At 39.3% G+C, this 72,089-nt stretch overlaps 4 protein-coding genes across 7 annotated transcripts; 1 reads left to right on the top strand and 3 right to left on the bottom strand.

Annotated features, from left to right (window-relative positions):
• Positions 1–32,439: 32,439 nt before the first annotated feature.
• socs9 (suppressor of cytokine signaling 9) lies at positions 32,440–40,978 on the bottom strand. The gene is made up of 2 exons (XM_022211325.2): positions 40,848–40,978; positions 32,440–39,123 (listed from the first exon to the last, which is right to left on the bottom strand). Exon 2 carries the CDS (start codon positions 38,956–38,958, stop codon positions 37,327–37,329), a length of 1,632 nt encoding a protein of 543 aa, XP_022067017.1. The 5' UTR covers positions 38,959–39,123; positions 40,848–40,978; the 3' UTR covers positions 32,440–37,326.
• A 120-nt stretch (positions 40,979–41,098) lies between these two features.
• Positions 41,099–56,587, bottom strand: LOC110963103 (protein Smaug homolog 2). Of its 4 annotated transcripts, none has more exons than XM_022211304.2 (13): positions 56,250–56,586; positions 54,453–54,962; positions 53,833–54,303; positions 53,372–53,614; positions 53,119–53,228; positions 52,714–52,800; positions 52,066–52,339; positions 51,695–51,780; positions 51,348–51,463; positions 50,884–51,076; positions 50,224–50,350; positions 45,012–45,095; positions 41,099–44,053 (listed from the first exon to the last, which is right to left on the bottom strand). In XM_022211304.2, exons 2-13 carry the CDS (start codon positions 54,646–54,648, stop codon positions 44,025–44,027), a joined length of 2,016 nt encoding a protein of 671 aa, XP_022066996.1. In that variant the 5' UTR covers positions 54,649–54,962; positions 56,250–56,586; the 3' UTR covers positions 41,099–44,024. The 4 variants fall into 4 exon arrangements, with proteins under 4 accessions (XP_022066996.1, XP_022066988.1, XP_022067005.1 ...); XM_022211296.2 differs by having other exon boundaries at positions 54,453–54,894; XM_022211313.2 differs by having other exon boundaries at positions 53,869–54,303; positions 54,453–54,894.
• On the top strand, positions 56,104–61,064 carry gmfg (glia maturation factor, gamma). The gene is made up of 8 exons (XM_022211284.2): positions 56,104–56,236; positions 58,833–59,077; positions 59,511–59,607; positions 59,744–59,793; positions 59,870–59,919; positions 60,072–60,154; positions 60,342–60,415; positions 60,875–61,064. The coding sequence occupies exons 2-8, from the start codon at positions 59,075–59,077 to the stop codon at positions 60,944–60,946; spliced, it is 429 nt and encodes a 142-aa protein (XP_022066976.1). The 5' UTR covers positions 56,104–56,236; positions 58,833–59,074; the 3' UTR covers positions 60,947–61,064.
• Positions 61,065–61,242: 178 nt separating this feature from the next.
• On the bottom strand, positions 61,243–67,162 carry paf1 (PAF1 homolog, Paf1/RNA polymerase II complex component). Its single transcript, XM_022211274.2, has 14 exons — positions 66,921–67,162; positions 65,418–65,450; positions 65,199–65,291; positions 64,986–65,107; positions 64,814–64,880; positions 64,623–64,724; positions 64,401–64,506; positions 63,988–64,056; positions 63,619–63,722; positions 63,414–63,530; positions 63,100–63,228; positions 62,754–62,859; positions 62,127–62,211; positions 61,243–62,010 (listed from the first exon to the last, which is right to left on the bottom strand). Exons 1-14 carry the CDS (start codon positions 66,965–66,967, stop codon positions 61,580–61,582), a joined length of 1,611 nt encoding a protein of 536 aa, XP_022066966.1. The 5' UTR covers positions 66,968–67,162; the 3' UTR covers positions 61,243–61,579.
• Between the last annotated feature and the right edge of the window lie 4,927 nt (positions 67,163–72,089).

Raw genomic sequence — 72,089 nt, 5'->3', positions numbered from 1 at the left:
TCTTCTATGAATCTCTCTATACCCACCACTCCTCTGTTTGCTGTAGCTGAAGCACACCAGCTCATCTAGATTCTGTTCGAACACTGTAAAACTATTCTACGCCACAGAATCATCATAACGCTTTAATATAGGACCATTTCAGTCACACATTTTCATACCACAACGTGATTGTGAAGAAGAAGAAGAATGCTGAAAGCATTACCCTGCCAGTTCATGTGATTGGTGGCTTAGGTCTGTGATGTATGAAAACCAGGAAGTCTGAATCAATGTTTTTGAGACTGTCATCAGTCCAATGAAGCTTCAAGGCAGAAATGCTCAGTCATGGTGTTGAATACTTAATGTGCACTCATGATATGTTTTCTAACATATAAAAGAACACCATGTGGATATTTTTGCCACATGATAAACTAGATTTTAACTTCAGGGGGCCTTTAACTCCTCCACGATATTGAGCCATTTGAGGATACACTTGTCACTTTCTTAATGCCAAATAGCAATCCCTTCCTGCAATCTTAATCAAGTCACTCTCTTTCCCTAACCTGCCCTTTTCTCCACACTTTAATCAGTGTGTTTTAACAAGCTAAGCTACAAGAGGGAGGCAAGATGCAAACAAAGGTGCCCTCTGTTAAAGCTCTTTACTTTGTACATCCACCCATCCACCTCCTTCCTACAACACTAACACTTCCTGAATTAAATGATAAAAACAGAGCAATTGCTTTTTATATTTTTAGATTGTGAATTTTAATGGATGCTGTAACTGAGGGGAGAAAACTGACAAGAAAACAATGTGACAAAAACCAGAGTTTCACTTTTACTGCATCATCAAGTACTTTTTCAGCACTATGCAATATGAGGAAAATGCCCGCCAGAACACATTTCTGGCTTTTGCACCTGCACAGTTGTCATGTTCCTGCCATAGCCACAAACAGAAGCTGGTTATTCATATTTGAGCCCAAGGCGTTCTGTGCTGGACCCACCCCACCCCACCCCCCCCATGTCATGTTGTCAACAAGCTAGTGTTTGAGGTCTCGGAGAATCCTGTATTACACTGTCCTGTCATCACACCTGCTAGAGGGCATGTTGCAGCCGCAGAACCGAGAGACTGCACGCCACATTTAGAGCTGGATACAAAGCAGCTCAGTGAAGGGGGAGGTCTGCGTGGTGACCCGAAGAACATGTATCGCAACTGATTTTCTTTCTTCATCCTTCTGGTTATCCTTTTGCCTGAAAGCTGTCAATGGTGTGGAGGCCAAGGCTTATCTAGACCCATATCTAGGAACTGGCCACTGCAACAGGGCTTATGGAGATAGTCAAGGGTCTTGATTCACTAACACCAGCTAGACATGGCTTATCAGACCCTGCAGATGCTGCTACAAACAGCTATCATTCTTCCTTTGGTATCCTTAGCGGGTTTTAAAGGCTGATGTCGTAATGGCAAACCAGACAGGAAGCATTTATTTTAGAGTGCAGGTTAAACTTCCAGATGGGTAAAAATCAGCATGACCTGGCCAACCTCGATGATTTGCTCCTGAACTTGATTTTAAATGACGTATTGTGTGCAACAGTACAGCGCATAAAGATAATTATTCAATTAACTCTGATCTGTCTGATGCAGCTGAAGTGTACAATTAAAAGTTGAATTCCTAATGCGCATGTGCATTTATCAAAATCAGCCCATCAGCTGGCTTTATGCACAGCATTTAGACTGTGTACATCGTTAATGGATATTCCTAATTCCATTTGCAAATGCCTACACTGCTAATAATTCAACAGCAATTATTAGGAAACAGATTCACGTGTTTAAAAAAGAAATGTTGTGTTGACACACGCAGTAATGAGCCTCTGCATTTATGCAGGAGAATTGATAATAGCTGTTGCACAATGTTCAGTGGCAAAGGTACAAAGGCATTTTAAATGATTATGGAGAAACATAATTCAAATAATAAACCTGCTGCTTTGAATTATTTTACTAAACGCAATGGCCCACAGATCATTCCTTACAATGGAATGACTCGCAGCCCATTAGCGTCCACTCCAACGCTGCTTTGTTGTTGTTTGGCCATCGTGGTCTCCTCACTAAATCCTGTAATTTTTTCTTTTATTTATTTTACCGTGACTCCACACAGAAGGGACACAATATCACATTATGATACCACATGTGCCATTTACAGGTTAGATTACGTGGTAGCTGGCTATCTCTTGTTTGAAGAGATTGTCAAAGCAAAACAGGCCAGCATGCGGACTTTTTAACGATAAAAAGCCATAAGCGTCTGAAGAAAAGTGGCTCCCACAGGTATGCTTTACTGACATTTTTAGTGGCATTTTTATTCCTTTGATTCTACACAGCAGCTGCTTATAAACAACTGTGTGTAAATATTGGAGAATAAATCTGGTTGCTATATTGCTAATGTGTGAACAACTGCAGTCTATTTTAGTACTTAGTAATTTAAAAAATGTGTAAAGGGAACCCATTATTGTTAAGCGCTTTTTTAAAATCTAAATAATACCAAAGGAAACAGCACAACAAAATGGCAAGTTAATTCCTCTGCAAAGGAAAAAAAAAAAAACACACACACACACCAACACGGCAAAGAGGAGACAGAGGCTAAAAGCGCTGTGATTATAGCCCCCTAAAAAATGTGGTCATTATAAAGATCACAGTGCAGGGTTTCATAGTGTTTCAAACCTTACTTCTTAACTTGACTGCTCCCAAATCAGAAAACTACATTTGATCTTCCAGCAGAGGACATGCTGTGGGCATTAGGAGAAGGTTGTAAAATAAAAAAAGAAGAGCGACAGGAGGAAAAGGTGGTGGATGTGCACCGCAGAGCACTAACTGCAGTACCGTTTTACTGTTAAAGCAGCACTGGAGCATGATAAAACGCTTTATTCTATTTTAGGACAGTGGTGTCCTCGTGAAAAGAAGTATCTCCCAAGTTGGGGGATTTATCTTTATCACACCAAAGGTTAACATTGTCCGGTTAATTTCCTGGGGGCAGAGAGTTAAATTTGTTACAACAATGACACGAGTTTTATACAGGCTTCAGTGTGTAATCTCTTTAATGAAAATATTAAATGGGAATGACATGAGACTGCAGGCTCAGATGCCTCTGAATCACCGACGTAGACCAGGGCTCTCGCTCCCTGCAGCTGTTTTGGGTTCAAATTTTGGGAATCAACCATGGCTTTTTCCTCTTCAGGTTTACATTTTGTATCTTAAATGAACTGAAACAGCAGCTTTGACTTTTTCCAGTAGCCTACAATATAAACAAATGCAGTGTTGCAAGTTTAAAATGTAGAAAGTTTTAATATGGTTTATCTCCTAAATTATGAACATCCTTACTATATTTGGTTCTTTCCCATGTGGTAATTTACTATTATTGCCATTCTCTGGGCAAGCAGCAACTTCGCAGAGTCACAAAAATAGGCAAGAAGTAACGATGGGAAACAAAACTGCAAATCAGTCTGTCAGAAATTGATACAGTAAGACAGAATTTGCAACCTCTGTGCAATTTTTAAGCACCAAGTGTGGTGATTTACTGCAAAATTTCACTGAAAAAAGGATCAAAAGTGTTCTGTGCAACATGGTGACAGTATTGTTCAGGTAATATTTTAAGTCTAACACAGAATTAGCTCATTGCTGGGAGATATTTAGTCAGGTGATAATTATTCCAGCAGCCACCAAGTGACGTGTGGGAATTAAAAGCAAGCCACAGCTACAAAAAAATAAAAAAATAAAAAAAAATATCATACATTTGTAGTCGAGTTCTGTACTGGTGTCAGGTGCTTTATTTGAGCAGTGCAGTTATGAATTTAAATACTGTGAATATTAAACTTCTGCTGAATACTAATCGCTGGAAACACTGATTCTGCAGGATTAGCAACAGCTCATCATGAATTATTTCCTTCTGACAGCAAGCTGATCAAAGTAAAGAAACATGAAAGTCAAAGGGGGGAAACAAAATTGTTCGTGTGGTTCTGAAATGGGGTCGATCCTTTTGGAGAAATCATCCAAAAGTTCTGAGTGACTCCAGCTATAAACATTAATGCTGTGACTTCAACATGCAGTTATCACCCAAGCAGCCCAACAATGTGATATGCAACATACTGTACATACCCCTAATCCTGTCAGAGGACCTAAAAGGAAGTCTGAAATGCCTTATAGATAGCGTTTTTCCACAGTGACTTCACAGAATCAATATGCTAACTGAGATAAGGATTAACCTTGCACTGCAGGGGATGACTGGGTCAGAGTTATGCCAGGAAAGTGCAGCACACTGTGGGAAACCGTAAGTCTTTCCTGTATTGTGCTACTCTATATGTATTGTGCAATATGTCGCAGATGGGAAGCGCGAAACCTAATCTTAGAGTTTAGGTTCTGTGTGAGAGGCCTTGAGATTGCTGTGATTTAATCTTTTCCCCCCCCCTCACACAAAACTGTACAATGGAAATGCTGAGACAAGGATGAATGACCTAATCTCATTTTATTTTAAAAGGTTAGCCTTTTCTCCATCTCTCGGGCCCCTGGCCAGCTCTGGACCACCAGGTGTCCCAACTTCCCTTTCAAAGGCAGGCAATGTGGTCTATTTTACAAGACATTTAGAAAATGTCACAGTCATTAACAGTAGAAAATCCAACCTAACCTATCTTCTTCCGAGGGTGGGGGAGGAATAAAGGGGGAGGCCAGCTCACATGAAGTGATATTGTAGATTTAACAGTACATTACGCAATAAACTCTTAATCCAGCATCTTCTAATTCATCTATAACAGCCTTTATTAGCCATCTTTACACAGCATAAGCCATATCAAATCTAGCTTAGATAGCACTGCAATTTGGCACGTACAAGATTTACTTAGTATTTTGGCAGAGGGCCAGCTTAAACCTATTTTGCTGAAGAATTCAATTTGGCATAATGCCACGTGTGAACGCTGCCCGTCGCTCCCTTGGGTGCATGTATGAACACAATCATTTGTACCTGCAAATAGATGGACGAAGACACGTTGCCGATATGAATTTGTGCAATGATGCCGTTGTCTAATTCTGCAGTTTTACAAGGACGGCACAAAGAAGGCGACTACTATTCTTTGTCTAGGATTTCAATAGAGGTAGCAATCCAAAACGATGAAAAATAAATTGTTACAGTGCCTTTACTCATACAGGTTGGGATACAATTTCATGCTTGAGGATACAAGTCTAATGCGGAGTGTGACACTTGTATATATTCTGGTCGTAGCCACGACAAACAGGCAGAAGTGACATATCCATTATGTCTGTCTGAGGCAGGGAAGTGACCTTTGAAACTCATTCTGTTGCTGCACACAGATTAGGAGGGGAGCACAAATTCCTCCTTTTATCAATCAAAAGCCCTCCGTGTTTGCAAGATCTCTAAACCTCACTTGAATAATTAAGTGACAGAGATTAATGTTGTTAAAAAGCAAACGTTTAAGTAAACTCAGCCTCGAATAAGCTCATTTTGCCAGCGACCGTTTGGTAATTCACAGATACGCACGGGTTTAAATCACATTCTGTCTGGAGGATTGTGCAGGACGATACAGAACTAATGTGAATGCCAGAAGGAATAAAACCGATCAAAGTGAAACCGTCAAACATCCAGCATGAGGCTGCAGTGTGCATATGCTAACTCAGAAGAATATAACTGAGAGGTTGTGCTGCCCCAAAAACAGTTTACCTTTTATATTTGCAGGCATCTTTCGAATTTCCCATTGAACAGCAAGAGTTTCTGGACAAATTAGATCCCTGGTGAGGTTGAACATGTTGAATGGGAATCCAAAGAATTATATTTCTGAGTGGGAACTTGGTTTAAGGTTTCACCACCAATTAAGAGAAAAATCAGCCAACGCAGGGATTTGCTACATTTAATCAGCTGACTTGTAGGGCTGCTTGTTTTGAGTCACAGCAGCAAGGCCAAGAGTTAATTTGACTAGATACGTTGGGCATACTAATAACTGTCTGTGCTTCATTACCCCAGCCTGGGACCACACTGTTGAAAAGGGGCCTTACTGAACAGATCTTTCTATCACTCCCACCGTTTGTATGACTTAAGCTCCCACCTGCATCTTTCTCTTGAGTTTCACTGCATAATGCTGTTTGCCGAAGCCATGCAAATTTGATTCCTCAATTGAATCCTTGAGAATGCCTTTGCAATGTCATTACCAGTGCCTTCCCCGCTTCATTGTGCCGAGCCTCGGACTCGACAGCGAGATGGAGATGGTGCTGAGGAGATGGAGATAACAGGATGATTCATAGTCTTTCAAAAGAGGTCACAGCTTCCTGTGCTTTTTTACGACACGAATTTGGGATTCCCTCGGTGCACACGGTGAAGGGCGGCGAGCCAAGAGTCCCAGTGGGCATACGAAATGAGTTGTGGTGTGGATGACAAGCGAACGCCTCACGACTCATTATCCTGAACTCCGTTTGAGAGGTCTAGTCCTTTTGATCAGTGTATTTAAGGCTGATTTTAAAACAAATCCAAAATTGCACAACATTATAAAAGTAATTAATGTCAGAACACCAGAAATAACTAAAAGCCTATTATAGCAAATGCATTTTAATCTCTATAACAAGCCGGACCTTGACCACATGAGAGAAACTGCATAAAGAAAGACATCAGTTGTGTAGCAGGATTGGACAGGGAAAGTCACATCTTACAAAACAAGGGGATGTGAAGGTTAAATGCAAGCTCTTCCCTCCATTCTCCTTGTTTCTAATTACTGAGCAAGAGCGTGAGAGAGTCGCGCTCCTGATTGCAGCTGCCTGGTGACTGCAGCAGAAACTAAATCTTCTCAGCTGTCTATTATAATGAAAGTGACCAGACCCTCTGGCACTCTGTCAGGATTTCTGAAAGGGGAAAACAGGCCTCTCTGATCTATGTGCCAAGTTTAACCTAGCCTTCTTGACGAATTAAAAAACGATTTTTTTTTTCAGATCGTAGTCAAAGATATCAATCTGGGATGCATTGTCGTGCTACAATGTGTGAATGTGCAGCGGTTGCACATCGCAACGCTTGTAATAAACAGACGAGATTATTAATTAAAGGTCCAGTTTAATGAGACTGTCACTGTCTCCTAGCTAACAACCTACACAATGATGTACTGCATAATAGTTAAATACCATTATCAGTGGAAAACAGTGACCACTGAAATGTAATATTTCTGGTTTATCATAACACAAGTGGGAGATAAATTGAGAAATTGGTGGTTAGTTGAACATACACCACCAATTTTCACACCTTGTCACACAGCCTTCCAGTGATTGTATCACAATTTGAGGTGACATATGAGAAACATGTACTTTTGAAAGGTCTTCACACAGTATATTTCACATATAAGACGCCGCATTTTCACAGCATCACAGCAGAACATCTTAACACAGAAGTTTCATATATTTCCCAGTCCTGAACGACGCAATTTTCTTATTTAACAGGATGGATTTCAAAGGCAGTTTCTAATCAAAAAGCTTGCAGACACAGAAATTAAAACTGCTGCATTCAAATTTAAACTTTATCAGATAAACTGATACATAAAGGTTTTCAATAGATGCAATCAGCTTGTAACTTTCTGAATTCTGAACGCATGAGGGCATTTTGGGGCATCGCAGCACAACACACACACACAAAAATAACAGATTCAGTTTAATTTGAAGTAGTGAGTGGAACTTTTTCATTAAGTTGTTCCTTGAAATATGAACAAGATTATCCTGTTCTTCTGTTTCATTTAAACCTGCAGTTGCAACAGTATAAATATGTACGCAGCACATTCAAGACAGCAGTATCACGAGGATTTCTATGTATTCCAATTATATGAGGCCCACTTTCTGTCAGTCTAAAACTGACAAAGTGTTTAAATCAACCAACAACAACAGCACAAAAATGCTCACTAAAGATGAGTCCAATCGAGTTTGAAGTGTCCTTTAACAGTAATTTTCCCTTCAGCCTTAATTATAACCTCCTCAATAAAAACAACTCTGTTTTGATTTTAAGAGGCAGACACCTTTGTAAGACAAAATAAGTGAACACAACATATAATCATTCAAACATGTACCCCTACTGAGCAATTTTCATCCGGTTTGCTGGATAACAGTGTTTGCTGCAACAATACAACATGCAAATTCCACACAAGAGGTCAGAGATAAGCAGTAAACCTGCCTCGAGTCAGCTAAACACAGTCGCACTGCCTCTATCTCATCAGATTTTACCTTTTATCTGAAAACACTCTGCAGCCTCCATAATTATCTGCAGTTCGGAGCTCAAACTGAAACAACAGCATTGAGTGCTGGCAAACAAAACTCATTTGGACAGTCACAGAGTCGCTTTTGGCATATTTTGCTGTTTAAATGATAAGTTAAAGATGCACCAAGAACCATTTCCCAGCACAAAATCGGCGGCTTTCGGCCACTTTGAGCATGTTGTTACTGGAGAGACGAAGCTAAAATTATGCCACCGTAAATAAAATGGACAGCAGCCTCGAGCGGGAGATAAAATAAAAACTGTATGCTATCTTGTCCTGTGCAAAATGTCATCAAGCCAAAAAAAACACAGCCCGAAAGTCCAACATTTAACTAGGAAAATATCAAGACTGAGCATGAAGACATCTCATGTACCAATATGATCATTTCACTGTTTTTTTGGTGTTATTTTAGTCTGCCCACATGGATCCTAGCTTTGTATTGCAGAAAAATGTAATCCTACAGTTTTTTTTGGTGCAAAAAATATAAAGAGTTACACAAAAAAAACAACATTTTGCTCAGGTGACTAATGAGGTAATGCCAGCTATCGTTTTTGCATTATACAAACACATTATTGGTCACTCTTATGTCATGAATCGGATCAAAAAATTAATTCTGGCTCCAATAGCAAATTTCTGCACGACTTATTTTATTCAGCGAGCAACTGGTTTTCAGCTTTGATATGCTGAAGTGAACAAAAACTCCCTCTTTCTTATTTCCTCACTCTGTCTCTCACAAACAAAAGGTCAAGAAGCTGAGAGACTGAAGGAGGTGTCCATCAGCCCAACTGTTTGTTTTTCTCGGTGCTGACGGAGAAGGTAAGCAGGACTGAGTAATGAAGCTGAAATCAATTTCAAAATATCCGAGAGAATATTTTTTCTTGTCACGCCACGATACAGTAAATGTGTGTCTTCAAACCAAGCTTTGATTGATATTCAATGCAGTGAACCGTGTTCCACCGTAATGCATTACGCTGGTGAAAAAAACCGTTTTTTTTTTCTTTGAGACGTGCCTACATATCACATTCATTTATATACAAAGTCTGTCTCTGTCAATAGCTGCACAAAAACATTACACAGCAAACTCAAACACACAAATCCTCTTCTTTGCTTCCATTCTTGTCAGTCTCAAAAACATATTTTCTCTTTTTACATACGTTTATTTGCCTTTTGTTGTGTCAAAATGAGAGATTACAAAATTACAGCTTCCTTGTATATAATTTATTACATTATGTTAAGAAAATAACATAGCACAAACATGTGATTTAGCGCCACATGTGCTCATTTGTCAGTAATTTTTGCTCTCTGCTTCATAAACTGTGCGGTCATCTTCTTGAACTTGTAATTTTCCACCTCACGGTACAGACGTTCCCACCTCAAGTTCAAGGTGAAACTGATATCGACAGACAGAAAATCTGTCGTACTGTCGATATTATTAGGATGGTTGTTTTTACCCGTCAATCCGAGGTTACTCACTACGAACCTGCACTGTCAGCTCATTTCAAGCTCTAGAATCCCACTAGAGCTTCATATCTGCTCTCACCGAATGCTCCAAAATTCAGATTTTTTCTTTTTTTGGTTGTCAAGCTTAAAAATAAATAATTAAATTTATTTTTTTTCTTTTTCAAAAACAGGTTCATCGTCAGGTTTCTAGCATGTAGACAGTGAGATACATGATGTGCTGACTTTGCTCTAAATCCTGCCTCGGGGGCAGGATGCGCTGTGTGTGCAGCAGACTGTGATACAGTCTTTCAGGATGGGGTCTGGTTCTGGTTGAGCAGAGCATGCAAATGAATTTCCAGCCCTCTCAGCAGGTAAACCACTTCTCAGACTGGCTTGTGTTTAAAATCATCTTTCTATATGGATTTTCATAAGTACACTATTGGCACATTTTCACAGCAGGCCACTGACTGAGTAGACAACACCTTCTTCATTCCTTCCCCTCCACCTGCTCATCCATTTTATTTCCCAGTGTGTGTAAACGAAACCACTTTCACAGTTATTCATCAGATCTTTGTTATATTTCTCACTCCTACAGCCTAAAATAAAAACCGTTAAGAATGCTGTCCTACATCTGATCACCGTAAGGTACAAATCTTTGGATGCAGTTGTGTTGCTTTTATTAGAGAGGCTGTTCAACACAGACAAAGTCTGTGAGTCACACAGCTGCATATTCCATCCATCCAGTATCTATGCACATCCTTTTTAAGGTCATCGGGGGCTGGAGTCTATCCCAGCTGACTTAGGGTGAAGGCAGAGGCCACCCTGAACAGGTTACCAGTCTATCACAGGTCTAAAGACAGACACAAACAAGCACACTCACATTCACAAGCATGCAAGAGACAGTTTAGAATTACCTCTGCATGTTTTTGAAATGTGGAGGAGGAAGCCAGAGAAAACCCACGCCTGCACAGGGAAAGCATGCACACTCCATGCCCAGACCAGGACGTGAACTGGGGATCTTCTAGCTGCAAGGCAACAGTGCTAACCAGCGTTCCACTGTGCAGCCCGCTGCATGTTTCATTTATCAAAAATAATCAATCAGCACTGGTGAAATGAACTTGGTTCTCTGCTTCGCTTGTATATCTTAAAGGGACATAGCATTAGAGATTAGATGGACATAGTCACAAACAGTCATTGATAAAACATGGGGACGTCAGTCAGTGACTCCCCTTCAGCTACATGGTGTCAGGTCAATGCAAGCTGTGACTGATAAGCACTGCTGGCTAATAACTGAGCAAATTGCAGCCTGACGGAGGAATCTGTAGAAGCAGTTCATGCAGGAATATTGCATTCTCATAAATATGTTTACTGGATTTAAGGACTGATTACCTCAGACTTCATTACAGTGAGATGGTACAGGGGAAAGTTTTAAACATCTTAAATGGATGACACTTTTGGGAGCTCACTCTCCACTGAACAGCAAAATCTCTTAGTCAGCCTTAAGAGAAAACAAGGGGTGAGTTATTAGTGCAAACATTTCATAGGAGTATTCACCTTAGCCAGCTTCTTCATTCAGAGACACAGAATGTCAGACACTATACACACACACACTTTTAAAAAACTTTGAAAGTCAAGCAGGCTTGTAGCATAGGAACGTGTACAGATTCTGGCCACCATAGGGTGAAAAATGAAGCCAAGGGATGGCTTACCAATGATACAGGCCAGCTGTTTATGGTATTTTACTAGTAGTGGTAGCTAGTTAGATTTAGTCACTAAATAGTCAACAGTTTCTTCTAATATATCTGATACCAGGTCCATTAATGATACACAGACATAGTACGTCACGTTTTGTGTACGTCACGCTCTGTAGCTTTCCAGATGTTACAGAACCAGCTTGGAATCATGTCATGAGTTGGTGTGTACTATTGATTGGTACTCACAAAAAGGTATCGTCTTCAGCGCTACAAGTAGTAACTTTAGTTTCAACAAATGCCTCTTATGTCTCAGTCCCAATACGTCACATTTTTGTGTTTTGCATATTGGACCTGATTTAGAAACATGCCATATGAGCTCTGAAACTTCACTGGATAATACCCCAGACAACACCCTTTAAAATGGTATATAACATTAAATATTTCAAGGTACTTCATTTTTCACCCTATGGTGGCCAGGATCTGTACACGGGCCAGAAAAAAAAATAAATGTTGACAGTGTAACACTAAAAAACTGCAAAAATTATGGAAACAGTAAATATCTGAAAATAATGATATTTTTAGGCAATATAAGACGGTATAACAGTGTATTATTATAGTCACATTACATATTAAACAACTATATACAAATTATCTGAAAATTTAATATACCTAATTTTTCTTTCAAATAATGGCAAACATTTGTAAAATCACAATATTCTTTGCGGAATCAAATACAGAAAAGAAATAGTGCAATTTTCAAATGTTGTAAAAAGATACAGATTTGGATATTATTTATAATTTTGGCTTGATTTTGTGTTTTTCCTACAATCAACATAATAATGCACAGTAGCAACAATACTAGACAGTTGCACTGCGATAATTTTTAAATGACTAACCGTTTTTCCAATCCTTAATTTACAGATTGACATAATGGCAAACATCCATAAAATATTTTTTCCTAAATCAAATAAATTTTATTGTCAAATGCTGTGAAATATCAAATTACCATATCAAAAAAATTTCTACAATAAACCTATAAACTAAGACCTTTTTTCTGTGACTTATTTTGGTATTATCAATAAATAAGCAAAACTGTGGAAATCTGTAGAATTACAATAAATTGTTCAAAGTATTACAGTTAAAAACATTGCTGTACAGTGCAGACAACCGTACATGTTCACTGTGGGAGAAACCTTCACCACCGTTCAAAAGAAGAACAAATTAAATACAACAAAACACCTTCCACAAATAGCCAAAATTGGTCATACTGGGTAAAATGTGAATTTCAGCTCATCACTGAACATCGACCGTAAAAGACACATGAACCATCTTTTTTCTTTTTTGTTATCCTTGATGTGATCTTGCAGAGCCTGGATGTAGAGTTTTAAAGCTTTAGGGGATGTAGCAGTTTCCCCATGATCCAGATGATAGTGTGACTCACACCAAAGCCACTGCCATGACATGGATTTGATATTTTTTACATGCTTGAGACGGCCTCCACCCAACAACTACCTTCAGGCACAAACTCAAAGCATGCACAAAACATCAAGCGCATTGTGATGCTTCGTCACGCTACGGAAAATAATCTGTAGGAAATACTCGTGGTAATATAGAGAATGTCGACAAACAAAGATGTTAGCCAGGCCCTTACAAAAAAATTAAAAAATTAAAAAGTGGCCATGACTTTGCTGCTGCAGAATCCATTTCTGAACAGGTGGAGATGAAAGGCAGCGCCACAGCAGCCCCGCTACACCACACCTACAGCATGAAATCCACAATATGCTGCATCATTACACAATTCTCTCCTTTGTGCACCTAATAGATAAAACACAATGCAAGCTTTGTGCCAGGAACATTTGTTCCCAACGGTCCTGCCTGACCACAGGAGCAAGAAATTGGCAGCTGGATTGGACTCGGTGTGTCAGAGAGTTGCCATCATGCCAGGAAATAATGTGATCAGATCTGCCTTTCTTTGCTTTGCCACACCTAATCCACAAAGACACTGTACAATCTGTCGGGCAATTACCAAGAGCAGTTCCCCCCACCTTTTTTTTTTTTAATGCCAAGTGTTCACAAGATGTTACATCGCAGCTTTGCCCCCTCCCTGCAAACAAATCATTTGCGATTTTCTAATTCTTTGCACAGCAGAACACAGTCTAGTATAGAGAACTACTCTTAACTAACAAAGACACAGCGCCTGGAATGCACTCGGGGCAAATTTGAGGGGAGCCATTATTTCCTATTGAACAGCCAGGATAAAAGAGGCACTTAAAGAACAACTTTGTTTGGAAAAACAACCAGTAGATCTTGAAAGGCATCTAAAAAGACAATCCCCCGGCAACTCTGCTCAAGGATCTCGAGCCAGTTTCATCTATGCCAAGCACAGATTATTTGAAATGTGGGACAACCCCAAGATGACGGCTTGCACACTTGGCAGTGGGCAGACATGTATCCAATGTTGTTTCTTCTCTGAAGGATGAGTCGGGCAGAAACCACCAGGAGACAAAAACTCGAGCAGAGAGAATGCTTTTTATGAAAATCCGCCTCAGACATGCACTCTATAGATAGCATTCTGAAAAACCTTCGTCCTCCACCACTTTCTGAGGCAGACCAATAAGCTCTGGGGAGGCCGGTAACCTGTGATCTTGAGGTCAGAAGTACAATAAAGTCCCTGCAGAGTGGAAACATTGCAAAGCCTTTTTATAGCCCAGAGTTTTATTAAACATTTATAGTAAGAGTCTCAGTAATAGAGCAACTACTCTTGCTAATATGTACTTGCATTCAGTGGAGAAAAGCTTCCTGCCCTCTTCCCTGTATTCATCCACTATATCTTTAATTCTTAAAAAAGGTACACCACCTGAGCTCCTGTGGCTCCTATTGGCTTCACAGTTGAACACTCTATACGTCTGGAAAGTTTTTTGGCTCCCAAGCTCAATATACTGCATAAAATTCAGTATTATTCAGGACAAATGTATCCATCAAAACAAGGGCTATCATTTGGCTTGAAGCAGAAGTTCAGTCCCTTGAAGAGTTGTGGTAACTGGGTTAAGCTAGTAACCTACATTACTAATACTATTCACCCAGGGCCAGTGGATTTGTAATGGCATATGGGGCATCCTACTGAAGTCTGCACTGCTGTGGTGGAAACTCAGGCCCAAAAATTACTCAGAAGTGACATTAATAAGACTAAGGATCAACCGATATGGGTTTTTCAGGGTCAGTACCGGTTATTGGTAATCAAGAAAGGCCGATAACAGATATTTGGAACCAATACATTAAAAGCAATGTTTTAAAAGCATGTAAACAGCAGTAGTTCATAACTGGGCTTCTTCTGTACTAAAAGTGACTATAACTGAATATGTGATTGAATTAAGATGCTCTCCTCTGTTTATGGGAGATTAAACAGTCTGTCTCCTGCAGGTACATCTGTTTTTCTCTATTTTCTTAATCTTTCGCTGGTCTGTCACTTACATTGTCCACCAAGATCTGTAATTTCAAGAACTATTAACTATTGTCTTCCAGACTCTGTCTAAGGTTAATCTGCAGCTGCATTCAAACTTAACCAGTAGCCGTTAGCATAGCCTTAGCCGCAATTTCCTCTATTGTGGTAACGGCTTGTGTTTAGTTTTTGTGCAGTCTCTGCTTGAGAGACATTTCTGAGACTACAGGCAAAGAGAGGTGGCTGCATCACACCTGAAGTAGCACATTTAATTGATCAATAATCGACCAATAAAAAATAACAATAATCGTAAAAATGCCAAATATCGGCTATGATGATGATGACCCAGGCAGATAATCCAAAGTCTCACCTCTGTCTCCAATGTCCTCCAACTCAGGCACTTTCTACCAATTAGAATCCTCCACACATGATTATTGATGGATTTTCTGTCCAATACATGATGAAGTATCCAATACCATTTGTGTTTAGAGGCTTTCTGCTACAAACCAGATGTTTATGACTGCGAAATATGATACATCCCCAGGTCAGCCTGACCTGATGACAAGGACAGCAAAAAGGAGGGAGGCATTATTTTCTTGAAATACTGTCATAACACGGGTTTGTTTTTGAACATTCAGGTGAGAGTTGAAATTGATACATAACAAGGAGACACCAACATCACTGATTAAGATCACTACCATTATCTACCATGACTATTATTATTTGCATTATTTATGTTGATTGCATGCAAAATATGGAGATTATGAATGATTAAACAGGTGATAGATACATGTAAAATGAAATGAAGATCTTTGAAGTTAACAAGGTAACTTTAGGTTTAACTCTGGGTTTTTTACAACTACAATGGTGGTTTACTTGTTTGTGAGGTCCATCACCGTGGTAACTGAGCAGGTTCGGAGCAGGTTATGCTCCAGATAACAGATCAATACAGATGAAACCACAACCTACTGACCAATCAGTTCTCTTGGAAACAGCAGCAGGATTCCTGGAAGAACTCTGGGAGCTCCAGTGCAGATAATGAGAGGGGAAAACAAGAGTTTTTGAGTGGTTTCAGTCATTTAATTGTTCTGTGTGCCTTTGTCGAGTGATATAATCCTAAAACACAAACTGGTTAAAACACTAAAGCCTTACAGTCTGCTTGTTGACCTTACAAGATTTGCAGTAAGTCTAATTAACAGTTTGAATTATGCTTTTATATTTGTTTTGTACTTGCTCCCATGACTGTTTAACACCAGCAGGGCTACAGCTGAAAGAATGAGACCTAAACTGTCTAACACACCATAAAAATGAGAATCAACATGAGATTACTGATTTATGCCTCCACATCTACCTGAAAATAGATTTATTTTTATTAATTGATTATTTATTTGTCAAATAATGGGTTTTTTGTGAGCAGCATTAAGGGACTACATCTGTAACTTCATTATACAATCTTGTGATGCATAATGATAATGAAAGTGAAGCTTGAATTTCTCTCTATGCAACTTAAACACAATGGATAGTGATACTGATGAGCCTAGTAATTAAGCCTGACGTTTTTTTTCAGCTTTCCTTTCTGACTTTGGCTACAGCAGCTGTTTTTCGCCTGCATTTTATTTTAAACTCCTCAGATTTGTTTAGGATTATAGCTTGCTCTTGTTGTGAGAAATATATAAGGTTGTACACACATTTTTTTTACTTTCTTCCAAGATCATTTAACACTGCAGGGTTGCAGTTGAAAGAATAAGGCTAAAATGATCTTTCACAGCAGAAGAATGCACCTAAGTGGCACATTAACTCAACTTCATTGTCATTGCACAGAGTACAAGTACTAAGATGATAAAATGCAGCTTTAGCATCTAACCAGAAGTGCAGAAGCAGCAGTGTAGTGCAGAATTTACAGTATAGTATATCCTGTATGTTACAGAAACAGGAAAAATGGACAGAGCACTGTGAATACACTAATACATTAATATATAGATATATTCATTTAAATTCACTTTTATTAATATAGTGCCAATTACAGGTCAAATTGTCTCAAGAGGCTTTACAGAAACCATATGCCTGAAGCCCCAGAGCAAGCCCTAAGGTGACAGTGGCAAGAAAAACTCCCTTTTAATGTTAAGAAACCTTGAGCAGAACCTGGCTCTTTATACGGGGGAACCCATCTGCTGCTGGCCGGAGGGTTGAGAGGGACAGAAGAGGCAGAGGGGTAGAGGGTTAGAGGGGTAGAGAGGGAGAGGGATGGGAAGATGGAGGGATGGGAGAAGAGGAATATATAACACACAGTTGGATAAATGCATGATATATCCAAGTAAAGTTGGAATTGCAGTCAGATCTACTCAGCCTCTAATAATTCGCTAGTGATATTGATAAGCCTCTTAACATTCACATAATCTGCAGTTGTTTGCAGCTTCTCCTCCACTTTGGCTGCTGCAGTTGTGTTTCCTTTAGTCAATATTATGTGTTTAAAATCCTCATATTTATCCATTGTTACAGCTTGTAAAATGTGCAGCTAGACCTGTCCATGCTAGCAACTGGTCATCATCGACTCAACCTCTTTCAGGTGAACGCACTCATAGCAGTTTCAGAAACGACAAACAGCAGTTGGTAGGCTAAGTGAAACCATATAACGAAAAGATAGCCAGGATATGTTAAATTTTGGAGGCCTCCGAGGAGATTCTGGAGCCATTTTAACCCCCTGCCGAGGCCATTAGGAATCCCAGTAGCGCATTAGGGGCTCAAATAAAATGCTACATTTATGCAGATGATGATTATAGTCCAAATTTAAGGAATCCACAGAGGAAAGGAGAGAAGAATTTGGTTTTCTCTCAGGATATTATTATGTATTTTGATAAATGGATGGTTCTGCCAAGTGGATACAGTGAGAGTGTATTTACTGTGCCTCAGGTCCCTTTCTCTTGGTCAGGATTTTCATACTGAATGGATGGATTATCATAACACCAAATATTAAAAGCCTATTGAGACAAAATTCTAATATTTAAAGGTGTCGAGAATGTTCCCAATAGATAGTCTGACTTGTCCATTTCGAAAATGAATGAATGCATTACTCCAACTGCTCCGTTTTATGCCGGCGTTGCCTATGAATCCAAAAAATACAGCAAAGAAGAATGAGGACGATTACTCAAACTTTAGAGTAAAATGGGTATAAAAAAAGATTGACTATGAAAACCTTACAGCTGCCCAAATACAGGAGGTGGTGTAGAATCCCCAAAGTTAATATATTATAATTGGGCATGTCACATTAGGCTCATGCATGAATGGGTTTACTGCTGACTAAAAGCAGGAGAGAATCCTTTTGCCTAATGGGGGAGCTCACAGGCAAAAAGAAATAACTCCTTAAATTTGGAAACAACACAATACAGGACAACTGTGAAGGTCTTCCCTCCTTGGAAAGCGTTTTTTTTTTCTGCCAAATTAAAAAGGAAATACTAAGAGCTTTAGGGACCTGTGATCTAATCCAAAGGGGAATGGGCACATTAGGATGCACAATAATGTGATAATTGTATCAGTTTCATCAACTTTTTAAGCTACAATCTACACTCACTGACTGAGCATCAGAAAGGGAAAGAAAAGGGATTTAACTGACTTTGAACATGGCATGGTTGTTGCTGCCATATGGGCTGCCTGAGTATTTCAGAAACTGCTGATCTACTGGGATCTTCACGCACAACCATCTCTAGGTTTTACAGAATGGTCCAAAAAAAGAGAAAATATCCAGTGAGTGGCAGTTGTGTGGACAAAAGTGCCTTGTTGATCTGAGAGGTCCGATAAGAACGGGAAGACTGGTTGGAGATGATAAGAAAGGCAACAGTGACTCAAATAACCACAAGTTAAAACCAAGGAATGCAGAAAACCATCACTGGGGTGCCACTCCTGTTAGCTAAGAGCAGGAAACAGAGTACAATTAACAAACGTTGACTAAAACTGAACAACAGAAGATTGGAGAAACATTGCCTGGTCTGATGAGTCTCCATTTCAACTGCAACATTCAGATGGTCAGAACTTGGCGTAAACAACATGAAAGCATGGATCCATCCTGCCTTGTATCAACAGCTCAGGCTGCTGGTGGTGGTGGAATGGTGTGGGGGATATTTTCGTGACACACTTTGGGGCCCTTCGTACCAAATGAGTATCATTTAAACGCCTCAGACCAACTGAGTATTGTCAGTAACCATGTCCATCCCTTTATGACCACAGTGTACCCATCTTCTGACTGCTACTTCCAGCAGGATAATGCACCATGTCACAACGCTCTACTCATCTCAAACTGGTTTCGTGAACATGACAATGAGTTTGTGGTACTTCAACAGCCTGCACAGTCTCCAGATCTCAATCCAATACAGCGCCTTTGGGATGTGGTGCAACGGGAGATTCGCATCATAAATGTGCAGCCGACAAATCTGCAGCAACTGTGTGATGCTATCATGTCAATATGGACCAAAACCTCTGAGGAATGTTTCCAACACCTTATTGAAAGTATGCCATGAAGAATTAAAGCAGTTCTGAAGGCAAAATGGGGTCCAACCTTTAACTAGTGAGTGTATACTGTGATTGCATCGTGCTGTCCGTCGTTGTTAAATAATATATTAGAATCAGATTTTGTGTCATTTCCTTGTTGCCGCCAATTATAAAAGGCATATTGTGTTTCAACACAACCCTGCACTCTTCCAGCTCTTTTCCCCTTCAATTTGCTCTGTCAAATTTAACACCATGGTCTTCTCCATACAATCAGAATTCACTGTAGTTACTCCATTCAAGAGAGGGCTCGATATGAACGAAACCGATTGTCGTTATTTTCTCCCCAAACTGAATTTAAAGGAGGCATTACGCAGCTGTGGTCAAGTCTGCGCTGAACCTTATTGCTTTGAATTGAAGATACGGGATGGCAATAAAAGCAAAGCAGAAGAGGCAGGAAAATAAGTCTAAAACATTTGCTCTATCTATAAACCAACAGCTTATTTTTGGTCTTCGGAAACGTAGTTTAAAAAAAAAAAAAACTGCTCTATAACTTTAAATTAGCTGACAATTATTAGGCCTTACTACAGAAACAAGAAGTTAAAAAAAACATGAAGATATCCAGGCGTCTCCCTAAATTATGTGCTTGACCCTTCACTACACATCTTGGATGAATTTAGAAGAAGAAAAACTCACACAGCAACCTCAGGACTTCCTCTAAATTGCACGATTCTGAACCTCATTTATATTTTATTGCCACATTCACTGGTGTCAGTGAATCATCAAAACTGTGCAATTTGGTTAAAACATGCCTGACAGACTCCAAGTAGCAACTATCAAACTGATTAAATTAACCGAATCCTGGGGAGCCCACGCCAGCTTCCAATTTAAATATTGCACGACATGCAAATCTTCAGAACATATAGATCACAGCATGGCCTTGCCGAGGCGAAATATAATGTAAATGATTGACAATATCCCTACGAGGCTGAATGTACTCCAAGGTGTCATATTGCTGATCTATTTGAGCTTGTAACAGCCTTTAAATATTTATCTTACTGAATATCATACTTGCAGTCTTCCTGCCACAATACTTTCCACACACAACCATTTGCAAAACTTATTCTGTGCAAATTGTCATTTATTCTAATTTCCGCCGATGTTTGTGAAACAGCCGTTTTTGACTTTCGTTGCTCCATTTAAGATCCCGTTTGTATTTGTGCACTTAAATGATGCAATACAGACAGCTCCAGTTTATAGTTCTGCCTTGTGGGTGGGTTTATTTCATCAACTGTTCTCTGAATCTGAGATATGTTGTCTGTTCATAGTAAATAGCAAACAACATCTATTACTGAACTTTGTAGGTAAATTTGAGCACAAAATAGAGATCCTTGTCACTCGGTCCCTGCGCTCGGCAAAACAAATTCTCATCATCTGGTTCCCTTTTGAATCATATCAAGAATGTTGGCATCTGCTTTGACAGTAATCTCATTTTTGAGCAGCACACCACAAAGCCCGTGCAATCATGTTTTTTTTTTTATTATCTCAGAAATCCTTCAAAGAAATGTGATTCATCTTTATTTTTGAAGCCACAGAAACCAGTTTACACGCTTTCATCTCATTCCCCCCTAGAATGCTGCAGTAGCCATTTTTACCTGCTTGAACAACAACAAAAAAAAAACCTATTGATCCACTCCGGACTGTACAGAACTCAGCTGCCAGGCTTTTAAACAAAACCAAGAGACATGATCACATCAGTCCAGTTTCAGCCTCTTTACTCTGGCTCCCAGTATGTTTTAGGATTTTTAAGATGCTACGGGTGCCTTTTATAGCCCTCTTAGTACTGTATGCACCCGTTTGTACTTTGAAATCCTCGGATAGAAGTCTTTTGTCTGTGCAGGGGCTCAGCTGAAAACTAAAGGGGACAGAGTGCTTTAGTTGGGGCCCCGAGGCTCTGGAGGGATCTGTCCAAGAAAATCAGGTCGGCTGAGACGGTGACCTCTTTTAAGCCCCTTTTTTAAAAATGCACTCTTATCCAAGAGCCTTTCCAGACTTTACTTGAGTTTTAATTTCCTTTGAGCCGTTTTATTTATTTTCCAGCACCCCCCGCGACCCTCGTGAGGATAAAGCGGTGCATAGAGAATGAATGGATGGATGGATGATGTGTTTTTAATTCGCCGCATTGTGTTTTGATCCGGCTATATTTTGTCAGACACAGTATAATTTGGCATTTTAAAGTGCTCTATTCACAGAGACTTTTTATTTAATTATAATATAGCTTTGAAATTGGATCTCCTTATGATATTACCAAATATTTTGAAGATTATTCTGCCAGTTTCTGTATTCTGTCAGTGCCCCAACACACCCACGTTCCATCCACGTGGGTGGTGTCACTTACGCTGAGCGATTAGGCTTCTTCCCAAGACTGTATGGGTGTCCACACACAGCACTTGATTGACATCTCCATCACGATTGTGTTGAATGTGTTGCACCTGTCAAAGCGGAAGGAAGAAATTCCACCATTGTCATCTTCTAGCATCGCTCTTCCCCCCCGAACTTCCACCTGACTACAGGTCTAATCAGCCGGGTTACTAAAAACACCAGGATACCTCGTGTACATGTGACCTCCAAGTGATAAGATGCTCCAATTGTACTTTCTGGTAGGATCTGCATTTTACACTTGCAGTAAGCTTTTTTTTTTATTTCAAAGCAGACATTCTAAATTATAGTAAAGAAAAAGCAGGTGTTAATTAATAACAGCAATGTGCTCCAGTCTGCCGTGAAAGTGTGACAGCAGTTAGATGGTGCTCAGCCAGCACAAGTAGTTATTTTCAACTATACTTTCTATATAGTGTCACATGTCAAAGAGGCTTCCATGAAAACAGCAGCAGAAAACTTAAATGCAGAAGCATATAGCGCCGAGAAGAACATAAATTAATTCAGAATTAGGATGTGATCTTTGCTCTCAACAACATCACGCTATAAATGAAAGACTTAAAAATACAGGGACTGAAGAAAAGCTATCATAAGCAGCAAGGAAGGAAGGAAGAGAGACAAAATAGTCCAAATTCATGAAAACAGAATAAAAAATTAAGTGATAAACGCAACACAAAATAAATTGAAAAGTGCAAATAAGTGAATAAACAGTGGTAAACAATAAAACTAGTTCTAAAATTGGAAATAAATAAATAGAACCAATCAAATGAATTAAAAGTGTGGCTATAAAGGTAGGTCTTGAGTTTGCCGTTGCCTCTGTGCCTTTATACAGCACTAGTCTCATTGAGATTTGTGCCCAAGCCACGCAGCTGAAGGATTTCTCATCCCTGTCCTTTACTACATTTATACTGGGCAAATAAACCACAAAGGAATTGGTTTTTGTTGTTCCAACACACAGAATCTTGACAACAAGTACGCACTATATTGAAAACAACAAAAGGCAGACAAAGAGTGTGGTCATCGACTAGAATCCACAATTCAGTATCTAGTCACAGGTCTTCCCAAAAGGCTTGATGGCACAAAAGGACATTTCGGCAAATAGGATCACGTGATCGAACACGTCTATCAATAATTTCTTAGATGGCAAACACTGAAGCTGTCGACACTGAAGTGCCTGGCTACGATCCTGAATGATATGCCAGCATATCAACTCACCCATTCTTGTCTTTCTGTTGTGATTTGTGGCATCATGTCAATTGAATTTAGCTGGACTTTAAGGTGTTCCTTTAAAATCCTTGTTTAAAAAAAAAAGTCTAGTGACTCCATCTGATCATTGTCCTTTAAAGCCACACCTGACTAAGCTGTGACTAATTCAGTAGTTAAAAATCTGTCACTGCTTAATTTTTTTTGTTAAATTTCCATTAGAAATCAGATTTTTAATTTCATCTCCAATTCATAACCAAACAGTCCATTTGCATGCTGCATTTTTCATTCTTGTTCAGTGCACTTTCTGACATTTGATTTGAATATGCAAATTCTCTGTGGGGGAAGTTGAAGCACTGCATAGCCCTCCCCCTCCTCCCTCCAAATTCTGGCAATAAAACAAAATGGGTCTGTGGCATATACCAAGTCCAAAGCAGAAACTGAAACTTCACCTTTGATAGACGTGGGAATCTGTTGCGCAACACAACACCATCATGTAAAAATGATGATGATTCATCGGCATCTCAATCTCAATTTACTCCTCATTACTGAGTGTTTTGCATGTAGCTAACAGTGAATGAGTCATTTCAGAGTGAACACTAGATCCTGCTGGTTTACATTGTAGCCACAATTTGAGATCTGCAGTGAACAGTGAATAGAATTAACTGGAACATATTCATGTCAGCATATCTAGACAAAATCCGTGTCATTTTTTGCAGTTAAGTTGTTCCCATTTAGATGAAGAAAAAAAAAAACAACAGGAAAGTGTCTGTATTAGGTAGAGCCATCTGCTGTCCGTACAAAGTTTACTGAGCCACACAGTGTCAGTGCATCCGCAGGCTTATTCCACTTTGAACTGAAAATAGCAGCAAATTTGTCTTTTAAATCAGTTTACTCAGCATGCTGGGGTGTTTTTTTCCTCAGGTTTGATTAAGTGAGCATGAGAAATATATTAACTAGAAGATAGATGTGTTAAAAAAACAAAACTCTCCCATCTACTGAGTGACACATGTGATACAAAAACACGTCAATCAGCGGGAAGGGAAACAAGTTGACATGTTAGGCTATTAGCATCCAATGTGGTTAAAGCTTCAACATGATGCAACTTTCCCTAACCGCTCCCCAGCAGTCGGTCATTCACCAACATGTGTCACTCATTCTGACAAGAAGGCCCGAACAGAATGGATTCTACTTTGGGGAAATAACTTTGCCTAAAGCCTCCGTGGGCACTGAAGAAGCAGACAGTTAATAGAGGCTTAATTTTAAAAATCGCTGTTATTTTGAGTCAGGCACGTCTGCTGTATGTCACCACAGCTGCCATTAACAGAGGTGCAGCGATTTTCAGAACGTACCATATGCAGCTTTGACTAGGATAAAGCCCATCTGGCAGGGAACATTCGCACAACACTGGGTCATAATTTTACCTACAAGCTCTAATCATTTCTTAAAGAAAATGTTTTAATCAAATGTCCAAAGAATGTTTAGAGAAAAGTTACATTTCCAGTAACTTTTCTAGAGTCATCATTCAGAGGATGTTGTCTGGAACACAGATTATGTCCCATGACAACAAAGTAAGAATGTTTTCAATCTATAATTCAAAATATGTTTTCCTGATATTCGCAAGTCCTCAGACGATTTTTATAAAACATTCTTGTAACGTGATATATTCACAACGGTGGAACATTCTGGCTGCAATTAAAGAATGTTTTCAAACCAACATTTAAAAAACAAAATGTTTTCCAGAAGTTCTCGAGACCTCTCATGATTTTTCTAAACCATTCTAGTGAGGTGATATAATCACATTCTGGCTGCAAAGTTTTGAGGATGTTTCAGGGATGTTCTTGAAGAACCCAATACAGAACATTCTTCTATAAAACATTCTCACAATGTTACATGATGACAAAAGGAAGAACATTTTTGAATCAACATTCAAAAACGTTTTCCAGATGTTCTCAAGGCCTCAGATAATTTCTATAAAACGTTCTTGTAACATGATATATTCACAACGGTGGAACATTCCGGCTGCAATGTTCTGAAGATGTTTTGGGGATGTTCTTGAGGGAACACAATCTAGAACATCCATCCATCCATTGTCTATACACCGCTTTGTCCTCACTAGGGTTGTGGGGGGTGCTGGAGCCTATCCCAGCTGACTCGGGCAAAGGCAGGGGACACCCTGGACAGGTCACCAGTCTGTCACAGGGCTACATATACAGACAAACAATCACACTCACATTCACACCTACGGGCAATTTAGAGTGATCAATTAACCTCAGCATATTTTTGGACTGTGGGAGGAAGCCGGAGTGCCCGGAGAAAACCCACGCATGCACAAGGAGAACATGCAAACTCCATGCAGAAAGATCCCAGGCCCACCCTGGGATTTGAACCGGGGATCTTCTTGCTGCAAGGTGGAAGTGGTAACCACTACACCCCTGTGCAGCCCAATCTAGAACATTCCTCTATAAAACATTCTCACAGTGTTCCATGACAACAAAAGGATGAATGTTTTTAAATTAACATTCACAGAATGTTTTCCCGATGTTCTGAAGGCCTCAAAAGACAGAAAAAATTTTTATACAGAACATTTTATAACGTTCTGGTAATGTGATGCATTAAAGGTGAAACATTTTTGGCTTTTTGTTAAGGGAACACATTGTCGTTCCCTTAACGTTTTCCATTAAGGCAGTTCCTCAACGACAACAAATGAAGAATGTTCTCAATACAACATTTTCAAGATGTTGTCACGACTTAAGATGACAAAACATTCCTAATGAGACATTTCTGTCCTGTGATATAGGGGACGTTGTTCAGTGAACACACCATAAAACGCTCTTCAGTAAACATTCTCCCAAAGTCCCATGATAACAAGGAAGAACACACTCAAACCAACATTCAAAATACTTTTTCCAGATGTTATCAAAGCTTCATATAACAAAATGTTTCTTCTACAGAACGTTTTCTGTAATGTAATACAGTAAAAATAAAATCTTTACCTTTTTGTTGAGAAAATGCATTATAGATTATTGTTCTATGAGACGTTTTCACCGTAAAAACTTTTCAAGATGTTGATATCCAGATGACAGGACATTCTTTTTCAGATGTTCCTGTACTATATATATATATATATATCTATATATATATAAATAAATTCACAAAAGTGGAACATTCTACTCGCAACATTCTGAGGACTTTTTGGAGACAATGATAACAAATGGAAGAACATTTTCAAACCAACCTTTAAAAAACATTTTCCAGATGTTATCAAGGCATCATAATATAATAAATTCTGCAACATCTGCAATGCTCTGAGGATGTTGTTGAGGGAACACAATATAGAATCTTAAAAATGTTTCAATAATAGTGTGTGATAACAAACAGAAGAATGTTTTCAGTGCAGTATTTAGTTTTGAGAACATTAGGGCATAATAGTCTAACAATGTTATCACCAAACTTTTTTAGAACATCTCTTGTCTTAACCTACCTCACTGTGGGAACTAAAATATAACCAGGTAAAAACATCAGTGGAACCTTCTCAGAACACAAATGGAACAAATAAAACACCAGCTGGGGAGATAAATGTTACACATTTTAGTCAGCTACTTGCACAAACATTGTAAGCTGAAACAATGAGCTAGCCGGCACGGCTAAGTGTAAGGCAGATGTTCCACCAACTAAAACTCATTCCAAACAATAATTAGACAAAGTGAGCACAAGCCAAAGTGTGAGCGCGCTTCAACTATCAATAACCACAACCAGCATGCTGATCAACAAAAGCCTCACACACTAGCGGACACAGACAGCATAGGGCCACATGCAGCACATATAGTCAATCATTTCACACAAAAAAAAAAAAGAAAAAAGGATGACTTACTGAGGAATCCTGCCCAGATATTACCACAGAAGGCCTGGATGATCCTTGTGGCCTGGTGTTCATCCCATCACACAGCCCCGCTTCAGCACAGAATCCTGTTTTTAAATGGTGCATTATGTGCTGTGCAGCTTTGTGAGCACCTGTTTGTGCTGAATATTCCCCTCTGAGTCTTTTTATTGTCTCCAGCACGCAGGAATGTGGCATTTATCTGACAGTCCAGTCCATTACATCTCAGGGATGAACTAACTTTGCAGGAGTAAATCTCCGCTGTTCTCTGCCACGTTTAAGCTTGTAAGAAGCCACTCTGACACCGGGCATTTCATTGTGTCACCGGATAGTAAATCTAAAACCCCAATCAGAGATAATGGGAATCACATGGGTGGTTATATTTTTTTTGTTAAAAGGGGACGTCTGATGCGTCGTTTGACTCCTTTTCCGCATAAAATGGACCGACGGCTCCGCCTACTTCATTCAGCCGGAACAGGTTTCATAACAGAGAGCTGTGAAGAATATAAAAATGTATTAAGATGGAAAAGCGCAATTATTGAAAATGAGGCATGAGGGGGGATGTGGGTAAGAAATTTTTTAAGTTAATGTATGTGGTTTAGTCGCTTATCTCGAACTTGACAGCTGCATATTGTAGCTCTAAAACTTTAAATGTGGTACATTTAAAAACGATTCAAACAAACAAAATAAAGGCTTGCTTCATAAGGATATTTATGTTTATGCCTGAATAAAAGTGAAATTAGAGTTATTGACTGAATATTCGCAAAGATGGTCTACTTCATCTCGTCTGTTTTCCATTAGCTGCAACACATGCAGTGTAAACAGTAGGACTAAACTTAAAAAAAATAGATTTATGTTTTTTTTCATTACAAACTAACTGGCGCAAGTGTAATTGCACGTCATCTGCGCATCATATGACTCTACAGGTTTGCAGATACAGCCACAAAACTGATATTTCTATAGATATACGGTATGTGAAAGCTTAGCTTGATAGAATAAAAAACCTAGAATTTTCAAATGTCTGAATGACAACATCTAAGGACTATTCAGATATCAATGATATTTCATATCATTGATTCAGAATCTCCAATACTGAACAAGTAGAATAGTCAAATAATCTGTTAGTTATGGGATAAGTTGAAATTGAAGAAAAATAAAGAAGCTATTATCATCTTTCAGCACAGAATAATAATAAAAAAAATATGTAGGAATTCATTCAGTGATATTTTCTGAACCATTTGTAGTCTCATGTCACACTAATATAAACCAAGCATTTAGAATACGTTTTAATATGACATATTTCATCCCAAAAATGCTGAAAAAAAAGTAATTTTCATTAAACTTTCATATGTGAATGAGCAGATAATACCAGTTGCACCGCAAAGATGAAAATTTTTTCCAGAAATCTTAATCCAACTACAACAGAGTTTGGAAATCCTTTTTTCCCCTACAAAACATAACTAAGAATATTTATTTTCCTTAGTTAGGAGGAAAATTTTAAAACACCTTTAGACAAACCTGCAGTAGACAGTCAGCTGTTTTCAACCCCCAAAGTTTTCAGACACAGTCGAACTTTGTCACCTGAAACTGAGGATGAGCAGCCATTCACTACTGAACAAGGAAAAGGAGCATTGCCATGGTCAACAACACAAAGTCCATGTTTGTTTCGGATGTCAAAACAAGGCATCCCAGATGCAAAATATGGCGATATCCAGCCTCAGACTAAGGTTCCTACTCCACACAGTCATCCCACTTTATAAGTTGGAGAATCAGAAGTGAGCTGCTACCTAATTTATTTATGGAATTCATATACATATTGGGAAAAAAAAGCTTGACGGTAAAGTCTTTAGTGGTTCCTATAAATATATATGTATTCATACACTGACAGTGATATTGGTCTTGAAAGCTAAGTTGATTTCGACTGGAATACGAAGCAAGAGAATCTATTTTGATCCTATTAGACAGTTTCCACAATGATCATGAAAATAAATTTACCACTAACGTCTTGCTCACATGCGTACATCAGATTACCATCAAATACATGTCAAGGCATTCAAGTTTCCTGGTGGAAAAATCTCATTATCTCAACAGATCTATGTATTTGACCACGGTTATATTATGCTGATGTCTTCCAATGATCTAATGCAGTGATCATTCCCAAAGAAATGACACAAAGCAAAGCTACATGAAAAAGAAGGTTTATTCCTACAAAGTGGGGTTTGAAAATTTAGGATATTTTCATATCCTAAACTCCAGAACTCAGTTCTTGCTTGCATTTGGCTATGGCTATCTACCAATACTTTAGCTTTTGTGGTACAACTTGTCAGGTATCAAAGTTCAACAAAATTTTAGTTTTGAAGTATTTCACATTCACAGTATTCAAAGAAAATTATTCTATATGTTTTCTATATAGAATTCTGTAAGTATTCTATATGTTTTGTTATGGATTACTGTGATATGCATGACTGGCAGGATGCATTTCATATTTCAACTCATCAGAGACGAGTTGATCTATTTGCTCAATATCGCAGATTTCAGAGTCAATGTCATGAGAAGCAACAGTGAACATTTCCAGCGTTTATTTTGAATAGTTCCTTAGATCTTCAGAGTGTGAAAAAAAACTTAAAGTGGATTGATGGGAAATTTGTAAAAATAAATAAATAAAGAAAGAAAGAAAATAAATGAATAGATAAAAAAGATTGTTTTATCTGGGATTGTAAATGATAAATAAAGCTAAAACTCTATGGATAACATTTATTTATAGCTTATGATAGAAATATTTCAAGGAAATTTAGAGATGTCAAAGCAGAAGGGCCCTGATGACTTGACATGGAATATCCTCATGGCGTGGTGATCTAGCCAGGTAAAGGACAGCCATCTCTACAGTGACATTCCCAGATAGCAAACTATGGGTGAATCAATGCTGAATCTATGTTGAGACCTAACGTCGAAATTATACAGAAAGCACAAGGTTGATAAAATGTTGAGTCAACGTTTGCTTTTCAACCATAAATCACACTTTACCCAGATAGTAAAAGATGTTAAATCAATGTTGAATTAGGGTTAAGAAGGTTGAATTGTGGTTACGGTTGAAGACTGATGGTTGGATCAACGTTGATTCAACAACATTTTGTCAACATTGAAGTTTGTGTTTAAAAGATACCATTGAATCTACATTGTATTTTGGTTTAATTAAAATGTTTGACAGGTCAATGTTTAATTAATGTTGAATCTATGTTTGCAAACATGTAATCTATGTAAGCAAACGTTGACTCAACATTTTATCAACCTTGCGCTTTCTGTATAATTTCGACGTTAGGTCTCAACATTGATTCACCCATAGTTTGCTATCTGGGTTGTTACCTCTGTTGCTGATTGAAAACTCTTACTTTAGGCTCAGCATAAACTCCTGTTCAAAAGTTTAGAGTCTCTTCAAAATGTCCCTATTTTTGAAAAAAAAAAAAAAAGGCATGTTTTCAATGAAGATGACATTAAATTAATCAGATATACAGTCTTGACATTGGTAATGTGGTAAATGACTATTCTAGCTGGAAACAGCGGATTTTAAATGGAATATTTACATAGGGATACAGAGGAACATTTCCAGAGGCAAACTGATGATTAGAAAACCCTTGTGCAATTATGTTAGCACATGAATAAAGTGTGACTATTCATTGAAAAAATGAAATTGTTGGGTGACCTCCAAACCTTTGAGCGGCAGTTTATCTTGCTAACCCATCTGGCTTCATAGTCCATCACTCTGGTCCAAAGAATGGAACAGAAGCACTGGAACATCAGCCGTCCTGTCCACGCTCCTGTGGCTGTCCTGTTTTTGACTAGCATCAAATGTTGAGCTGTTTCTCTTTAGTGTCCTACAAAAAAAGAAGAAAGAAAAGAAAACATCCGAATAGAAAAGAAAACTGGAAAAACCCATATTATTTTGTTGCTGTCATGTCTGTCCCCCGCTGCTTGTGCTGTGCCTCTCCTCCTTTTCATATTTGATACGTCTGGCACTTGATGTAGTTCATGAGCGGAGCTCCTGTTTTTCACTAAGATAATTACCCAACTATAATTCAGAATTTCTAAACCCCAGCAGGGCGTTTGACAACACTTAGGTTACCGCTGTTTTGAAGACATTTCTAGGAACCTCAAAGGCTTCCCTGTTGTGTCGCTACAAAATTTTTAAACAAAGAAAGATGGCACCCAGAAATAACATTTGAAGGATTCATGATCCAGTGTGTTGGTCTGTCATCCACCAACACCTCTCTCTCATTTTCAGGCTGACTCAGCAGTAATTACATTTTACAAAAGAATATTTTATTTCTAATGTAATTACCTGTTCAGGTAAATCGGCCTACAGTGTCCGCTTAATGATTCTCCTCCTGAACATTAGATGTGGTCATTTTTCATTTCAGATTTTTTCTTGGGTGATAGGTACTTTGTCATTTTTTTCAATAATATGAAAATCATTTCACTGGTGGAAGGAAACCAAAAGAAGTGGTTTTGACAGTAGAAAATAGGTTGAGTTTATACAGCTTGAATTTAGATTTATTTATAGCAAAGTTATAGTCCGTTAAGTTTTAATTATTTTCTAAATGTGTTCACTTAAGCATCCTGCTTATGTACACATTATACTAGCATTCAAAATATGGCTATTTAAAAAAAACTCAAGGGGGCATCTCACCCCAGTTTACTTTATATTTGAGCTGGATAGTCTCTTACTTCTGGCTGCTAGAGAAACCACCAAGACAGCAGTAAGGTAATTTTTGTTTCCTTGGTTTCAAAATCAGCTTTAATAATTTTGAGGTGTGAAAAAATTGCTTCTAATTTAATCATCAACGCAAAATGTCACGCGCATCTCATGATAGCATGGTTACATACACCAGACCTCTAAATCAGGTGCAGTAAATCCTTATTTGTATAAAACATCTGCCTGTGCCCCAGTTTTATTAATGCAGAGAGTTGGTGTCACGGCTGAGTAAACAGCTGTGCTCTTTATGATGTGTGTATTTCTGCAATTATGTTGTTTCTGACCAAACCAAACCAATCTAATGTTGCAGTTACAGATGAGGTGTCATGACTGACAGTTTGTTATTTAAAAAAAAAAACTGTCAGAAATGGGGCAATATTGTAGATAAACAGAGAAGAAGAATGGCTCATTAATAGTTGAATGCAAATTGAGCTACAAAAATGAATAAAACAATCACTTGCTTTATTTGCAAATAAAGAAAAAACAAATCTGTCAGAACATGATTTACCTGTTGAATAAAAAATGACCCGCGCATAATTAAGAAAAACAAAATTCAGTTTAACTGTGGGGGCTCACTGTCATGGCTTACAGGTAATGAAGCCATTGTTTGGAAAAAAACTGGAATTTACTCAATGGACAGCTTGCTCAAATAATAAGTAGCGTTTTCATCTGAGAAGAATGAGTGTCAATATTCATGCAAATTTTATTGTTTGTGTTCTATTAGCCCTTTAATTAGTTTTTATTCTGATATACAGTATACTGATAATGCCAAAACCAGAAAGTCTCAACGAGATGAAAAGCATGAAATGAGTGGAATGTGAAAATAAAAGCAAAGAAGTCATGTACTGAGATGCACATAAAACCAGTGGAATGCAATACAAGTTGTTACTTTAATGAACCAACAGGTAATATTTTCATCTAGAATGCCACAGTCACGTAAGACAGCTGTATACTTGAAGACAACAGAGCAAAAGTCCGTGTTAATTTCTGTGATTTTCTTAATAGTTCAGATCATTTCAGCGTCTGGCCTCCGCCAACTCGTTTTCCCACTAATTAAACTTGTCCACCCACTGACAATATGTTGAAAGGATCGAAAATGAATACCTGAAAATATCACCGGGTCCAAAAGGTGCCCGCCGTGAGGAATGACTCTTATAATAACTAGACGCCAAGGTCTGTGCATTCCTTTATCATTTCTACTTTTTTCCATGGTGACACGCTGGTCACTGCAACTGTTTTGCAACAGCATAATTAGTCACAGAGAGCAGGTGTTATGCAATTTGATTTATTATTTATGCCATTCTAACATTTTCCCCTACCTATTATCAAGGATGCGTGGTCCCGTTCCCCCCCCCCCGGTGATTGTGGGGGCTTATTACAATCAACCATTCTTCTCAAAACAAACATTGCTTATCTATAATTATATCTGCATTATCCGTGGCTCCATTACAGTGTGTTTGTACAGAGACATTATGGCACACATTACAGCTATATTTTGACGTCAAATTACATAACATGTCAATTTGCAGAGCTTTATATACAAGCAAACCTCATATATTGACAATAGTGTATCCCTGGTATATTTATATATATTATGTCCAGGCTGTCGGTTAATGACTGCGTATACACTTAAACCCTGATAGGGGCTGTTGTGTGTCATTTACACTGCAATCGCATCGATCTGAGCGTGTCCACAACACCCTCATTATTCCATCTACAACCTGTCAGTGTAGAGGCGAGTGAAAACAGGGTCAGCAGGAGAGTGAGCAGTAAGAACACAAACAGCTCCAAATTAGAATAGGGATGTTATTTTTTTTCTGTCGCCGAGGCCTCATATGAGTTCCGACATGCCTCAGAGAAATGGGAGTGTATTTGGAATAGGGAAGGAAATATTGTGCTGTCAAAGGCTTGCTGCCAGAGAAACAAACATCAAACATATGCATGTCACTGTGCGACAATGTACCTCCTAGGGGCGGAATTGGGGGACTTTTAAGAACTGAAACTTTAATAACTCAGGAATTACTGACTTGGCTTTCACAACAAGAGCTTCATTTGAAAAGGTGTGACTTGAAACAGGCAAGAATGTTCTGATTCATGTTCAAGGCTGCAATTCAGCTGGATTCATTTACTGACCAAAAATAACTCTCTCTCTCGCTTTCTCTCAGTTGCAGTGTTTCCTCTGTCACAGAAATGTATTCCTCCTCTCTGGGTGGATAAGAAGAAACATGTCTAGCCGTATGCATCTTGCAAGAATTGGAAATCAGTTTGATACACCCTCCCCTGAATTAATGGCCCAGATACACGCTGCATCTCATGGTAGTTGAGTTCACAGTCTACCTCGGTTTAAATACACCATGAAAAAGCACAGACTACTAAAAAGGCTGAGTTGCTGTGCACATTTTCTGTCACAAATAAGCCAAGTCTGTGCCACGTTGAGGCCTTTTAGGGCATTTGTTAGATTATGACCAGGAGATTATTTGGGAAAGTAATTGTCCCCAGGTGTTGTGAACATCCCAAGCTTATTCTCCACCCCCGTGATTCTCAACTGCAGAGATTAGGCTGAGAGGAAAATCTCTTCCCTCGATAGAAGGGAAGGAAAAAGAGGCCCAAACAGACACAAACACGTTAAGTATGTGTAGCCAATCAGCTTTCTGCTTTGCTTGAGCGTCCCGTCCCTCTGGGCCTGCTGATCCAGGAAAAGAAAAGTCCGCTTTTCCCCCCAGGACCTGTAATACCTGCCTGAACGAGTGCCACAGCACTGCTAGCTGCAGCAACCAAACTCAGTCCCACCATCTCTATGCACCACACACAGAGAATACACAGGCCTCAGAGCAGCTGGTGGAAAACACACTGAAGCTCTTTACAGCCACCTGCTGTGCTTGATGTAACACAGCATTTTCTTGCACGGATGGAAAAAAAAAAAGCACATCAAATGAAAAACAGCAATAAAAAAACAAATCTCTGTGTGTTGTTGAAGTTATTTTCTGAGCTCTCTAATTGGAAACTGAATTGGTTATTCTCTATTTTGCATGTCTAATTTCCTAATAATGTGCTAGGAAAATTCCTAGAAAGAGCTGCGTAATTTAGTACTAGGAATAGAGAAAACAAAGAAGCAGAGCGTGCCTTTATTTTTCAACAGCTAAATGTGAATCCACTATAAACATAGAAAAGGGACTCACAAATGAAAATGAATTGTAAACTGTTGAATAGAAGGCTAACAGTCCTCTCCAGAAACCTTCGTATGAACTCACAGCTAGCGATCAATTCCCTTTTGAAAGGCGAAGGTAATCTCAAAATAAAGTGTTAAAAGTCTTAAAATGTGGTTCCAACAAATAAAACAGTGTATCATTGGATCGTTTCTGCCATGAATGCCACATTGCAGAGCATTATATTGGGGTGGAAGATACAAGGCAAAAACCTTGAGCTGTCAAGAGACTGAAATTGCTTCTGCTGAGGTTCAGTAGTAGCCCACACTTGTGTATGCACGGAAGGTCAAATGTCTTCTGTCACTGTAAATTCTATTTTATAGTTGAGTTTTATAGTGGCTTAATTAAGTATACAAAGGTCAAAGGTTCTGACTCTGCATTTTGAATGCAGGCTTTAATGGTGCACTGGAACGCCTGTCTAAATTATAGCAGCTTCATTATTGGATGAGCGCTTGTCATGGATGATTCACGCCCTGCGTATCAAATTGGCGACCTCGAGGAGAAAGCAGAACCACAGCGGTTCAGATCCAGGACTCATTCTCCATGCTTTCCCATTAACACTGGGACGGTTGTCTTTTGTGATTATTACTCAGTGCACACAAAAGTTAGCAGTGTGGTCGCGCTTGTGTGTTTCCATTAATACAGAATGCTGTTCACACACAGCAGTAAATGACTCCACCACAAAGGTAAATTTTGCAATTAATCTTGGAATGAGTCATAGATAATAAGGTAAATAAAAGCCTGTCTTGCATGAAATACTTTACTCCCTTCGTGTTGTTCATTTGTGCCAAATTTACTGATTTTATTTGCACAAAAATGAAGATGTTTGATCACCATCTAAGAGAGTTACAGTACTTTTTAAGTCAAGATTATTACGTTTATAAGTGTTTGACAGGTGTATTACCAAACATAGCATATTATATTAATACACTGCAACCTTTATTCCTATACACTGAACATTAAGCATCTACCCCTTGAATTATTCACTGTTTGAGCTTCCCTCCCCTCAGTGCCTTTAGCTTTTCAGTTTAGCACAAACTGTTCTTTGCAGAGCTTTTCAGAGCTTGCACATTCCTGTCTACGTAACTGATCTAGTGTCAAGCCCCAGAAAAAGCTCAAAATACACCCATCATTCTTCCTGGTAATTAGGATTCACCACAGCTAATTCATTATGATAATTTTGTCAGTGAACTGCTGGAATGGAAGATTAGTGTGGAGACACCCTACCTCTTTCAAACAGACGCAGCAGGAAGTATAGCAACAAGATAATTTCTTCTTTAAGGAGATGGGTCTTCACATCCTCAAGTAGATGCAAAGAAGAAATAAAAGAAAGCCCAACCAAACCTATGCACTAGAGGAAGTAGGCAGCACTAGTCAATTTTGAGCAAAATAAGGTCCATAAACCTCTGGGCTTCATCATTTTGCATTCTGATAATACATCCAACTTCAACAACTGCTGACAAGTTCATGCAGGCCGCGTTTGATCTTTCAAAACTAATAAAGAGCGTTGGTCATGGCTGCATGCAATTTAGCCTCTTAGGGAACCCATGCACACGAAGTATGCTGAGAACAAAGCAGCTGTATGAAGGAGAATCTGAGCCTACTCACATTTTGATTACTTTTGGAACATCACTCTTACTCTAAAGTGTAAATGAGCACCAAGCTGAAAGGCAGTGTATCCATGGTGTCTTTGGTTCAAAATGTAAAGTCTGTTTCACCTCCGACCACATCAAGTACCACCGTTAGCTGCAAATGGGCGTGGCCAGAAGTGTGCTTTGTTGCACCAGTACCCACTCTACTGTCGTGGTATCACACATCCTTCAGTACGCTTACATACACTGCAGCAAAGGGAGGAGTTAAACCAGTGGATGTCAGCACAAACAAGGTTTTCTGAATCTTCAGTCACTCTTTAATTTGCATCTTTCCCTGAAATGAAACTACAGAACTAAAAACCAATGTGAGCACATAATCGTGACATTCAATGCGCGACAATCCTTTTCATTTTTAACAAGACCAGGTAAAATATGCACCTAAATCTCACCCCGTATGGTCAGCCCTAGGCTCAATATGGGGAACAATGATTAATGCTGCAGACGAGCCACACTTCGACACCTCAGTAACAAGAAGGAAACCTTGTCAGTATGTGTTTCACCTTCCCAGCACGTGACTGATGAACAACTCTATTATAATCATCTCGATTCACACTAGGACTCTTCCCTCCATCGTCAGATAATTAAGCTGATTTAGTCACACTTGACAACACGGATGATATGTGAGGATACTTCTCTGAATGCCACAGATCTAAATAACTTTGTTTAATTTGAGCATAAAGAACTCTGAGTGTGCAAGATCAGTGAGATTACATATTGCCTTGTCAGTGTAGTTTAGTAAAATTGTTAAGACATGTACAGCAGGAATAAAATAAATACATACAGTGTAGCGTAGGTTAAAACAGCCAACAGAGTTAAGAACAAGACTCATTGTTCTGTCCAGTCAGAGACTTGCATTAAAAATGTATTTGGTAGTTTCTTGCAGTCATTTTGTTTTGTCCTTCATTCCCACCAGGTATCCATTCGCCGTACACGTACTCTCTGCTTATAGTGGTATTCTTTCAGGTGCTTTTTTAAAGCATTTGGAATGGGAAGCATGTTAATGCCATCGTAGGTGGTGCAGCTGCTTATGACCGCTCGGCAGATGTGCTGTAGGCTGAAGGGTTGTGTGCGGTGGATGGGGTTGGACAGAAGAGGCTCGAAGAACATGCAGGAGTTGGGGTCCTTGTAGTGCTCGAGCAACCCTGTAACTGTGGGAGCATGGAAGACACTGGGGTCGTGAACATCAAAGCTAAAATTGTGGTTCCACTGTTCAATGCGTGCGTGTAGCGAGCGGCCATAACGGCGGAAGCTGACAGAGAAGAGGTAGTCTTCCTGAGCAGAGTCGCGCAGGAGGAAGGTTCCTTCGGGCTTTCCCTCCAGCAGCGTCTCTGCCTCGTAGCGGTCCATAACGCCCCAGTAACACGGGAGGTTGGTGATCTGCAGCAGGTCTGGAACTAAACAGTGAATGTAATCGATCTGAGTGTGAATGCGGTAGCCATCGTGAGATTTGTGATGCTCTGTCTGAGGAAGTATGGCTCTAGAGGTCATGTTGGTCGCTGTCACCTCTGGATCAACCAAAGGGTCGGAGACAGTGTCACAGGAGTGCACAGATGCTGACGCTGAGGCCACCACCTCATCCAGAGTATCCAAGCAGTTCTGAAGTAGGAGTTGGTGCTGCTGCTGTCTTTGGAGAAGAAGCTGCTGTTGCTGATGAGCAGAGGCTCTGTCAGGCCCGGATAATTCATTCATACCATGCGCTAGCTTAGGGCCATGTTTGTAGAGAGGGTTAATTTGGGCTGTCACTTCGAATGTGTGGATCTCTGCATTGGGTGGCGGCTCAACGCCTTGTTCGATGCTGATGCGCCTGCGCTCTCGTAGCCTGTCATCCACGTCCTCCACCACAGTAGTCATTGCTGAAGTTGGGGCACTGCACACTACTGCGGAATCCAGCAGGGGAGGCTGGGTAATGGGGGCCGTGTGTTGCTTAATGAGATACCACTTCTGAGCCAGCTCTGATCCTACAGGGAAAGGGCAGTCATCCAACATCAATTCACTGAGATGGATCTTGCGCCTCGAGGAGGCACAGGCAGTTGACGATGAAAGAGCCTGTGGAGGTGGAGCTGGTGCCGTAGCGCTGTGTGTCTTTATTGGGAAACACTGCCCCATTGCATCTTGGATTTTTTGCCTGAGAGTGCGACTGCTGCTTGACCCTCTGCCCTCACCTTCACCAGCTGCTGGTAACTCTGCAGAAGAGCTAACTGTTCCCAGACCGGGCCTGGCTGTTACTCGTTCTTGTCCTAGCAACGAGGCAGCAACTTCCAATCCCTGCCATCTCCAACTCTCCCTCAGAGGAGAGGAGGAAGATTGGTCCCTGGTCTCCAGTTCACTCAACAACTCGCCATACTCAAAGCCATCACTGACAGGCCTCTCAGCGGCTGGTTCATGGGAGGCAAGACCTTTTTTCTTCCCCTTTCCACCTTTCCGTCCACTACCTGCATCTCGTCTCTCCTCTGACCGACTTTGTCTCACCTTGGGACGGGCTCCCCTCTCTCGATCTTTCCCTCGGTTTCCTGACTCCTTTGGTAATGACATGACGGATAGTGTCGGGAAACAGCAACAGCTTCACCACTCCAGGGAGATGCCAAGGAATGACTTGAAAGTGCAGTTACCTTTTAGCAAAAGTTTCCCATCCACATTCCTTGTTTGAGATGTCATTATCATTGTCCATGCATAGTGGCCACAGAGACTTTAAACAACCTGCAAAACAAAATAAAGACTTCGCTTAAGGCAAGAATTTAGTTTACTGACATAATTCTGAATAACACGCTGTCGTACTTTTACTAATACACTGTCATTTTATTGAATATACTCTTCTTTGACGCAATCTAACACAACAGTCCAGCTCAGATGGGCATAATTTTCATTTTGTTTAATGGTTTTATCTCAATCAATACCTGAAACTTTATGTCCACAGAATAGTGTCTCACATAACTTAATTTTGGCAGTTTATGATGTTGCTGAATTGAACAGAGAAGAGTTTCTAATGTTTTGAAATTGAGAGTGTAGGTATGGCTATGCAGTTAATCAATTTCAAATCGTAATCACAATTTAAGCAAATCATAAAGACTCCAACTTAGGATTCATAAGGTGTGACTATGAGACTAATACTGTAGTTCAGTTTTATATAGCTCAAGCGAATCTGAAACTTTCAAGGGTTGACAAGGCTTCTCAATTCATCAATGTACACTGTATGGTTAAGACATGCACACTGTGGTTCAACAGACTTAATCCCAGTCTCAAGACAAAGCAGCCACATTTCGTATATTTTGCAATGCGTCTGATCCAGGGTTTAAACTGTCTGTCAATGGTTTTACAAATTCTCACCACGCTCCTTCTGTGGCAGCCATGCCTTTGATGGCATCTTAGTAGAGCTGGAACAATTAATTGATTCACTGTCACCTATTAAGTTATTTGGCAACTATTTCAACAATCAATTAATTGGACTGAGTAACTCTCAAGAAAAAGTCTTCTTGCAATACTTCTGATCCCAGCTTCTTATAAATGAATATTTGCTGGTTTCTTTACTCATCAATGGCAGTAAATATCTTTGGGTTCTGGGCAAATAGAGACATTTAAGAATGCCATTAGGGAAAATGTTAAGAAACTACAAAAAACCTGCAGCACACCAGTACAGGACCAACACCCAACCACTGTGCTGATGTTGTGGTGTTTAGTTCCAGGATAAAGCTGACCTTGCTGCAAAGTTGTTCCATCAGGACGGCATGTCAGCTAATGTTTACTTTCAGCAGAAGTGTTACTGGAGTATATTCCCTGACTTAATAGCAAATCCTGCCATGTTGCAATGGCAGACAAAAGGAAAATCATCTACTTAGTTTAAAGCACACTCTAACATTAAAGTAAGTAAAGCTAAAACCACAATTACTGAAATGTTAAAACAGTCAAAACACTTGAAGTTCTACCAAACAATTATAGTTTGTTATAGTTTGTCGTTTTTAAACGCTGTCAGATAACTACAGCTGATAAGCTTACGTTTTTAATTATTAAAACTAAGCTGTTGTGTCAGCAAACGATGTCTATTTGTCTTGAAAAACAACACAAAAGCTCAGTGTCTGTCCTGTCAAATCGCATCCACTAGCGAGAGATTGGGACGGCCGATTAAAACTAAAATCAACCAACTTTTCCTGTAAAACTTAAGCTAACATTAGCAGGCGTAAAATACTCAAAATTTTCAGATTTTTGAGGCAGTCTCTGACTCAACCATCTCCAAACTCACCAGGAGATATTAACTAACGTGCTAGCATCGTTAGCAAGCAGCTGTTGACGGTCGGTATGAGCTAAGTTAGCAGGGCAGCTAGCTATCGGCTAACTTGGACACTCTTTACAGAGGGAGGAAAGGCTTAGCCGTGCTGGTAGGTACTCGCATCTCGCTTTTACATCTTTAACACAAACCGTGAACATACCTAAGCAGTTGTACTCCAGTTTCCCGACAAGACAGCGTTTGTTTCTTCTTAGATAAACTATTGACGTTACAACAAGGCGGCTAGCTCACATTAGCTCGATGAGCTGAACCGTGCGACCCGGAAGTACAAAGTCGCACAGGATCATGAAGGACATCTGTAATTCATGAATAAGCGCAATAAAAAATGACTACCGAGTTTTTTCCAACTGCTAATGTGTAACAAAGTGAATGGACACAAACAAAGGGCACAAGTGAAGTTGCAAAAAGAACTGAACCTCTTTATTTGGACTGTCAATGATCCGACGGATGTTGCACTTCAGACCATTCACACATATGAGTGACAGTAAAAAAGTAGAGTGTAAGCATGTGATGCAAAAAGGTTCATAAAATATTAGAAAATGTCTGGAGAGGGGGAGTTATTAGAATTAAATATAAATTGTACAAGACATATATGTGCAGTGTAGCCTACAGCTGGCTGCATTAATTCGATAACTAAGCCTGGCAGGGACATTAACATGATCTCAGGACCACTTGGTAGACGTCTCCATATGACACAGGCTCTGTACCTCCTAGTGGATGCTTGGTATCTTCAAATACACCAGGCTGAAGTTATGAAGTGCATTTCCCAACTCATTTCACGTATCATTGGAATGTAAACATGGAGTAAACATATTCCTTGGCCTGTTATTAGTGTTCCGTTTACTCATAATCACATCATTTGTGGCTCAGATAAGCATTGTCATCCCCTGCTGCAAAATCATCAACAACACACATTTGTCGAAATCTGCCGCATTGTACCTCTGTAACTGTAATAAGCAGGCTTTCCAAAGCAACAGAGACCATGAAAAGGATAATCTGAGCCATTTGTAACATAACACAGTTGATATACAGTATAGTGAATAGTTCAAAAAAATAAGAGAGCTGAGTCTTAAAGCCAGCATCGGTAACTCACTGAAGTCCTTTTTGCGGGCATGAGTGTGATGCTTTTACTAAGTCAGATCTATCCAAGAGCCTGCTCTGAAGAAAACCATGACTAGAATACTTCTTGAGATCATTTTTAAAACAAACATATTGAAGATGCTGGAGCTGAGCATTTTCAGGCACCACTTGAACAGTTTATCAGGACATGACAGCTAACGGTTTAATCACAAGGCCAGAGGAGCTATTCTTTGTCACCGCATGACCCAAAAAAGCAGGTGTTACACGCCTCATACAGGTATCACTTGGAAAAAAAAAATCTACTGAGACTCATATGGAGTCCACGGATTGGGGGGGTAGAAGACTTTTTGTTTTCAGGCTCTACCCAGCCAGCTCATGAGTGAGAAGGCTTCAGTTCTTTAATGTGTTACATAGTGAGACAATGGATTATTCATGACATCACATAACATGAATTGGGCATTATCCCAGAGAGATGTAAACAGTGACATTTAGGCGATATAGACATACAACATTAGTTGCAAGATTTCTGCTCTCTAGCTGTTGGTGACACTGGGCACCATCAACCACCATGTCCTCTATCTACAACAGTGCTGTATTAGTGTGGCAAAACATGCGATTATAGAAAATAAGCATAAGTTATCAATATCAAGGGAGAGTAAAAAATACAATTGGAAAAGATATCTGTAAATAACCATCTTTACTAGGACAGACCTCCTATGGCTCTGCTGAAATAATATGTGAATGGTTATCCCTGCCTTATGATGCAACCAAAAGTGATCAAAAAGTTAAGACCATATTACACATACATGCACCTCCGGCTCTGCCACATTCACAGACAGAGGCTGTATAAGACAGTTTTTGATTCAACACTGATACCACATGATAATGTTAGGGTTCTGAGACTGAAACACACTGAGACACAAACAGAAAAATATGGACATCGTCAAGCACCTTGAAAAGTATGATTCATCAAATCATCACATTGGCCATTTGAGGAAGAGGGCACTGCGAGGGTGAGGCACTGCGCTCCAGAGCATTTTACTGCAAGATCAGGCTTCATTTTCCAAAGCCAATCATAAGGGGGCCAGAGGGTTGAGATGAGTTTCATTTAGTTTTTTCACCCAGCATTAGAGTGTAAATTGAAAACACTCTGCCCTCCTCGCTTTTTATCAATGCAATATCAAATCAGCTCTCACAGTACAAACCTCCCCAGCCCTTACCCCTCGAGGGATTCCTCGGCACAAAATGAGATTCATCATCATTTATGTAGTAGGGCATAAAATAACAGACAAATTGCAGCTGGCATAAATTCTTCAAACCGCTGTTCTTTTAAAAGAAAAAATTATATCATTCTGTTGCATTTCACTACAAATATCTTTCTCAAATTAACAATCGCACAACCCTTCTCTTTGGCTTTGTAGAAGTTTAGAGGAGGACAGTCACTTCTACTTTGACTATTTGCTCAGGGAAAACCACCAAGACAAAAGGTATGCCTACGGTTGAACTACAAGCTTTTCCTAAACCCTTTTTGTCCTCCCTCTCTTGCCTTTGCCACAGAAACATGTTCTCTAGAGACGACAAGAAGAGCCAAGGAAAGCTGTCCAAGTTTCAACCAACACAATCCCTGATTAGCACTGATTAAAGAACAATTAGGTTGGACAAGAAGTGTATTGGTGTCTGCACATCCACACCTGTTTACAAGTGGAACCTCAGTGAGTGTGTCCTCGGCCAAAATACAGTTTAGTGCTAATATCAAGGAAAATTTCATGAAAGTGCCTTACTTCTGGCAGCAAATTTTCTGAACCTACACATTAAGTGGTGGTGGGGCTGTGGTTGTCAGTGTGTTTTGGATAGAAAGCCTTGTTCCAAGGCAGAAGGAAAAGAAGAGTAATTCATAGGGCAGAACCCCTTTAAGACAGCACCATTCCACTGTTTGTCTCTCACCATGGCAAACTTAGCCTCTGCACATCATGCCACAGTCCTGCAGGTGACATGGAGCAGTTTGCACAAGTTAACCTTTTTCTCTGTCCTTGCAATATAATAATCATCTGTATTCCATTTTTAATAAACTTAGTTGTATATAATAAAGTACAAAAATATTAGAGAACATATACACAGTTTTTTTGTCATTTTGTAGTGACTGCTTTGCCTGGTTTTCTGAAGCATACGTATATCTTTGTGCTGGGTGATGAGGAACTGAACAGGCCTCAACTGAAGTGTATTTTTTCCTTTCTTCTTCTCATATTGTTGATGTCCGGTCTGTTCCATCTGAAAAGAAAATTGAAAATAAGTATGTCTCAAGGCATTTACAACCATAAAATGTACTGCATTATACACATTTCATCCTTAAAATGGGCACCTTCACTGATTGAGAGAACTGCTGCTTTCTCTCCTTTGCAGGGGCAGAAAAAGTTACTGATGCTTTTTTATAAGTCCGCAAATTTTTACATTCATTTAATTCTATTCAAGCATTTTTATGGCATTACAGCCACTGGATATAGCATTTGTTATATTTATTACTGGTATTTTTTGGTATGTAATAGCTTGTTCCACAAGCTGGGAAAATACACCTTCCTGTTGAATGGAACAATCTACAATCCAGACTATAATTATCTGGACAGCTACACATCTTTTGTTCTATGAATCCTTTACCATATTCAATTTGAAATAATATAATGAATACTACGTTGAAGTGTCAAGTTTCAACTTTGATTTAAGTAGGTTCACATCGATACACAAATAAGTGTGTGGGAGATACACTAGACAACCAGAAATTGAGCCAAAGTAGGCTGGTAAATATACTTTAAGACTGAACAAGCATTAAAAAGACATCAATAACTTTACATGTCTCTGGCAAATAAAGGAAAACAATTCAATTTCCCCAAATGTCATCTCACAAACACTTGAGACAATAAAATAACAAAGAGGCACTGAGCCTGTGACCAGACTAATGATATTGCATAATTTAAATCTTATTAAATTTTAAGACACAAATATACCTAGAGAAATATAAATTAGAAAAGTCATCAACCCTGTTTGCATAGAGAAAATTGGTTGTGAACAAAGTCGTATGTGTTGCTTTCCCTGATGGGCAGTCACTGATCATTGAGTCCTTTCTCTCCTCACCTAGATACACTATCCAATACAGTGGTGTTGTCTAGTTGGTAGCTGTGTGATGTTTGTCAGCCACTGGCTTATTTAGTACAGAGCCATAGAGGACACTTACCCCCTAAGGCATGCTCCGTCATACTGAGGCACAGTGACTCCAGCGTGGGGTTGATCTCCAGGTCAGCACCTGGAACTTGGCAATCTGAGGAAATGAGTCAAAACAGTGTCAGTCCACAGGAACATTATGAATTACATTTTGCTGTCAATATGACTGCCTTTCTTTTAACCCACAATAAGTGTACAAAAGAAACTGTATTTTTCTCTCTGAACAGACACAGATGTCCAAAGAAGAGCAGCATGCAAATTTCACTTACAAATAGCTATTTCCATTATCAGGACGCAAGTAGGCATTATGTGGCTAATGTGTGCAAGAACTATCATTATGTTAATGTGATGTTCAGCTATTCTGTTCGCCTGATAACAATTTGACAAAGAGATGATTGATACTACAGTCGAGGTCAAAAGTTTACATACACTTGTAAAGAAGTGTATGTCATGGCTCTCTTGAGTTTCCAGTTATTTTAACAACTCTTGATTTTTCTCTGATAGGGTGATTGGAACAGATACTTCTTTGTCACAAAAAACATTCATGAAGTTTGGTTCTTTTATGACTTTATTATGGGTTAACAGAAAAAGTGACCAAATCTGCTGGGTCAAAAATATACATACAGCAATGCTAATATTTGGTTACACGTCCCTTGGCCATTTTCACTTTAATTAGATGCTTTTGGTAGCCATCCACAAGCTTCTGGTGGAATCTTTAAACCGCTCCTCTTGACAGAATCGGTGCAGTTCAGTTAAATTTGTTGGCTTTCTGACATGGACTTGTTTCTTCAGCATTGTCCACATGTTTTCAATGGGGTTTAAGTCAGGACTTTGGTAAGGCCATTCTAAAACCTAAATTTAGCCTGATTTAGCCATTCCATTACCACTTTTGATGTGTGTTTGGGGTCACTGTCCTGTTGGAACACCCAACTGTGGCCAAGACTCAACCTTTGGGCTGATCATTTTAGGTTATCTTGAAGAATTTGAAGGTAAGCCTCCTTCTTCATTATCCCATTTACTCTCTGTAAAGCACCAGTTTCATGGGCAGCAAAACAACTCCACAGCAATACTACCACCACCGTGCTTGACGGTAGGCATGGTGTTCTTGGGGTCAAAGGCCTCACTTTTTCTCCTCCAAACATATTGCTCGGCATTGTGGCCAAACAGCTCGATTTTTGTTTCGTCTGACCACAGAACTTTCCTCCAGAAGGTCTTATCTTTGTCCATGTGATCAGCAGCAAACTTCAGTTGAGCCTTAAGGTGTCGCTTTTGGAGCAAGGACTTCCTTCTTGCACGGCAGCCTCTCAGTCCATGGCAATGCAAAACACGCTTGACCATGGACACTGACACCTGTGCTCCAGTAGCTTCTAATTCTTGGCAGATCTGCTTTTTGGTGGTTCTCGGTTGACTCTTAACCCTCCTGACCAATTTTCTCTGAGCAGCAGGTGATAGCTTGCATTTTCTTCCTGATCGTGGCAGTGACAAAACAGTGCCATGCATTTTATACTTACGAATCCGATTGTTTGCACTATTGCTCTTGGGACCTGCAGCTGCTTTGAAATGGCTCCAAGTGACTTTCCTGACTTGTTCAAGTCAATGATTCACTTTTTCAGCTCCGTGCTCAGCTCCTTTGACGTTCCCGTTCTAGCGTTTGTGGGCATTTGTATCCACTGAGCCCTATTTAAATGGCCTCAGAGAAGTAACCAGCTGTACTCACTCATAATCACTCACAAGAAGCAATGCTATGAAGCTCATTTCATTGACACAACTTTCTAAGTCACCAAAATTGCTAATTCATGTTGCTGTATGTATATTTTTGACCCAGCAGATTTGGTCACTTTTTCTGTTAACCCATAATAAAGTCATAAAAGAACCAAACTTCATGAATGTTTTTTGTGACAAAGAAGTATCTGTTCCAATCACTATCAGAGAAAAATCAGAGTTGTAGAAATAACTGGAAACTCAAGAGAGCCATGACATTATGCTCTTTACAAGTGTATGTAAACTTTTGACCTCGAGTGTAAATGGAAGGAGTAGTTCTACTGGCAAAACAAACAAAACACAGCATAGTTTACACTACAGACAATGTTTGCACGTATTTCACGAGGTTACAGTGTAATCACACTATCTAACCCTGTATCTAAGTAATTTCAAATATGTCACATGAAGCCATTTGATTTAAATGTACACTGTGTGTGAAAGTATCGGGCAAACGCAGGATAAGTTTATTGTTCAACAAATTCAGTGCTCTCAGTCGATCCTGAATGTTAGTGAACGTCGAACGCAAATCGCTAGAAAAGAAAAAGTGAGTTTGTCTTTCTTATGGGATATGTTAATGTTACAAAAACACAATTATTAGGGTACAGAATCATTAATGGATAAGACAAATACAATTTTTCCCATCTCCCTTTTCTGTTCCTAACTGCTCAACAAAGTACAACAATTTAAATAGTACAAAATGCCAATTAAGTAATTTTATTTCTGAAAAATATTCAGCCACCCTTCTTTTCAATTATTGCAATGATCCTTCCATCCATGAAGTCTTGTTTTTTTTCACAGTTCATGATCAGCTTTCACTGTTCTAAGATGTGCACTGTCTTCTCTGACTGTATATCTCACATTTAACAAGGGCCCACAAATTCTCAGTAGGATTTAAGTCAGGCGTGAAAGGGGATGCCGAGGTATTATGCAGGCATCTTTGAAGCTTTTGCTGGCCAGCCAAGCAGTGAAATACTTTGATGCACTGGACTGCATAAAGATCATGGCCATCTTGAATGCTGTGGACTTCTTCCAGTATCACTGCTTAAAAGAAAGCATTTTCCAGAAGCTGGCAGTAGGTTTCGGAATCGACTTTGAGTCCGTCTACGCCCTGCCAAGGTCCAAGTAACTCTTCCTTAATGATCACAGTCCATACCAACCCTCCTCCACATTGCAAGTGCCTGACTTGAAGTGATGCCCTGTGTTCATTAATGATCTAGCCACGGGCCCATCCATCTGCTCCATCAAGAGACACTTTCATTTCATCTGTCGATCAAACCCTTGGAAAATCTCTCTGCAGGTATTTTTTGCCCAATCTTGATGCTTGCACTTGTGAGTCTCGTTCAGTGCTAGCCATGTTTCAGTCTTCCTCACCTTGGCTTCATGTCTGAACACCTGGCACACACTTTGTACTTCTCGACACTCCAGGTAGGTCACAGTTCTGGTATTTAGTGGCAATGGAGGATAGCATGTCTCTGGCAGCTTTGAGTTTCATTTTCCTCAAGTCTTTGGCAGTTAATTTGTGGCTTTTTTCCTCTGATTTTGCACCTCTAGCAACTATTTGCAACAGAATGTTTGATTATCCGGTTGTCACACTATGTCAAGATTAGGGAATTTGTCTGAAAGGCACTTTACGATTTTTTAACTATTCAGTGTTAAATACATCTTTCTGGCCCATTCCACTAGAGGGAATGAAGCCGCCTAATTATCATGCCTGTCTTGACATAAGATGTTCATCCCTACAGGTCACACCTCCGTCATTAAACAAATACATAACATCCGAAAATGCTTAAATGCAGTAAGCATTCAAGGTGATATGGTTTGGACTTGGAAAACGTGGCTAGAAATAATGATTAGGTCAGAATATTCCCTTGCCTAATATGTATGCACACAGTGTGATCTGTCAGTACACCTAAGCGGTTGAGACCCTCTTTCCTGGTGCTACGGTTTGTTAGAGACTAAGAACAGAGTTTACAGTATTTCACTTGTTTACAAACCAAACTGTGATCACAAGTTGTCACTTAAGATGCGCTCAATGCATTCGGGTGTCAGGTGTAAAATTCAATCTGTCTCAAGTAAATGCAGACCTGATACATAATACTGATCAGAGAAAGGGCAGAGCAAGAGTGAGCTTGGAAAGTGAAACCTCAGTGCACCAGACAGCAGTGACCATTTGGGTGTTCAGTTGACCCTTGGCTGATCGTTAAACTCACTCACAAAACAGCGATACCTAGACAGCTTTAAACCAGAAGCCTTTGGAGCACCCAGAGAAAACAATGTCATAATACCGCTGTCCTTTTACTGGAGGACACATTTTTAACAAAATAGAGAACCAGGAATGTACTAGCACTCATTCAAGGGAAGTCCTTCCAGTATCTTGACTATTTTGGTCTATTTTCATACTTTTTGTTCTAAATCCTTATTTTACTATCATTTGCTACAGTAAACTTTGAAAACAACAAGGTGAACACTGCATGATTTGTTAGTGCTAGACATGTCACTACTAGTAACTGAAGTGCTGTTTCCAGAAAACAGTGCAATGAACAAAACAACATGATATCGGGGACAGTTTGTTGTGGAGAATGTGCCAGCTTAGAGAGGTCAGTGCAACAAAAGGGAAGCTTTCAACAGCAAAGCACTAGCAGCAGCCATCTTAAACACAGTGAAGAAGGAAACATGGTCTATGACCTTGTGGCAGTCTTCAGGGGTTAGTGTGAAATAAAAATCTTCTACTATATATGCCACACTTAATTATTCATATTTCTGGTTTTCTATATAATTCATAACATAACTGCATGAAGAGGATACAGCCTGTATCAGTGGGCATGAAAACAGTAACTCTGCAGGGTTCATATGTTTATAAAGTGGATTTTTGGCATTCACACAGACTGCTCTGTTATGGAAATGTCCTAGGTTGTCTCTGTTAAAACATGATAGAGCTATTACAGGTAAATTTGCAATGCTCGTGTGTGGCATCTGGCACACAAGACAAGGCAACCGAGAGGTTATGTATATTGCACGAGGCGACAGATTGTTTACTGCAACATGCTGCTAAGCTGTCTTGTTATTTTGTCCTTGGCACAGAGGGAGAGTAGTCCTCTATTCTGTGTATTCTGGCATCTGACCAATCCATAGCGGTGTCTTTCTAAAAATTTTGAAATGTATTTACAAAGTTGTGTAGCTTGTGTTGCTCACTGTCAAATCCACCAGAACCAATGAATCTCAATTCCATTAAATATCTCCTGATGAGCTAAAACTGATCATTTTACTTTCAAAATGAAGTGATTTCTAGATAAGCAACATGTAGGTAACACTAAACATTGTAAAAGCTGAACAGGAAAGATGGTTGCAGTAACATGCTGGCACAGAGTATGTTCTCTTCACAGGTGAACAAGGCCGGGAATAGCGCGCGTGAGTGCACATATGCATGTCAATGAAAAATAAAAGAGGCTTGACTTGTACTTTACCTTGCTGCTGGAACATGAGCATGGTTTGTGGGGAAGTGTGGACAGGGAGCGAGTGGGTTCGCTGCACAGAGCTGCGACTCTGGCTTGGCATGCTGTTACTGCCCCCAGGGTTGGCAAACCACAGGTTCTGCAGAGGAAAACACAAGTTCTCAATCAAACAAACGATCAATTATTCAGGGAGGCTAACACGGATTGCTTATCTTTCAGCTAAGTCATTAAAAAAAATCATACCATATTAAACAATAATGCCAAATCCCTTTTACTGCGAGGAGTATACTGATTAAATTCCTGTTTTTTCACTTTCAGAACAAGTATTGTTTACGATGTATTATGACTGCTTAAGCATGCCATGATGTGGGTTAATACCTTTAGACAGACTGGAAGAAAGAGAAAAATTCTTAAAAATATTCAAGTCCACAAATATACATGTAGTTTTAATTATTTGTATTAACTTTAAGCTATCAGGTCATCCTTAAGCACATAAACAATTCCTACAACTTATAAAAATTCATCAAAACACACCAAAGAGATAAATAACCCACAATTGTTTAAATAATTGACCTTCTTGATACAATGTACATGATATATCTGTCAGCAAGTTAAAGCAACTTATGTAGCAAAGGGATGTTGAAAAATCCAGCCACTAACAGGAATACTGACCTGTCTACCCTGGCCTGGTAATGCAGGATTAGTGAGAGTGTGGCGTGGAGACGCTCCGCCGATCCCACCCGGAAGACACATGCGCCCAGCTGGGAGTCCACGAGGGGTCATTTGGAACTGCCTTTGGCCCCGCCGCCCTACACCTCCACTCACAGAACCTGCTGTGGGGAGGGAGTTAGACCCATACGTCCAGCTGGAGTAACAAAACAAACAGAAAAGAAACTTATATTAGAAATCAATGAGAGCTGAGGGAACTGCACGTTCGACTGCTGAAGCTATCTCACACAAAATTATAGTAATGATTTTAATGAGAAACAGAAAGTGAAAGGGAGAAGGGAAAGAAAAGAGAATCAAAGCAACAGTTAGATGAAGGATGAGTGCAGGGAGAGTGTTACATTCAGCTGGTGTGACATCTCTCACGCTAAAGAAGGAGATCAAAGGTACAAGAAGGCCAGCAATCTCACCCTTTCTGTCGGTACACAGGCATGTCCAGCATAGCTTTCCGAGGAAACAGGCGGAGCAGTTTGAGGACCTGCTGCTTCCAGGACACCAGCCTTTTCTTGTGAGTTTCTGTGAACGCCTGAAAGGCAGCGCAAGACAGCAGAAGAAAAAAGGCATCAGATTTTCAAAGCACATTAGCAAACGTTCTGGAGATGATTTCTGAATTTGTGATTTTTCAAGGAAAAGGCGAGCTTTATGTTATCGAAAAAGATATCGATGGTCTTTGACAGATTTCCTCTTTCTAAAAAGGCATTACTGCACAAATTAAGTGCATATGTTCAGCAAATTTAATGGTTCAGCAGCTTCTTACCTCATGTATCAGACACTTCTCAATCAGTTGAAGGTAACAGCTGATATTTTCCTCATCTGGCCTTGATACCAGCAGCTGGGTGCACACTGAAACAAAAAGAAAATATTATTGTTCACTAAAAATGATAAATGTGAAGTATATCTGCACATTTGAAATAATACGTGTAGGTGAAAATGAATCATTTGTAAAGTGTTTTTGATAAATATTGACATGAACCTACATGTGTTTTATTACAGTACTTTCTTATACTGTTGACTGTATGTGTTCAAGTTAGAAAATACTTTCTTATCAAGACAAATGAGATAACCACCAATTTTGTATACAATCTACATCCAACTTGAGGGATAAAAAAAAAACCATCACATTCTTACCTTTACCCATAACACGGGTGAACTGTCCAGCAATGTCACCATCTGAGATGGGTGTGACTGAGGAGTCTCCATCACAGGGAGGTGGGTTGTGGGACTGGAAGCCCTCTGAGGCCGGCTCTTTGTCTGCTCCAGGTTTTGTGGCTTCCGAAGGGGAGGCGTTGGTGTCTGAGGCAGGATGTACTGCACTGGGAGGACTGTAGGCCTTAATGGGTGTTATAATGATCTGCTGCAGCTCCTGGAGGGCGTTACGCAGATTTCCCCCTTCCAAAATATCCTTATAAGAGATGACAACATGAGCATTATATAGTGTCTAAGCTATTCAGTTAAAAAAAAATTTGAGTATACGGGAGATGTTGTGAGTAGACAGAACAATATCCACTGTGTAAATCTGGATTTAAGCTTTAGTACAGCAAACATTTGCTCCAATGAAAAGTTTTAGGAGAAGACACTGAATCCCCACCAGCTCTGTTTCTATGCCAACAAGCAGAATGGGAATTTCCTGATGGACCTCCATCAAGTGTCACATGATCATTGCCGAGAACATATTCAAGTGTATTTCTGATCAGCGGGAGTGAAAATTCATCAGGAAAAAACACAGTTGTCTCCTTTTTTTGCATTAGAAGAACATTATCCTCCCATCTGAATTACCTTTTCTAAAGACTTGAGTACACTTTGCCTCTCTCGCAGTTTCTGGATACTCAAGGCAATCTTATGCCGCGCTCCTTTAGTGACGTTCTAAAAAGGAGAGATAGAAAATAACAAGATGGCATGAGAAGCAGGCAAGTCATTTCTCATGGGAACACGGGGCAATTTATACAGTTCCTAAATAACAAACCTAATCACCATCTGTTTCATTAAAGCCAAGGGGCAGACGCAAAATCGCACCATTTGTATGTGTGACTGGCTCAATATAACTGTAGGGTGCGTTGTTTAATTTCATGCCTCATTGAGAGTTGATGTATCAGGTCTGAGGACAATAATGTTCACAATTGATAAGGAGTGTAGAATAATCAAAGCCTGGCCCCATTGTATGTAAAAGGGAGGCTTAAAAACCTGCGACTCCAGGTGCTGCTCTGTGAGAATCATCATCTCCTCGTAGGTCATCTGGGAGAAAAGTGATGCATATTTATGAAGGCGGAGACTCTTCAACCATGCAGGAACATCTAAGACAAATTGGGGAAAAAATGTAAAAAAAAAAAAAGTGAGATATTTTGGAAAATCTCACCGCAGGTGTTGGCTGGCCACGGCTTTAACCAGAGCCAAATGCTGGGAGTTGCCAAGACTCGGTACAGTAATGAACTCTGACCTTTCATGCCACTGCCATCCTCCTGGAAGGTGTTACGAGCAGAGCCCTGGTCTTCTGTCTGCTCACTGCCTGAAGAGGCTACACTGCTCTGGGGCGAAAGGGGTGCGTGGTCTGTTGGAATGAAATTCTGTCTGCCCCCTGCGTCATCTTGGCTGACCCACTCAGAGCCACAAGCCTGAGGACTGGAAGGAATAATGGACATGGACTTCTTCAGAGGGCTGGGTTGCATCTGCCCACTCAGACCTGGCAGGAAAATGAAACACATATGAGCAATAACAACAGAAATAACTGTATGCCCAAGAAACAAAACATTAAAATCACTAACAATTTTAACTAAATGCACACTGTTTGCAGAACATAGGTATATCCACAATGGACCTATCTCATATGTTCCTTCCAAACTATTTTCTAGCCCATGTATTCTCCTCAACTGAAAATAAGCAATGAATGAGAAATTTTACCTGTGTTATTGCTGTTAATAGGTGAGGACATCCCACCTGGGAAAGGCATGTGTCCATTCTGGCCTGCTGGAGACGTGCTGGATGAAGGGGACTTGTCGTGCCAAGCATGGCCAGGGTCCAGAGCCTCAGCAGAGCTGGGCCATTCATCTGAGCCCTGGCGTGGATGGTATGGGCTGGATGGGGGCCGAGGTGCATAGCCACCGGAAAGGTGCTCCTCCAGGTGGTTTAGCCACATGGCCAGAGAGGTGCGGTCATCCAGTGTGGTGGCAGGGTGGATGAGTGCGTAAGACAACAGCTGTCTGCTTTCTTCCACAAACAGGCTACTCTCAATCGTGTGACTCAACACCTTCTGCAGCAGTTTCATGTACTCACATTTGGCCTCACTATTACGTGGCTGCAGCAGTGGCAGATGGGACAACAGCAAGGACACCACTTTCTCTTTTGGCTCCTGATGCCACTGGCTGACGATTGCTAATGACAAAGGACAGAGAATTTTACAACTGATTAATGTTTTATCACTTGTTCAAAATAAGCCTTCCTCAATTTTAGAAACTGAAATTGCACTGTCTCATAATCATAAATAATCAATAATATATAATGACGCTTAGACTCTCAGCTACCTGCATTGTTGGCCTCGGCTTCAAGGATGTGGATCTCGGTGCAGTCTGCCAGCCAGTGTTCAAGGCAGATGTGTAGGAAGCGAGCTTGGGTGCGGGACACCCTCTTCAGGAGGGACAACAGTGCCACCGTCTGTTCACACTCATTCCAGCCTTTGAACCAATCTGTGAGGATACCTACTTGGTCTCTGAACATCATGGCGTGTCTCCTCAGTAAGGAGAACAGGAATGTGTGGAAGGGCTGAGGGAAACTGGAAAGGCTGCTCTCTTAGACACAGACAGGATGAGTCCAGCCCCGCACAGCGGGGTTGAATTTTCAACAGTCCTGGGATCCCCTCAGACTGGACCGAGGGGCCCTCACATGGTTCAGGTGCACAAGGAACTGCAGACAGGGATGCCGTGTGGATTTCTGGGAAGATGTCTTGATGCTGAAAGTGTGTGTCAACTGTAGCAGGTAATGACACAAACAGGAAAAGCTTTTTTTTCACTCTGGCATGTTCAGGATCACATCATCTGTATTAAATCAACAAACATACAAAGTGAAAATTCTTCGACGGCAATCAACCAAGGTCTACTTCAATTTTAAAATTCTATTCAAAGCAATATTCACAAATTGCTTGTATAAATATGAAGATGACTGGTTTCGGGGATTAAATCTATTCATCATCTTCCAGTGATCTTCGGACAGTTCTGTAAATATTTGAGAACATAGTTTGCTACCCAAAATTTGCAGACAGACGAGTCATAATTTTTCTCAGATGATTTAGACACATCATCACTTTCAGTGAAGGAAATACTGAACTGACACTGGGAAACGGACCTTTTATCATTAAGTCACACAAATAACACATCAATTAAAGGTTGTGACACAAACACTCAATATAGAACAACAGTCTCTTGTGATATTCAAAGAATGGCAGTGATAAAGAATGCAGCATCAAAGTTGAGTTGATACCTGCTCCGAAATAGTGCATAATTCACCTTACAAGTCCAAATTAAATAAAATAAGAGCGATATATAAAACATCAAATCAATCCATTGGTGTTGTTTGAGGTACTCTTTTGCTCATAAACATCATTTCATAAAGACTGCTGCTGATCTTGCTCACCCTGCTTGAGTCATGTCATCAAGATAAAGGCGCAAGTCATTCACAAAAGATGTGCCAAAGTCGTTATCAAGAAGATAAAAGACCAGGTCAATACCGCCGAGTGTAAAGCTTAACACGAAAACAGACTGCTATCCAAAGAATAAGGGTCATCAGTGCCTAGTATTTACAACAGCTAATTAGAATGTAGTTTATCCGCTACTGAGGACAAGTAGCACAGACATAATCACTAACCAGCAAGGGTAACGTTAGCATTAGTTACATGTCAAAACTGCTAACTCTCAACACTGCAAACGGTAGCACCTGTAACAATATACACTATAATACTATTTAAACAGCAAAGCTCAGTGTCTTACTACAAGTTCTGGTCGGGAAACTATTGTTAGGTTGTTGTTATACCTGCAAGGTTTAATAAATTAATACAGGCGAACATTACACCCGGCAGCTAAGCATTAGATAGCGGGTAGCCAGAGTTAGCTTGGTCGGCCTAGTCTGTGATGAGGGATTCAGGATTTGTATTGTTTTTCGTTGACGCTGTTGCTGCCCCTTTTCTCCGCTTGGTACTTCAGTCTTAGCGGTGCAAACAGTAACGTTAAAACCCAATTTTAATCGACAACAGGTTGTAGCTGGATAACAGGATAAAGTTATGTGAGTGGCGGTTTACAGTAAACGGACTCAAAAGGTTTGTTGTTTACCTTTGTCAGTTGTCACTGGTTAGCGAGCTAGGCTAATGAGCTAATGCATAGCTAGCTCGACGGTGGGTTATGGACAGCTAAGTGCTAGCGCTAGCTTCTTAGCTAGCAAGTTTTGCTAAAAGATGCAGTAACGCTAGCTTAGCTCAAAGAAACGTAGACTTCGATCCCATACGTTGTATTCCTTAAGGATATTCCTTTACAGCGACAAGCCTCTGTGGTTTCAAGCATACCATGTAAAGAATTTATGTATAAAAATGTTAATTGCAATACAGAAAATAAGGAGTGTACGCCTGGAGAAATGTACTTCGATTTTGAGTTGACGTAAGACGTGGGTAAACGTCATACGTCTTGACGTACGTAATGTTTTGTTCCGCCCACAGTGTCATAAATAAAAAGGCTCCCTCCCTCGGAGGTATCGGTACTATCGGCATTGACCACATGGAAAAAAATAAAAAGCATAATAACAAGAAGACATGCAGCTTGTATTTGGATACACGACTGTCCAAAAGTTTGGAAAATCCCAATTTTGTAAATTGTTTTATTGAAAATTAAGCAGTTTAACGTCTCATTGTTCTCTGGAATGAAAGTGTAGACCAAATAACAATTGAAGTTTAAAAAGAAATCATGGAATAAATTTACAAACCAAAAAGTATTATAAACTTCTGACTCATCAAAATAGCCATCTTGGCAGATAAAACAGCTGAACACACTCGTGACTCGAGGGTGCCTCTGTCTCTGTACAAGTCACCGACCCGAGATGCAACAAAACAGCCCCATACTATCATGCTTCTTCCTTCATGTTTGACAGATGCCACACATTGAGGAACCATTCTTTTGCCTTCTCAATGGTGTACAAAAATCCTGTATGCTGAAACAGAGTTTTCAAACTTTGACTCATCATTCCATAACACCTTCTTCCATTGCCAGTGTTTCATTGCCCTAGAAAGCTGTTTCTTTTAATTCTGGCATCCCAGCAATGGCTTTCTTGCTGCAACTTGATCTGTCAAACCTTCAACTCAAGTCTTCTTTTCACAGCTGAAACTGAGACTTAAGTCCTACGACCACGATTAAGCTGTGGTCCTGTGAGCCGCCTATCACCAAGCTGTTGACTCTCAGAAACTTGTCTTGTCATTCTGTTGTGGCTTTGGGTCTGCCAGACCTGTTCCTGTCCTTTTCCCCCCAATTCTTGACTGTCTTTTGGAGGGGAAGAAAACTGTACTCACTGACACCTTGACTTTCTTTGCAGTTTCTGTGGAGGAAAGACCTACATTATACATACGTATTTACATACGTATTATGATAGTCTGTCTCTCTTCTATTGTTAATTATCTTTACCTCACCATTTTTATTGTAACACACTACTTTCTGAGGTACAATACTGTTGAAATGATGCTCCTGAGGGTATGGTACCACAGTGTGCTCCAATGCTACTTTTATACCACTTAACTTTGCACCATTTCAAACTGTTCATTGGACTTGAACTGCTTGAATTTCAATAAAAAACGGAGAAAAATGAAGTGTTCTAAAACTTTGACCGGTAGTACTTATGTTTTGTAATTTTTGGGATGAAGCGTTTAACATGTGGTTTTCAGTGGTGAAGAACATTTCTTACTGTTACTAAAGCAGGGCTGAGCCTATTCATTTAATTTCACTATACTGTTTTTATTATGCTTTTGATTAATCCAATTTGTCAATAAAATACTGTCATACAATGAATAATCATACAAAATTGCATGTTCCCAAAAGTCCAAAAGATGTCTACAAAATGCATGTAAATGTCTGTCCATTAGCAATAAATTTACATGTATTCAATAATAATGATATACAACAGCTAAAACACTTCTTTAAAACACAGAGGTAAACTGCAAATGAGCTGCATTGACATCACCAACTGGTGTGTGACTAGAGCTGCAGCAGGTCCAAAGTTTTCACCACTAGAGAGAATACGGCGGCAAATTTCTTCCCCATGAAATACAAAATGTGTTTTTGCTTTAGTATTCTTAGGTTGCTTGTTTAATATAATGTAATATACTAATCAGAAAAAGAAATCTGTGTCTTTCCAGCTGCAGATTTTTCTGTGCATGACAGTTATAAAGTAAGGAGGCCGCGTCTTCACATGCTCAGACTGAACATATCCCCTGTTAAGTTACCAATCTACACCTTCAGTTATCAAACAATATAAAAATATAATTCTAACCTGATCCTTTCTAATACTATCATGCCATGTGATCCATATGTTATCACAGCATAATAGAACCAAAACCTTTTAAAATTTGGATTTATTGTTGGATTCTGTTTCTATACTTTGACTGAAATGAATAAAAATATGCAACATTTTGAATTGCAGGTGTGTCATTGTAGTCTAAAATTGTCTTTTTTCATATAAATCTTGATGTCTACACTCTCATGCTAATGGGAAGTGAAAGTTACTAGTAAAGTCATAGTGACTGATAACATATGGTGAAAATGAGCACCTCCATCTTCAGAGAGTATGGATTTCTTAACTCTAATACTTCACTCCCCTCCACCATACTAAAATGTATTGGTTTGCTCTGTGCGTTTTCACTTTAATGCATTCTATAGGCATTGCAAGTCTGTCAGTCTGCTCCATACAGCCCACAGCGGAGCTTGCACACTGGTGTCATCTTGTGTCGGTGAAAAGAGGAAGCGGTACTGATGCATGAACTCGCTGTGTGTCGGCCCTCTCCGTGCCATCTAAAGGAAGATCTCTTGACAGTCTGAGAGCAACTGTCAGTTTGTCGCAAACTGTTTCAGGAAGACGGTGTCACCCTGAAGACACAAAGGCAGAAAAGGATCCTTTGAGAATGGTAGGTGAAACTGATGCAATTGCTTGAAAGATTTTGCTTTTCTGCTGAAATGTACTGAATCTGATGGACTGTCATTCATATGTATTTGTGGATAGATATATATTTTCTTCCTTAAACATTGCGACACAAGTCGACCATCCCCCTTGCTCTTTTACACAGGAAGCTACATTCTTGCGCATCGCTGCAAAAACATTTCCTGCCCTCAATATGTCAGAATAGAGTTATGAATGTTTAATACATGCATGGACGGTGGATAGAGACCTCTACATATGAACAAATAGAGCAGATGTCTTTAACCCCATTTCTTTTTTTCTATGTTGAGTCTGTAGACCAATCTACTTATATTATTGGAAGCATAAGAGCACATGAAAATATCAAAAGATTTCCTAGATTGACACAATTTTCCTAACATTTTATGCCATATTTTTTGCAGTCAAGCTCACTGGTCGTGTGTGAAGTGGATGAAAGTTTGAAAGAGAAGCTGAAAAAGTTTAGATTTCGAAAAGAGACCAACAATGCTGCCATTCTGAGTAAGTATCACACAGTAATCACGCATGTATAGTGACTTCTACATCACACTCTTAACACATTTGGAACTTCATCAAAACAATTACAAATCCCATATGAATATATGTATATAACCAAAAACCTTTTTTTTTTTTTTAGTGAAAATAGACATGGAGAAACAGCTTGTTATCCTCGAGGAGGAATATGAGGCAAGTCAAATTTGGTAATTAGCTTTAGTTTTGTCTCATTCTGCTTTACAGATCACTTACAGTCTTTTTCTTCTAGGACATCTCACTGGATGCATTGAGAGAAGAACTTCCAGAGCGACAACCCAGATATCCTAAATGAAAGTGCTATGAATAGCAAAAATCTTTAGTTTAACAATAAGCTACATTTCCAAAATCTACTGAAATGACAAAAACATGCAATAATAACATTTGTATTTTACTTCTAAAGAATAAGTTGAAGTTCCTTGACAGTCATGCAAGTTCATTGTCTACAGCTACAAATACGTCCACGCTGATGGGAGAGTGTCTTACCCTCTGTGCTTCATATTCTCCAGTCCCATGGGTAAGCAGTTACAGTATCTCAAATCGACAGTAAATTTTATACTTTGATTAAACCATTGTGCTGTTTAGTAGAGTATCTGAACTACCAAAGAAACAGATACCTCCTCCTCTAAAATCCACTTCTTAAAATTTACTGAGGTGGCATTTATTGGATTTTTTTTATTTATTGGACAATTTCCTGATCATAGGGTGCAAGCCAGAGCAGCAGATGATGTATGCAGGCAGCAAGAATCGACTGGTCCAAGCTGCAGAGCTCACAAAGGTAATTATCACAAAATTAGAACCCATACTTCATCACATATAGTGCTACTTTGGTGAATAGTCTAAAATATTCATATAATAAAAAAACATAAGATATTTATACACTGTATAATTTTGCTTAGATACGCATTTTATGGAAAAATCTGTCAAATATACAAAGATGCTGATTTCTCAGTCTCTCAAATCTCTACTCTCATGCAGTTTTTCCAACTTGAGGCTCACAGTCATTATGTTAAAATGGGAGTTATTGAATCTGCAGCAAAACCTAATTTATTAACCAAAGTTTACTGGCTGCTTGTTTAGAGGGTTATGCATATCTTTAGATGTGCAATTTGTCTTGGATACTTCTACCCAAGTAATATTCCAAACTAGCTTTAGTATTGATGAGTTAATGTCTCAGTTTGTTTGGTGATCTGTTATACTGATTTTTAATGTGACATTTTCTGCTTAATTCTGTGAGGTCTTTGAGACAAGAAATGCTGATGATTTGACAGAAGAATGGCTGAAGAACCAGCTGGCATTTTTTCGCTGAATATGTATTGCCTATATCTCCAGTACTATAATGTACAGTGATTTTTGTTTGTGAAACATGACTGTCAATTTAATTTCCAGTTATCGTGTGTTTTATTATTAATAAATGATTTACTGCATCACTTGTCAGTTCTCTATTGAAATCAGTTACTTTAGACATGATCAGTCCTCTATTTTTCCCAGAAAAGTCTGAACGTAACATCAACTAATCAAATATTTTAGTTATCTGCACTTTGTAGACTGATTGTAATCCTAAATTTGTTCAAGGGGGAAAAAGAACAACATTTCACAGCCAAATTTGTTAAAAAAATGTCACCTGCAATTTATTATCAGTTTCAGTTATATTTTTTACATGATCCTGGACTGACTCTCTGAGAAACAAAACAGAAATGGTGTACAAACAGCTACTGGTGTTGGAGTTAAATCTACAAATAAAAACTGGACTGAACAGAGATGTCTCCAATCCAAATACAAAGAGTATTCTGCACACAAATTTGACATTTGCAATCATGGACGAACTACAGCCCCAGGCTAAGCTAATATCAGGCTCACTGGCAGGGCAACAGTGTTGTGTTTGGAGCTGAACATACAGATAAGACAGGTGGCAGTCGCTCTGCTGTCCTCATCATGGAGCTCATTCACTGTCACTGGCATCACTGGAGTCGGAGCCTCTCTCGCTTCCACTTCCACTCTGAGCACGAGTCTCTGAATGGTCACTGCTGCGATCACTGCGGGCCGGAGACGCACTGCGGCTCCTGCTGCCTCTTCGGTTGCCCCCTTCATCCTCGCTATCACTGCCCTCCTCCCCGCTGCTCCTGGCTGAATTCTTGGGCTCATTGTCATCGCTGTCATCGTCACTGCCGAAGATCTCTTCCTCATCTCGCATCTCTCTGGTCCTCTCCTCGCCGCTCTCACTGCCGCTGCCACTCGCCTTTCTCCTCCTCTTCCCTCTGTCCTCGTCCTCCTCGTCATCGTCTCCCCTTTGTTCGCGGTCTTCATCTTCTCTCTCAGATTCACTGCCAGAGTTCTCTGCCTCACTGCCACTGCCCTTGTCCTTGTCATCACCTGGAGAAAACAATTTAAGCATCACATAGTGTGAATGTTGAATGATTTAGCAGACAAGCTGACCAATACCAAAGTGTAACAGATACAAAAAGCGTAGTGGATTAAAGAAATCTGACCAGAATCCTGCAAGTCTTTATCCATGTCCATGTCTTCCTCTTCATCTTCTGGTTCATGGTTCTCCAGCTGAGCTTTACGGGCCTCCTGAGAATCATAATACAAAAGTATCATGAGTTATCAATTCAAAACTACAGAGGATAAAAATCCATCCAGCTTTTACTATATATCATAGAGTTCTATTCATTTTAATTGTGTTGTCACATTGAATAGCATTATTACGTATGTCTGCAATAATAATCATATATAATAAGTATCTTTTCATGCACACACCACACACTGACCACATTACAGTTTTTAAAATAGTATTATTCACAAGTCACTGTTCATACAAGTATTCTTGTTGCGCTGTAGCTAATTACTGTTAGGTAATTGCAACGTGTGGCAGAAGAACCACTTGTATTTGACCAATATTATAAATTGAATCTATTATAAATCCCACATGACTACCTACACTTCTATATTATTCTTAATCTCAATGACATCTTGTAGTCTGTACCTTTAGCAATCACTAATCACAACTCCAAATGATACGCTCACCAACAAACTACTGTCCAGAAAAGTGGTACACCAGTCAAGTTTGTATAAATTACTACATGTACACAAACATAAAAAATAAAGATGTTCACCTGGGCTTCCAGCTCCTTTTCATTCATGTCTCTGTGCTTACACACCAGCACAGCATTTGTGGTCGACTGTGCTCCAGCCTTGGCTCTTCTCTTGCTCAAACGCACCCTGCAGGTCAGAGTAAATGCTGTCAAAAGACTTGGCCAAACATTTTCCCATAGAGCCCCAGCTATGATAATAAGTCGGTACTGATCATAATGCTTGTTTTGGACATCATCCCCACCAACACCCCAAACAACAAACTGTCTAACCAAAGCAAACACCTTCAACTTACAAATATTCCCATCAAAGTGCCATATCTTCCACTCATATCAAGCTGCACAGCTAATATTTATGATGAGTACGTACCTTGTCTCCAACTCATTGTAGTAAACACCATCTCCATCTCTGAAGATAAAGAAGTAGTTCTCCTCATAACCCTTGCTGGCTTTGTTTTTGACATTCCAGTTGTACTCCCGAGCGATCTTGTAATCATATCTGAAACACAGAAAAGAAAATACATTAGTATTTACATGCTACAAATCTAAGTAATATTTCTGCTGCTAAGATTTTTTTTTTTAAAACAAAGCAAGCAAATGGAACAAGTAGCAGTTGTCATTCCATGCAAAAAAAAAAAATTCAACAAATCCTGATTTTTCTCTTGATGCATTATTTTTACTTACAGATCTTCTGGCATATAATCCACCCCCTCATCGCAGTCTCTCTTGCGCTTGCGAAGTGTGTCTTCATTGGGCAGGAAGTAGGCCACAAACTGGTTTCCTTCCTCATCCATCATACCTCTGTATTACACAAAACATTAATTGATGTTAATGCAAAAACGCTGATGCTGACAGAGAAACGCACAGAGAACATGTCTTTTGTAAATACCTGATCATGGCCTGAGACATCATTTCCACTCCTGCTGGCCCTGATATGTCTTTAGGTGCAGGATCAGAGTCAAAGATGACTTGAGCACATGGATTGATCCACATCTGGGCAAAGAGAAAGTGTACAAAATATGATTACCTAAATATGCCACAAGCTATTTTGTCAGTTGTTGTACATTTAACACACAAAAACAAGAGAAATATTTTTTTCCTAGTCTATATACATTTGTGGTACAATATTGTTGGCTGTTTGTTATTATTTTTCTTTGTGAGACTGCAGTGCATGTGGCATGTAGTTTTAAATCATTCATGCAGACACAAAAACTACCTTAAACTGAGCAAAACCTTTCCTCTGAAGCAGTTAGCTCACCTTGAAGTCAGGGAACACAGGTAATACCTCCACAGGAGTAACTCTGGGTTTACTGTAGTGCTGTGCAATCTGGAGATTAAAAAAAAAAAGAAAAGAACCTCATATTTACATATCATAGCAATCCCCACTGACTGGGAATATTTTTCCATTATGCATTTATGTGCTGATTTGCAGATGACACTCACAAAAAACATCACACTACACAGAAAATGCCTTAGCAAAAGGTGTGGAAAAAGAAATGCCTTGCTGCATCGTCCCAATATTTGGGGGAAATTTTCCTGCAATTCCCAAAAGTGGAGTGCATAGGCACAAAGGTTTCAACACCCAGGATTAAACTACTGTCCATTTTAATGTCTGCATTGTTTGAAATATACAGGATGCTAAACAAAGCGTTTACTCATATTCTCACTCACCGATTTCTGTGCATCCTCAAATGTCTTTTCAATAGCAGAGATCTGACTGTCTCTGTCCTTGTAGATCTCTTCTTCTGTAAACTGCTGCTTGACAGACACTCCGATCCTAAACACGTAACACATTTAGCTTGGGTAACTACTCACACATTAAATATATGTATAATATGCTTATATAGTTTGGTTGTCAGGAAATTTCAAGGTGAGCCCATTTATCCAACTTACTTGACTTCCACTTTCTCATTAGAAACGCCGTATCTGTTAAACTCTGTGGAAATGTATTCTGTTTTTCTCATCCATGGCACCACTTTGGCATGCTGCTGTGACCTAATGGGGAGGAAAACAAAAGCATTTTTAAAAAGAATAAAACTTTCAGAGGAATCTGACAGATGAAGCTGCATATTCAGTGGCCTTACCTCTTTGAACTGGATGGAGCCTGGATGTCTTCTTCCAACAGTTTTTCATCAGCAGGGTCTAACAGAACTGAAAAAAATTGAAAGACTGGCTCAGTCTTCACAGTCAGTTGATAAAACACAAAAGTTTAAATAAAGAACAGCATGTGGTATGAGACCACAACTCCAGACTTACTGTTGGGGTCTATGCGGTAGGTGTCTGGGTTGATGAGATCAATGGTGACTCCGAGGTCTGGCTCAGTCAGAAGCTCATGCTTGTGTTGCTTCTCGAGAGATGTGGCTTTATACTGAACAAACCTGCCACAACAGACAGACAGATGTTTTGTGTCTGTGTTTAGATGGATATATTGATGGACAGTGAATGCAGAGACAGCTGGGTGAGTATTACCTGTGCTGATCAAATGGATAGGTGATGAATTTGGGATCAAATGGGATGTCAGGCAAGCTGTTGCAGTATTTCACTCGACAGACAACTCCTGACCTGTGATGGGCATAAAATTAGAGAGAAAAATGCAATTGTAGTCAGCCAGCAACTTTCACATACCTGAAGTACACCTCAATTGACTGCGCAGGACAACAAATACAAAAAGGTGTTAAATCTACTCACCTCTCAGGGACAGTTCTGTGAGAGGACGGCCTACTGTAAAAGGAAACAGACATTTGTGAAATGTGTTCACGTTTTTGTTTGTATATTTTAATTTCAACTGAGAATTTGCTTGTTTACAATGTTCAGGCCACCGAAGAACCATACTTTTGTGTTTATTCGCTTTTTGCAAATGAAGTTCATTTCCTGCCTGGACTTTATGAAAAATATTGAGGGAGATGTTTCAACTGACCATAGCAAAAGCAATACAAAAACAAGACAAAAGTGATACCTTATCAAGTGTTTGAATATCTTTCATGATGGTCTAAAACACACTCTGAACTACTGTGTAAATAAGATAGTGTCACTAAGATTTTGGAGCCACGAATTGTAAAAACAAAAAGAATAGTCATATTTTGTGTGACCAAAAATGAACAAAATCTAAGCAAAAAAAATTTTGGCATTTCATTAAAATCATTTTATTCTACATGTCTCATTGAAAAAAATTCCACAAAAAAATAAATAGATAAACAAAATAATAATATTAGTCATGCTTTTTCAATTTTGGTCAGATCAACAAAATTAACTACAAGAATTTTCAAAAATGTTTTATCTCACTGTAACTTTTATTCTGCAAAAAGTATATTTTTAATACTTCTAACCATAATTGTGCTGTTTACAAAGAGGTTAAACTGAGCCTGAGTATGCTAAAATATAACAGAAACAAAACAATGCACAGAAACTGCTTGGAGTTAAAGGGTTATAAAGTTCTGTCAAAGACTGGCTGTTACACCACTGTCTATTTTTTATTTATTTTTGCAATATAGTATGAAAAATATAAACATAACAGCATAGGACAAAACTGAAATAACTTGCAGATTAAGTCATGACAGTAAAGTAGAGCCTGAGTAATGTGGCTACATTGGAAGAGACGGACACGATTAGTAGATTGTGATTAGATCGTGTTTGTGTGTAGTATGTTTTCACGGGGAAGAAACAAAGAAGAGGGAATAACAAATAAATAAAAACTCATATTATACAGTAGCGATGTTATATCTATACACCACAGTAATTTAATTATCCATACTATCTTTAGGGGCTATATTAATATACTTAGTGCTCCAAATGTTAGCAATGTTCCAGATGCGTTTTCCGTCAATTTACTATTAGTATCCACACAAGTTAACTTATACCAAAGCTAACACAAAGTTTTCTGTTTAATTTCCTATATTTTACGTCACTACCACTCAACGGAAAGTTACATGTGGACTATCGCGCTTATTAATGCTAAATTATTAAGCTAAGCACGCTAAATCATATTAGCAAACAGGCTAGGATAAGTCAAGCTTTTTTGTTTTAGCTAGCTGGCTAAAGGGTATTGTTGGCTAATGTTACATACAACAGAAAACACGAGTAGCCTACTTAACTCGCAGCTGTTTTCACATGAACTTCACAACATCATTTAAAATCACCCAAAACAGACCAGCAGTTACGTGAACCAACTTGTAAACGCAGTTTTGAACGTACCTGTGGCCGTCTTCACGTTGAGCTTGTGTCTGAATGGTCGGAGCCATGTTCACGAGACACTGCTCACAGCTAAAGGAAAAGTAGCTTGTATGGAAAAAATAGCCAACACAAATACAACAGATTCCAACCTCTAATACTAGTTGTAGACTACATGTAAGTGATAAATCTAACTCCTATCAGAACGCATCTTCTCACGGCAGGATTGGACGATGACCCGGAAGTAGACTGAGACCTCCAGGTGTGTTAAGGATCTGCTTTAATGTGAGCGACCTCTACCGACCTGGCATCAAAGGTTCAGGGTCTGTGTAGAATAATCTGTCAAAACTTAACCACGGCTTCAAATTATTTAGCATATTAATAGAAAACATGATTTGTCTCAGTTACAAGATGACACCAAACTCCAGTGGTTTTGTTCAACAGGATACCCTTTAATTGAAGGAAAAATAAAGGGAACAATAAAAAAAACAAAACATTGCCTTACTGGATATAAAACTGACATGTTTTACATTCTCCCCACTATCATCTTTCTGTCACGCACACACATGCCATCTTTGTCGCACTTTTCTGTCAGAAAAATATCAAAACCATTATCTATTTTTATGAAGGGCACAAGCAAAAAAAAAAAAAAAAGAAAAATGCATGTTAATTCGAAAAATTGGAGCAGTAAAAAGGACGTTAATTGACAAATGGAGGAATTTGCTTACAAAATCGCTTGCTGTAAACTATAAATGTAAGGTTAGGTGTTGTGAAAAGTGGCAGACAGCGGAAAGTAACACAAACTCTTAAACATTTATTTGAGCAAATGTACTGAAATACAATTTCCATCGAGTCAAATTTTCAATTCACATACATTCAATAACTGCCATTTCTGAATTGTGACCATTTTTACTGCTTCCGTTGTTTTCACATATTTTTTGTTCCTCCCATTTCTTGTGTGAATGACAAATGGATAAACATTGCACCATTTTCACAACATTCTGACTTCTGTAATCAAACTGGCTTGAAGTTAATCAAATTGTTTGATTATTATCGCTCCCTGTTTCATTTCAAATCCATTGTTCTGCAAAATGTACTGTCTTGCTTGCATTTTTATGAATGCATTTTGGCTACTTCCATCCCTCATACACTGCCAGACATTTCATTTGCATCTCTTCATCAGCAGATGATGGTATTTTAGTTGCTATAAGGTTACATTTGTAGGGAATAAGTGTTATGGCAGGAAGGGATGCAAGACAACTGAGCAAAATCCAGCGGCAGATAAAGGATATTGTTAAAGTTTCTGAAAAAATTATGTCAGAATATTTCCAGGGTCAATATGAACCTTCAAGTCCTTTAAGTAATGCTTCCCCTTTATCTAGTGTAGGTGAGGACTATTAGTGAGAAAAACTGTTTGAAAAATCCTTTAATATATATTGTATTTTTGATTATCTATACTAAACCGTAGTACAATGCTCCACCACATCCAATATGAAAAAATAGCTAATTCTTAAAGGTTGTAGCATCAAAAATACATGGAACATCTGATGATGGTTAGTAACATTCACATTCCTAACTGGTAACAGATTTACTGCAATCAGACATTTGAAAACACAAATATAGCTGTAAGTAGCAACAACTGTTGTTGCATAGAAGGACAGTATGATCAGAACACTTTCTCACTGCAAGTATCAAAATTAACTTTAGAATAAAGTAAAGAAACAGAAGAAAGATGCCCTGAACTCATCCTTTGTCAAACAAGATTTTCTGCCTCCCCACAATCAGAAAGTGAAAATAAAATGCCGCAGCTGTCGGTGTGATGTGCATATGATTGGAGACCCCCTCTACATTTTATTTGCGCCTTCACTCATGCTGCACCACTCCACCTCCTATTATTAAAAGTGGACTGCATGAGAGGCAGTCAGTGCAAAGGAAAAACGACTACTGCCTTTCATCATATGTTTTTCAGTCACATAACTGCATCAGCCTTCTACTGAGAGTCCTTTCAGTGGACTTCTAGATCTTCTTTCATCTCAGGTCTGCATCTCTGTCTCCATGTGAGCATCAGCTCTGGAAAGAGAGAACAGATCAGAGCTTGCAAACAGTTCCACAAAGCACGGGCAACAAAATGGTACAAACTCATTTACTCGGAGTTAGGACAAAACTCACATACCTGCTCAACATGTATATCATCTGTCCAGGATCATCTGCAAATACCCTGTAACACCAAACAGAAGCTTCCATTAAAAATGTATCCTTACTAATTAATTATTTGATGTGTTGTTTTATCCATAACAGACACTATTTAGTAGGTTTAAAGTGCTTTTCCATTCATCATTTCAGGAGAGGACCTGAGAACTCCTAAGATCTACATTTTGGTTTTATCACATAAATTTGACATTTAACTGCTTCTAACCCATGCTGTCAGTTAGAAGCAGCATTGTCGGTACACTAAATGAGGTACTTTGCATAAAAAAAGACTCAAATTAATCAGTTCAAGGTGAATGCACATAAACGTTGTTACTTAACTTGAACAAAACAAAGAGCTGTAGAAATACAAGAAATAACTTCAGAATATTAAAAGTAATATGAGCATTAGTGTATATGTCTAGCAACGGGGGACTGTTTTATGCTTATTTGTCTGTTGATGAACAAACTGTTCTATTTAATGCATACAAAAAAATGAATCCATGATGCCCCGCTCTCTTACCAATCTCCCCCGTGGTAAAAGGCCCGGTCCTGGGAGGACAATGACAGAAACAGCCACACGCTTATTGTCTCGACCCAAAAGATAACAAACAGGAACCATAGCGACGACAGCAGGACTTCACACAACATCCTGGAGCTCTGTGAGGACAACAGATATACAGCAGAAACTAGTGACACATTATGGAACAAGAAAAGCACGCAGAGAGCACAGTAATTGGGAATTGGTGGGACTCAGAAACACCCCCACAATTTAATCAATTGTTCCTTGCATCATTTCCGGTAAGTCGGCAACGGTGGATTTGTAGTAGGATCACAAGATATCATCCTGTTTTTTGAGACAACAAGACAGCATATCTCACTGGCGTTTACCCCTGAGAGGAGTGATGGGAGGAAGCACAAGAGGGGAACAGGGCAAAGTATCCGGAGATGGTGGAGGACAACCGCAGAAACAGGTTGAAGGCTGGGTGAAGGGCTTGGAAAAGGATGGTGGCCGTTTGGGGGAATGCAGCCTTTTCAATGAACATGCCCATCCAGAGCATCGTCTGTCACACCATACTGTCTGAAACAATTTCTCAGAAAACTAATGGTGGAGTAGTGGACATTCAAGTGTCTTTCTACAGTCCTAACCAACATACCATCATCCAGTATGCCAACATCCCCTCATCATTTCTCTAGTCATCTGTTGCATCGTATTATATGAATAAAGCTGCATTTTAAGGTGTCCTTTCACAGCCGCTGGTCAGAATTGTCTGTGTACTGGTCACACCATCTAATCACTGTCTTTTAAAGCCACACCTGCCCTGAACGTGGATAAACTCAATGGGTGAGAATCTTTCACCACATGCACAGTAAAAAAAAAAAAAAAAAAAGCTTTCTTTGCAAACAAAACTAAGACTTTCATCTTTTTCGTTAAAACAAGACCTTTCACATGCTGCCTTCTACTATTGTTCCATGTACACAATAAAATAGAGTTCAGCATTACAATGTTGTTGAGCCAAAATAAGAAGGTACTATATATAATACAACATACTGTATATAGGACAAGTTGACTTATAAATTTGAAACCTCACTCACAACAGCTGTTGCTTATTCAGCAGCTGATCTGACACCTTTTATGCAATAGTTCTGCTGTCTGAAGCAAACTTAGCACATCCAAAAAATTAAGCTAACGTTAAGTTTAGACGATTATTCGGTCTACAAAACACAATTATGTTTACTAAAACCACCGACGCTAATGTAACAGTATCGTTTCAACAACTTTTTCCGATGTCCACGATGCAGGGAGTAAATATTAGGCGTCACTGAAGATATAAATAACGACGACTTTAGCTTGCTAGCTTGGAAGCTAAAGCCGAGTTGCAGTCGGTTGCCAGCTAGCTAGATTGTGTGGCCACGAATGCTAATCACAACATTCTGACCTGAAAATGAATAATAATATTTAACATTATTAATTAATTACCTGTGGAATCATTCTTCAAGTAAAACGCTGGTTGAAGTTAGCTTAGCTACACAAGAGCAGCAAACTGGAGCATTTTAGTTTTACATCAGATTTATCGCAGATTTCTGTGTTGTTTAACGGGGCGAACACAAAGGTGGCTCAGCAGTTTTAAAAGTGTCGAAATCCTGTTTACTCACTCAAATCAATAATGGCTCCGGAGACGGCATTCCTTTATCCAGGCGAGCAAGACATTCACTTTTGTTTACAATGCTCGTCACATATCACGTTGAATGCATTTCCGCTTTTGGGACCAGTTACAAAAGTGGTTTCCGAGCTGTGGCTCGCGGACCCTCAGAGGTTCCGGTGTTGTGCCAAAAACTAATTCTCACCGGATTTCTACTCCTCTATAGCTGCTATTATCTGGACAAAACAATCTTGACATGCAAATATACAGAGCAGCAACTTAATTGATTAGTTGTAAGCTATTTAGTTAACTGCCAGCTGTTCTGACAATCCATGAATTGATTTGAGTAATTTTTAAGGGGAAAAAGTTCTAATTTTCTGACTCCAGCATATCAAATGTGAACATTGTCCGGTTTCTTGACACTCATATGATAGTTAACAGAATATATTTGGACTGCTGACAAAACAAGACATTTGAGGATGATTATTCTGAACTTCCATAAACAGCAATCTACATTTTTCACCATTTTCAAAGACTAATCAATGAAACCAGAACATCAACAGATTAGTTGACAATGAAAATAATCTTTAGTTGCAGCCCTGGATGATAAGCAAAATTTATAGTGTTGTCTCTAAGATTAATATCTGTTAAGACTGTAATTAACATTATATATTATATATCAAATAAATTTTAAAAAATTATCCTTTTGTAATTATTTTATAGGTTACATCTCTAAAATATGACTTGCAAATGAAATCAAGTCATTTTGATGCATTAGTAACACTTCAGTGACAATGAGTTGATGCAGTCACTTTTTGGCAAGTAAAAAATGACATTGTATGAGTTGAACTAGTTCTTTAAA

Source organism: Acanthochromis polyacanthus, chromosome 13, assembly GCF_021347895.1.
Source record: "Acanthochromis polyacanthus isolate Apoly-LR-REF ecotype Palm Island chromosome 13, KAUST_Apoly_ChrSc, whole genome shotgun sequence".
Lineage (NCBI taxonomy): Eukaryota > Metazoa > Chordata > Actinopteri > Pomacentridae > Acanthochromis > Acanthochromis polyacanthus.
The sequence above is the reverse complement of the archived record's forward strand: the minus strand, read 5'-3'. Positions and strand labels throughout refer to the sequence as shown.

Excerpts from the sequence above, each read along its gene's own strand:
- LOC110963103 (XM_022211304.2), bottom strand. The coding sequence starts at position 54,648 with ATGATGTTCAGAGACCAAGTAGGTATCCTCACAGATTGGTTCAAAGGC. Across the intron at positions 54,304-54,452 it reads AGCCGAGGCCAACAATGCAG|CAATCGTCAGCCAGTGGCAT; the intron begins GTAGCTGAGAGT and ends CTTTGTCATTAG. Across the intron at positions 53,615-53,832 it reads TATTAACAGCAATAACACAG|GTCTGAGTGGGCAGATGCAA; the intron begins GTAAAATTTCTC and ends TTTTCCTGCCAG.
- paf1 (XM_022211274.2), bottom strand. The coding sequence starts at position 66,967 with ATGGCTCCGACCATTCAGACACAAGCTCAACGTGAAGACGGCCACAG. Across the intron at positions 63,723-63,987 it reads CTGTGTTCCCTGACTTCAAG|ATGTGGATCAATCCATGTGC; the intron begins GTGAGCTAACTG and ends CTCTTTGCCCAG. Across the intron at positions 62,212-62,753 it reads AAAAGGAGCTGGAAGCCCAG|GAGGCCCGTAAAGCTCAGCT; the intron begins GTGAACATCTTT and ends TATGATTCTCAG.
- gmfg (XM_022211284.2), top strand. Across the intron at positions 59,608-59,743 it reads CAACAATGCTGCCATTCTGA|TGAAAATAGACATGGAGAAA; the intron begins GTAAGTATCACA and ends TTTTTTTTTTAG. Across the intron at positions 59,794-59,869 it reads TCCTCGAGGAGGAATATGAG|GACATCTCACTGGATGCATT; the intron begins GCAAGTCAAATT and ends TTTTTCTTCTAG.
- socs9 (XM_022211325.2), bottom strand. The coding sequence starts at position 38,958 with ATGTCATTACCAAAGGAGTCAGGAAACCGAGGGAAAGATCGAGAGAGG.